Consider the following 61,576-nt stretch of genomic DNA (forward strand, 5'->3'; position numbering starts at 1 on the left):
AAATTAGACAGGCTAAACTCTCTAAATACATACAGGGTGCATTTCTCTGTGTTTCTTCGGTCGTGTGCAAGAGTTCAGGTCCAGTTTCAAGCCTAAAACTCAAAATTCAACAACGCAAAATCTTTCAGCAAATTGATTGGTGTAAATTGGAATGATTGACTTGAAAATGAATCTTTCAGATTGAAAATAAATTTTTGTAGCTATGCAGGCCTGCAGCTGTGGAGCTAGCCATACAGGTTTAAGAGGCCTAGAGAGCCTGTTACTTCCTTGCAGTGAGATGGCATCTTAATATTGCTTAGTATCTGTGCACTCCTCCTCCTCATACAGGCACCTGTAATGCTGGAGATTCTAGGAAATGTAGCCGGCGTCTACAGTTCTTTCTACTTTGTGTCAAACAGTCACACCTAACTGACCCACCCAGCAGCTGAATCCAGAGAAAATGTATGTTCTACTGCAATTCCAGGCATATTTTGCCCATGAAAAAAGGTAGAGCACTTTGCTTCTCTATCCAGGTTATATTCACTTATTCTGATTGATGATACATTTTGCCTTGTTTTATTCTGTTTGTGTAGGGGAGCTTTAAAGTGTACCCGAGGGGTGGAGAGAGATGATTTTTACTTACCTGGGGCTTCTTCCAGTCCAAAGTATTGTGTTTATGGGCGTCACAAAAATCATGTGGCGAGTGAAATCAGAGTCCTTGATTCAGAACACCTGGTCTGCATACTCAGTCTGGGCAACTGAGGCAGAGTTATACCATGCACAATACTTCATAGCATGAAGATTACTATGGTAGCGTGCTCTTTACTACTTAAAAAGCGGTTGGATAATGTGGTCGATTTACAATGTAGAAATGTGAACATGCCCAGAGGAGGGAGGTTTCCCATTGGTCTTTTGCAATCCAGTGGGAGCCCTATGCTTCTGCAGGTGGTCTGAGCTATATACCGAGCTTGTCCCTGCAGCAGTGGCTGACTGGAATGGTGGTGGCGATAGTGGTCAGCGAACCTAAAGCACAACAGTGGAGAATGCTAACATCTTGCCGGACACTTACGGGGCAAGCTGTTGTGCATTAGTGTAGTGTGAACCTAGCCTAAGGGCTGGAACCCACTAGAGCGTTTAGGGATCGCTTCAAATCGTTAGCCAATGTAAATGGATGGGAAAGATTCCTCTAGAGCGATTGTGATTAGGGAAATCTCAGAACATGCAGCATTTTGGGAGCGTTTCATTCTAATGAATTGTATAGGAGCAGGGAAATCGGTCCCAAAACACTATCACAAATCACTAGCGATTGCGACAGCGATTTGCACTTTCTAGTGGGTTCCAGACCTAACTCAAAAGATGCATGATTGGCAAATACTATTTTCAAATATGGCAGCCTTCCTATTCAGTCTTGCTGCAGGTTTACTTTTAGCGGATCTGTCACCCATGTGACAGTTTTGCTAAAGCCAATGACATTGCTCAGCAAGTATCCATACCTGTCCAGACTGCTAGCCATCATCATAAAGCAGAGGGTCACATGACTGTTCATGAAAGAGACTAAATGCAGACATTGTTTAAACCACACTTCTGCTCACTTTATTGCTTAGTGATTCACAGATGGAGAAACAGCACCTGGTAAGTACATCTGTAGTCTTGCTCTAGGTCAGTGATCCACTAATAAGTGAGGGATGACATCACCAGAGAGTGCATGTTTAAAAACGGTTATAAAATGTCACCTCTATTAGTTGTCATTCCGGGTTTAAGGAAATCACTCATATAGTGCATGGGCAGTGGCTGCACAACCCAAGGACACCACTCTTACTGCACACACAATGTATTGGTCCTTTGCTACAAGATCAGGAAAAAAAATGGTTATCTGGAAATGAGAAAAAGTCAATTCAAGAGTGAAAACACCCCAGCAATATTAACCCATGAGGTGCTAGGCTCAGCTTCAGCCAATATCATTGTCCATTACCAGCCACCTCTCACTTTGTTCACAGGTACAAAGAACTTGCAGTGCACTTAGCTCTGTCATCAGTCCTGCTGGCAGCACCGTGACCTTGTGAGAGAATTCATCCGACATACTCTGCTGTGTACTAATGCCTACAGACGGGGACCCTTTCACTGCCAGGCGGCATCAGACAGAGTGGTGTAACAAATGTCACGCATGCAGGGAATGATGCTACGAGTCAGAAGCCTCACTGGGCTGGGAAGGATGTCACATCCTGAGGGGAGAATTCCTCTCAGATTTTGTGGGTGTGGCCACAGCCCCTCCCATTTGTGCTTTCCTAGGTATCAGAGTCCTCCTCTTCCATCTCCTCATCATTATAGTCCGGTTTGTCCAGCTGCAGCTCCGTCCGATTGATCACAGTTTCATCGTCCACATTTTGAGAATCCTGCAGAATAAAACACAAGACTGTCAGTTGCACATATTTGCTGACGGCTAGAGATAGTCCATGAGATGCAAACAAGTTTGTCTAAAAATTAAATTTTGTGTACGTTATATGCCAATTTTTATTGGTCCAAGTTCAAGCTGCATACAATTTACATGATATTTGAATTTTAGGCAAACTTATTTGCATCTCATTGCCCATCTCTACTGAAGGCGAAATAAAGCAACTTTTTGTATTTCATTTTTGCACTGGTTCCTTTTAAGCAGGACTCTTCAAAAACATGCAATTCCTCCCTTAAAGGACAACTGGACTGAAAGGGATATGGAGGCTGACATATTTATTTCCTTTTAAACAATACCAGTTGCCTGGCAGTCCTGCATATCTATTTGGCTGTAGTAGTATCTGAACCACACCAGAAACAAGCATGCAGCTTATCTTGTCAGACCTAACTATGTCAGAAACAGTTTATTTGCATATGCTTGTTGGGGGGCTGTGGCTAGAAGGATTAGAGGCAGAGGATCAACAGGATAACTTGGCAACTGGTATTGCTTAAAAGTAAATACATATGGCAGCCTCCATATACCTCTTGTTACAGTTGTCTTAAGCCACGTACACAATTTCACCACATATTGACTCAAAAGACCTGTAGATATCCCTTTGGGGGCAGTAAAGGTATTAAAAGTTCTACAGACATGGTGTGTGTATCCTGGCTGAGCAGCCTGTTCTGTTTTATGGGTAAGGGCACATCCCACTGCAAGAATTTCCTCTGGACTATCTACAAAAACATAAGCAGCCTGTGAATAGCTATCTGTCCTGACATATTGATGCACTGTAGGTCAGGGATGTCCGGGGACACTTTTACACAGGTAAGAGTTTAGGCTGAAATGATCAGAATGGTACCTTAAAGTGGACCGACAGTCAAAATTACCCATCTGCACCATTTAGTCACGCTGTTCTAAGTTCTTAGGACAAACTTTTTATTTAATTAAATAAAAGCACCTGATAGGTTTAATCGGTTTTCTTTCATTGGGAACCGTAAATCCCGAAGATTTTGTCGTTTTTACTCTGCAAAGGACAAGGTTGACTTTCTTTTTCTTTTAGCAGAAAGCTTCTGTGTGCAACATAAACTCATAAAAAAAATGAAAACCATTTCAGAAAAATAGCAGTGTGATTCTTGTGCATTGATCTAGATGTTACAAAAGTATGAAAGATTGCAGCTTCCACACTAGCTGTTTTGACGAGGGGTGGGGCACAAAATTTGGCCGTTCCCCCCCACCCTCGCATTGTAAACAGCGATCGCAAATTGTGCGCCTTACCTGCATTGCGCTGAGTGCAGCATAAAGAAGGCAGTGTCTTAAAGAGGAGCTGTTAGGTATAAGATCTCAGAGAAAATAAACACATATCAGTAGCTAAATATTGCCTGTACTTACATTACATATGCATTTCACTGTCCACGTTTGGATTTCACAGAATCTTTATATAGTATTTGCAGAGAATGATGCTCCTGACAGCTCATGGCAGGTTCCATGTTTGTCTGTCTCCTATGAAGCCAAATGTGTCGTCATGTCCTGCCTGCTTCCTGATGATTCCACTCACAGAAAAGCTCCTACTGAATAACAGTACTGTGCAGTGAATATTAATTAGCCATGTGGCTAGGAACAATAGCGGACTCCTGCAGTGTACTCTGCCCTGAGATTTATCAGTGCTGTGCGCTGGACTGAGTTACATGTTATTGTAACTTGACCCTGTAACTTCTCATTAGCAGCCGAGGGGAGGGCCCCAGAATGCTTTGCAGTATGGTATGCGGCTTGCGGCTTCTTAAGAGCTTGGGTCTAACAGCTTTGCTGATAAGCACACATCAAATGAAAGAGAGATTTTTATCTTCAGTGTTGCCTTTTTGGCTTCCTTCTAAACTGTTTAACACAGGAGAATAGAGGTTTAAATTAGCTTTTGCAGCCTGACAATTACTCTTTAAGCTTAGCAGACTGAGGGTGGCGTCTGGCAGGCTAAATCTCCTTAAAGGGGAACTGAAGAGAGAGGTATATGGAGGCTGTCATGTTTATTTCCTTTTAATCAATACCAGTTGCCTGGCAGCCCTGCTGGTCTATTTCTCTGCAGTAGTATCTGATTAAAAGCAGAAACAAGCATGCAGCTAGTCTTGTCAGATCAGACTTATAAGTCTGAACCACTGAAACACCTGATCTGCTGCATGCTTGTTCAGGGGCTATGGCTAATAGTATTAGAGGCAGAGGATCAGCAGGGCTGCCAGGCAACTGGTATTGTCTAAAAGAAAATAAACATGACAGCCTCCATATACCTCACTCTTCAGTTCCCCTTTAATGCTGAGAGTGCAGCCATGTAAGGAGCCTCTCTGCTCTGGCTCTCGGTGTTAATGAAATTCAGCCTGCCCGATGTTGTCCTAAGTCTGCTAAACTTCTGCTTAGCACTTAACACTGCTTAGCAGCAGCAGCAATGTAAGAAGCCTCCATCCTCTGGCTCTCCATGTTTTGGGGCACAGGTGGAGGACACACAAGTACAGAGGCAGACACATGAGGAGGGCACAAAGGGACAGAAGAGGGACAGGGGAGGATACAGGAGGCAGACACAGGGGAACAGAGAAAGAGGACACAGGGGGACAGAGGAGGAGACTGGAACAGAAGAGGAAACAGGAGGATGAAAGAGGGGGACAGAGGACACAAGGGGACAGAGGTACAAGGGGTACATAATTGGGGGTAAAATATCCACAAGATGCCACTGCACCGTGGACGCCCCAAGTTTAGTATATGTTTTTTTCCCTGGTTTTGTCCTCTAAATTTAGGTGTGTATTAAAGTCCGAAAAATACTGTATATAGTCAACAAGGAGCTAGATGACAAGATTAAAATTGTATGTAATGCCAGATTGTACTGCTGCTTTAAGGTTGCTGATAGGCGTACGAGAGGAATCGGCGCGGGAGACTTGGGCGCAGGATACAGCCAGTATATGGCTGATCCTGCTGCTGCACAAGTCCCGGCCAATTGCTGGAAGCTGAATTATTGTGTTTTATAAGCAACTTCAGCTCCGTCTTCTGACGGCGCCGAAGTTACTCCCTGTGCGCCCAAGTCTCCTGCGCTGGATTCACTGTGTTCGGCTGATGGGCACCGCTAAAAACACTATAATCCTTATTCCATATAGCCAGCATACCCCTCCCTCACCTATCCCATACAGCCATATCAATCCCTGCCATGTACTGATGAGGGCCAAAAGCCCAAAACAGGCTGTCTACATGTGGGGTTGGTGTGGCTGTGTAATATTTAAAGCTATAAGGCTCATACACACATCAGACCATAGTCTTTGGAAAATGAAAGATCACAGACCAATTTTACCCCCTTCCATGTAGTATGAGAGCCATACCTACACAGTCTATTCTATGGAGCTGAACTCCCCATCAGACAGAAATCTTTGCAAGATGCTGCACACAAAGATGCTGTACACATGCAACAGATCAGTATCTGCAAAAGATCTGTTCCTGCAAAATATCAGTTTCTGCAAAATGCATTCATAGTCTAGAATATCTGCAGATCATCATACACACCTTGTTTAACAGAAATTCATCTGCAGATCAGATCCACCAGGATGGATTTTCAGATCTGCAGATGATTGTCTGATCTGCAGATCCATCCTGGTGGATCTGATCTGCAGATGAATGTCGGTTAAACAAGGTGTGTATGATGATCTGCAGATCTCATAGACTATGAATGCATTTTGCAGGAACTGATCTTTTGCAGATACTGATCTTTTGGATGTGTACAGCATTGTGATGAAACACGGAAAAGCCGCTGTCTCTCAAGGCGAGGCGGCTGTTTCCGCGTCCAGCATGGCGTCACAACGCGGAAAAAACGCCGCATGCCGCTTAGGCAGAGCGGCGGAATCCGCATTGGGAACGGCGAAATCCGCATTGGAGGCAGCTCCCGCACTCAGTTCACTGGATACATTGCAAGACAGTACTGGTGTGGCTGGGACTGATAGTCCACCAAGATTCAGACTTACACGCGCGCGAGCACAGAGGCAGAGTTTAAATAGCAGTTAGAAGGGAGTCGGCTGACCAGCTGGGTCAGCTGACAAATTCCACTGCTCCCATTGGACCAGCAATTAGGGAGGTCCTGGAAAGGTATATATACTGCTGGTTGTTCACTTGCTCTTTGTCTGGCGTGCGATCACATATGTGGGAGCACCCAGATCCGTAGTCAGATCCGCAAGTGTGCCGGGACCAGCTGGAGCTGTAATCCTACACTTAGCTAGATTCTGTTGATAGCTAAAGTACTAGTTTGATTGTGATTATCTGTTATGACTTTTGCCTGCCTTGACTACCCTTCTGAACTCTGATCTTGTACCTCGATAATTCTGATACTCTGTTGCCGATCTCCGGCTCGTTTCTAGACTCCGCCTCAGCCTCCTGATTCTGTACCTCGATATATCTGATACCCCGTTGCCGAACCCTGCCTGTACCTAGACTCCGCCTTTTGACTCCTGATCTTGTACTTTATCTGTCCGTGTGTATACGACCTGGCTTGTCCGACCTCGAGAACCGACCTTACCGTTGGAGGCGGTTCCTCGCTCTGTTAGCGACCCTTCTCCTGAAGGTCACTTTCAGACATCCTACCTACTGTCAGTCTGACTCCTCCCGTCTTGGAGAGCTCAGGTCTGCGGAAGGAATCTGTGTAGTACTCCTTGCTGCACTGAGGCCTAGTCCTCAAAGTGATACTGTTACACCAAACACTACACTCTACTCAGGTGAACAGAGGTTAGTTTGTATATCGGATTATCGGTGAGACTGCAGATCACTTATAATCTGGTATATATATATCTGTATTTCCGGTGATACTGCAGATCACCGGTAATCAGATACTCTCTGCGCCCACCGATCGTTATAAGCATCTTTGTGTTCAGCATCTAGCAAAGATTTTTTTCTGATGGGGAGTTCAGCTCCATAGAATAGACTGTGTAGGTATGGCTCTCATACTACATGAAGGGTGGTAAGATTGGTCTGTGATCTTTCATTTTCCAAAGACTATAGCCTGATGTGTGTATGAGCCTATAGACTTGCTATACACCAGCGGTTCTGGATGCTAGTCTGGTTCACAGGGGTGGAAAGATATCATTTGCATATTCAGTAGTGGTGCATTGTGGGTAACCACAAATGTTCACTTAGCTGAATTATTGCAAATTTCCTTCTGTTTTAAGAAGGCAAATTTCACCAAGCACTGTCCCTGTAAAACAGACAATTTTGTAGCAGGCTTTTAGGGCCCTTTTCCACCTGCAGTCGCTAGCGTTCACGCTGAACGCTAGCGATTGCTGAATCGCAATTACCGGCGATTCCCCGACGTTCGCGATTTTGCTATGCTATGCACTGCATAGCAAAATCGCGGCAATTATCGCTCCGCCGCGCGTTCGCGTTCCCCGCAAAAACGAATCGCGGTAGTGGAAATGACCTACCGCGATTCCCATGTTAAAAAGCAAACCGTAGCGATTGTAAAATCGCTAGCGGTTTGCGCTTTTGCGATTCAGCCAGCGCAAACGCTCTGGTGGAAAAGGGCCCTTAAAGAAATCACATCATGGCACATCCACATACATAAGCATACTGCAACACAAAAAGGGATTGCAGAAGGATCTTTCCGTTGTAGCTGAAAATTACATTTCAGTTCCTCATTTTTATCACTAAGAAGTAGTCTTTTCCCACCTCCCCATATTGCCTCATTACCATATGAGTGCACGTCTCACATAATGAATCAGAATACTGTACATCTATAAATTCAAGGTAATAGACTTGTCCTGGATACATTTCTTCTGTGACTTTAAAGTGGAACAGAAAGACAAACTCATCTGCATCTGAAAAAGCACAGTGCTGAAGCTGACAAGTCTGAAGACTTCTACTTCAGTAGCTGTTATGTGCCTCAAGTCTCAGACTGCCCTGCAGGCATATAGAGCTGAGCAGAGTGCCATGGTGCTCTCCCTCAGATCTTATGGAAGGGAAGGGTCATTCTGCTGCACTGCCTCATGTTTGCATCATATCAAGCAGTGAAGTTCAGGATTTATTGACACTTATCTCAGTTTGTCCCTGTCCATAGTTAGTAGGTAGCAGTTTTTAAAAGCAAACCTGAAGGGGAAAATAAACATATGATATAATGAATTGTATGTGTAGTACAGCTAAGAAATAAAACATTAGTAGCAGAGATAGGAGTCTCATATTGTTTTCCAGTACAGGAAGATTTTAAAAAAAGTGTTTAAAAAATGTTCAGTTATTATGAATGCAAAAGAGTTTCTCTGAGCTCTTTGATTCACTGGGTCCAATACAGTCCTGTTTTCTGAAGCACTTAAACCAAGAAACAATTACAGACAGCTTGAGATAAGCTTTTACTGCAGGGAGGTTTAAAGGGACATTATTTCTGCTTTGTTTTATAGTTCAAAAAACAGTCCTTTTAAAACTGCAACTTTGACACAATGATACAATGTTATAAAAAAAACAAAAACAAAAAAACACTATAGGAGCAAAAATAGAAGTATGACTCTTTCTTTGCTACTAATGTTCTATTCCTTATCCATACTACATATACAATTCATTATATCGTACTTTTTTTGCTTCAGGTTTGCCTTAACTTGCAAGCCTGAAGTTCCATCTAACATGTGATGTTTGGTACTGGGGTGCTGCGAAAAAATTGGATTTTGTATAAACTGGAGGGAAGTGAAACAGCCAATAAGTTAAAGTGAACCTCCGGACTAAAAATCGACTCAGCAGCACTGAAAAGGCTTGGTGTTTCTTTAACAGTTTCATTGCATCAGAACTTTGTTTCTCTTATACAAGCCTCATTTTTAGCTGCACAGAAGAAAACTGCCCCGGGCTTTTTTCCCCTGATGCTGTGCAAAGCATGATGGGATTTCTGATTTTGTTGTTCTCGTTCTGCTGTTTTTTTGGTGGTTTTTTTTTTTTTTTTTTTTACATTTTGAATTGGACATTTGAAGCACAGCGTGTGCAGCTGGGAGGGGTTATCAGGACACAGGACAGTTGGAACTGTCTCCTGCTCCTTGTCACCTCCTTTCAACCAAAAAGATGGCTGCCCCCATGACAAAGATGGCAGACCCCATGAATCACAAACATTTGCCTGTTCTTTTAAAACAGGGTGGGAAAGAGATTATATTACCTATCTAGTCTAATTAACATAACTAATGTAACTTGATGACAGTATGTTTGTTTAGGCTGAAGTTCCCCTAAAGGCCCATACACACGGGCTACAACTGTTGCTGGAAACACATGGCGCGCGCATGTTGCGGCAACAGGTCCTCCATGTGTATGAGGCGCGCGCAAGCAACTGTTGCTAATCAGAGCTGTCTCCAGGCGATTGACTTGTTCAATCCCTGGCAACAGCTGTTGCAGCAACCGTCCCTAGTCTCAAGTCGGTGCGGTCGTGTGTATGCTAGTCTGCACGGGCAGCACGGTGGCGTAGTGGTTAGCTCTCTCGCCTTGCAGCGCTGGGTCCCTGGTTCGAATCCCAGCCAGGACACTATCTGCAAAGAGTTTGTATGTTCTCTCCGTGTCTGCGTGGGTTTCCTCCGGGCACTCCGGTTTCCTCCCACATTCCAAAAACATACGGATAAGTTAATTGGCTCCCCCTAAAAATTGGCCCTAGACTACATTACTTACACTACATAATATAGACATATGGCAATGGTAGGGATTAGATTGTGAGCTCCTTTGAGGGACAGTTAGTGACAAGATCTATATATCTATATATATATATATATCTATATATATCTATATATATATATATATATCTATATCTATATCTATATATATCTATATCTATATATATATATATCTATATATATATATATATATATATATATATATATATATATATATATATATATATATATATATATATATATATATATACACACTGTACAGCGCTGCGTACTATGTCGGCGCTATATAAATACTAAATAATAATAATAAAAAATAATAATAATAGTCTCTAGCAACTCTTGTGAGTCCGACAGTTCATTGAACCTGCGACAGAAGTTGCTGAGCAACAGTTTCCGCTATGTTGCAGACAGGTTGTTGCCGCGTGTATACAATCGTTGCTTGTATACAACTGTCGTTGCTGGAGACTTTCAACTGTTGCTTGTCTCCATGCAACTGCAGACATCCGTGCCTCGTGTGTATGTAGCTTTCTCATTGGCTTATAAGCAGCCTGCAGGCTTTATAAAGCAGCAGAGAACTGTTTGGGAGTGAGGATCTCCAATTGTGTGTTTGGTAAGTTTTAGAGCAGTAGGAGACAGGCCTTGGAGATGGCAGCTCCAAGGTCTTGGCTGCGCTCACATATGGTGTTAGATGCTGGTTCTGGGGCCCCGGGCAGTGAGAGTTCCCGGGGCCCCAGGCTGGCTCATGCACCATTGTTTTTAATTATTGTAGTATCCCATGCAGTTTAGTTAGGAGGGGGGCAGATGAGAGGGAATATCCTGCACGCTGGTGCCCCCTGCTGGTCATATAGCCATTGTCTATATGCAACTGAAGCCCTCTCCTACTAATTGGCTGACTTGCTCAGCTTTTGCTTGATTATCACTGCAAGCTAGGTGTATTATGTGTGCATTTCTCATTGGCTTATAAGCAGCCTGCAGGCTTTATAAAGCAGCAGAAAACTGTTTGGGAGTGAGGTTCTCCAATTGTGTGTTTGGTATATATTACCTATCTAGTCTAATTAACATAACTAATGTAACTTGATGACAGTATGTTTGTTTAGGCTGAAGTTCCCCTAATAAATAAAGCCACAACCAGTTTTTTAAAGTAATCCAGACTGGAATGTATGTCCACATAGGCTGAAGTCACAAGTTACCACCTCTTGTAAAGTCTCAGGCCTGGAACCCACTGGCAAGCGCTATTGCAATCGCTAGTGATTGTGATAGCATTTTGCAAACGATTTTTCGGAGCGATTTCCCTGCTTCTATACAATTCATTAGAATGGAAATGCTCCCAAAATGCTTCATGTCCTGCAATTGCAATTTCCTTAAAGGGAATGTCCAAGCAAAATTAAAAAATGAGTTTCACTTACCTGGGGCTTCTACCAGCCCCATGCAGCCATCCTGTGCCCTCGTAGTCACTCACTGCTGCTCCAGTCCCCCGCTGGCAGCTTGCCGACCTCGGAGGTCGGCGGGCCGCATTGCGTACATTTTTACGCATTCCCGCTAGTGCAGGAACATTAACACATACATTTTTTACACGTTACTGGTTCAATGCGTAAAAATGTACGCATTGAACCAGTAACGTGTAAAAATGTATGTGTTAATGTTCCTGCACTAGCGGGAATGCGTAAAAATGTACGCAATGCGGCCCGCCGACCTCCGAGGTCGGCAAGCTGCCAGCGGGGGACTGGAGCAGCAGTGAGTGACTACGAGGGCACAGGATGGCTGCATGGGGCTGGTAGAAGCCCCAGGTAAGTGAAAATCATTTTTTAATTTTGCTTGAACCTTCCCTTTAAATCGCAATTGCTGTAGTGGAATCTGTCCCATCCATTTACATTGGCAGATCGTTTAGGGAATTCACTAGCGATTGAAAGTGCTCCCTAAATGCTCAACCCCCCCCCCCCCCCCCCGCTGTAGTGGGTTCCAGACTTCATCCTTACAAAGACTTGCTGTCCATTAACCACTGTGTGAGCCTCGAGGCTGTTAGCTAAGGCATCTGTACAAACTGTAACTTACCTCCTCAGGCTCCTCAGCAGGAGACTGCACATCCTGGCTTTCACCAGAGCTGATCATCGACTGAAGGGCCAGTTCTTCAACCTGCAAGATAAATACAGTCAATTTATAATCAAGCAAGCACCGCCAGCTAGCAGGACACAGTACCACGTAAACCAGAAAGAGCCATAGCGGGCGGCGGTAAGTTAAGGGATTTACAGTGGATAGAAGTAGACTATGGAGCTAGTGGCATAAATAGAAGGCTATCAGACATACTATAGGGGGGGTGGGAAGGTCAGAGAGGGCAACAATTAAAGGAGTGGGGGGTCCATACACAGTGTATGAAGACCACTTTATTATTTTCAAACATTTCATGAAAGTTTAACAAGCACATTCCTTTCCTCTGCATACAATCACGGATAAGAAGTGACAGTCTGCATAAATCATCACAAAGCATATTTAAAACAACTATATAAGCAACCAGCTGTTGTCAACTTGTATGTTTAAAGTGGACCTGAACGTCTGCCCAGGACAGAAGGAAAACATAAAGAAATGCACCCTGTATGTATTTAGAGAGCTTAGCCTATCCAATTCCCCCTCATCTGTGACTTATCACCATTGTCATTTGCTCTCTCAGCGGCGTCAGCTCAGGAATCTCCTCTGCCACGACAGAGCAGCTAATTTGTAAATACAGGATGTTAACAATATGTTTGCTTCCATGAAAGCAGGAAATAGACACACTGCAGCTTTATTGAAGGATTTGTATCAGCTGAAACAAAGAAATGTTTTTCTTCACAGGTTATTATTCAACGGGTTTATTGATCATGTCAAATACAAAATATTCAGTGAACAAACATTTCACTAGAACCAACACAAACTAGTGTCACAGAAATCGAACATGGGATAGAATGGTAATAATAGGCCCAAGGTAAGAGGTATACATCAATAAATGTACTCATAATATGATATCAAATGTCCATCTGAAAAAAGAAAGGGGGGAAAATGTGGAAGGGTTATGATATATGCAGCCTCCTAAATTCCATCCAGGTGCCCCATATACTATGGAACTTGTCTGAATTCTCAATGCTCATATAATAAAGTCTATCTGTTAACATGATAGTGTCCAGTCTATCATTTACTATCTGCATGCTTAAACCTGGAGATTTCCATTTGAGAGCAATGGACCAATGACCTGCCAACAACATATAGTGGTAAAGTTTTAGAAATTGCTTGGGAATTCATGGGTTTTGGCCATATAATGGGCACATAGTCACCGTAAGGTTGGGGCGAACCCCTGAAACTTCAAAAAATAGTTGTTGCCAATCATTCTAGAAATCTACTGCAGTAGGACAACTCCAAAATATATGTGTAAGGGTACCTAATGTCCTACATCCCCTGAAACATTGAGAACATTCTGGGTATATCCGGTGAAGGCGGGTAGGTGTATAGTACCATCTCAACATAAGTTTAACTGCCGTATCCTTCAATATGGCTGATCTTGTGACGGAGGCTATGTTAGTCCAGCATGTAGTCCACTGGGAGGTATCTATTTGTGTCTGCAGGTCTTGCTCCCATGCTCTTTGATAAGACATAGGACCAGTAGGTAGGTTAGATAGAAGCAACTGGTAAAGGAAAGAAATAGTACCTGGTTGTCTAACCCCTTTATCATACATGTTTTCAAATGTTAAAGAGACTCCGTAACAAAAATTGCATCCTGTTTTTTATCATCCTACAAGTTCCAAAAGCTATTCTAATGTGTTCTGGCTAACTGCAGCACTTTCTACTATGACAGTCTCTGTAATAAATCAATGTATCTTTCCCCTGTCAGACTTGTCGGCCTGTGTCTGGAAGGCTGCCAAGTTCTTCAGTGTTGTGGTTCTGCTATGAACTCACCCTTTCTGGCCCCTCTATGCACACTGCCTGTGTATTATTTAGATTAGAGCAGCTTCTCTCTTCTCTCTTATCTTTTACAAGCTGGATAAATCGTCCTCTGAGCTGGCTGGGCTTTCACATACTGAGGAATTACAAACAAGGGCAAAGCTGTTTGCAGGAAGAAAAGAGCAGCCTGAAACTTCAGTGCATGGGGGAAAGAAACACACAAATGATCTCTTGAGATTCAAAAGGAATGCTGTATACAGCCTGCTTGTGTATGGATGTATTTTCTATGTGTGGACATACTGTACATCAACCTACTTCCTGTTTTGGTGGCCATTTTGTTTGTTTACAAACAAACTTTTTAAAACTGTTTTTAACCACTTTTAATGCGGCGAGGAGCGGCGAAATTGTGACAGAGGGTAATAGAAGATGTCCCCTAATGCACTGGTATGTTTACTTTTGAGCGATTTTAACAATACAGATTCTCTTTAAGGGCTCGGTCAAAACATAATTAGGAAATTGGGACTGTAAGAAATGACGGATTTGAAGATAGTGGTAGGCTTCCCCCCAGGGGGCTTCTCTGCCAAAGCGAAACTGTTGGAATGATATGAACCTGCCCCCCTGCCAAAATTTGTTGGCAGTAACCAGACCCTGGTTAGCCCACCAAGCAAAAGCACTAGGGTTAGAGAGTGCCGGTTTGAACCGAGTATTACTCAGGAATGATAGTTTTGGGGAAGGGGTTCTTATTAAGGCAAATTTAGAGAGTGCCTTTGACCAAAATTGTAGTAAGTGGGCAACAACTTTATTTAATTTGAAAAGTTCTCGAAGCATATCAGGGGAAAAATTAAAAATGAGGTACTTGGGATGGTACGGTTGGATTGCTTGAAGCTCAAATTCCCACCAAGGGGGAAGGGCCGAGGTAAGGCCCCAATCTAAAATGTGGCCTAAGCGAGCAGCCAAGTGTTAGTGCCAAAGAGATAGGAGTCCTATACCTCCCTGACTACAGTGCTTATATAGGACCATAGCCCTTACTCGTGGCGGTTTATTATCCCAGATATATCTATTGAAAAGGGATTGAATAGGTACTAGAGCACTTTTAGGTAAAGAGATTGGTAACATACGGAAGGCATATAATAATTTAGGTAGTAATATCATCTTACAGGCAATGACACGGCCTAACCAAGAGGTTTTAAAAGGGCCTCAGCTTTTAATTATGGCTCGAATCTGTTGAAATAGGGGGGGATAATTAACCTCAGATAGGTGATGGAATGAAGGAGTTAAGTAGATGCCCAAATACTTAAATTTTTTCTTTTGCCAAGTAAAATCAAAATTAGCCTCTAATAACTTGATAGCATGAGGGGGCAGGTTCACAGGCATAGCAACAGACTTAGATGAATTAATAGTAAGTCCTGAAAAGCTTGCAAATTGGGACAGCAGCCTGAACAAATTGGGTAGGGTGATGACCAGCCTAGTAAGAAATAACAAGGCATCATCCGCATAAAGCGCAATTTTATACTGACCATCTCCATAGCCATGTATGTCAGGGTGCTGTCGTATGGCTGCCGCCAAGGGATCCATTGCTAAGGCAAAAAGCAAGGGCGACAAAGGACACCCCTGCCTAGTGCCACTTTTTAAGAGAATGGGGTCGGAAACCGCTCCAGGGATGCGGATAGATGTGGTGGGTGCAGAATATAGGGCAGCGATTGCTGTAGCAAAAGCACCTGTGATACCAAATTACTTCATAGAAGTTAACAGATAATTCCAATTCACAGAATCGAAGGCTTTACTTATGTCTAAGCCTAACATCAGAAAACCTGTTTTTTTTAATTCTGCATCCTGTAATAGGTTAATTGCCAATCTGACATTGTCGTAACCCTGTCTTCCAGGGATAAAACCAGTTTGATTGCCTTTGACTAAGCTTCCAAAAGAGTGGGATAGCCTGGAGGCCAAGATCTTAGCAAATAATTTTACATCATTGTTAAGGACTGAGATTGGGCGGAAGCCTCCAGGGAAAAAAATGATCTGCCCCAGGTTTGGGAATAAGAGTAAGGTTAGCAGATAACATTTCAGGTGGAAAGGCCGCCCCTTGTAGTATGGAGTTATATAGGGAGGTGAGTGGGGGTACCAGAAAGTCTGCAAATTTCTTAAAATACTGAGAGGAAAATCCGTTTGGACCCGGGGCAGTCGAAGGCCTCAAAGATTTTATTGCCAAACAAACTTCTAGTTCAGAAATCGGGACATTTAAGGCCTCCAACTGCTCAGGGCCAAGAGATGGCAAATTTAAGCCAGTAAGCCAGGCCTCCAAAGCCACCCCATCTACCCCAGATGGACAATTTAAAAAGGTTGGTGTAATAGGTTTCTAATAGCTTAATAACCTGAGAAGGAAGGCATTCCAGCTTACCCTGGGAATTCCGCAATCTGAAGGTATGTGGAGGCTTATAAAAGTTAGTTAGTTTCCTGGCAAATTGCGTAGAGGGATTATTACCATATAGTAGGAAGCGAGCTTTAGAAAATTTGATTGCTTTTAGGTGGGACTGAGAAAGTAGAGAGTCAAGCTCCAGTCGCTTAGTAGAGATCAATTGAGAGGTAGCCTGATCCAGGTTCTGAAAATGTCTCTTATGGCCCGTACTTACGGGCTGCAAATGTTGCCTGTCGCCAGCACACGTGAGCGTGTGGGCGACAGGCCGGCGACAGCTCCTCGCCAGGTCCCTCCGCGTACACACGCGGAAGAGGGACCAGCGGCGAGGCGGAAGCTGTCGCCGACGTTCCTCCTCCCTCCGCCGGAAGCTCCATATACTTTAATGGAGGTTGCTGTCGCTAGTCCGCGTACTCACGCGGACTAGCGACAGTTGCGGCGGGGGTGCGGCGGCGACTGTCGCCATGCGATTGAAACTTTCAATCGCATGGCGACATGAGCGACGGGCGACAGTTCGGGGTGCGCGCGCGTGCAACGGCCCATAATCACGGGCGACCTGTCGCCGCAACACGCGCGCGCCGCGTGTTGAGGCGACAAAAGTCCCTCGTGAGTATGAAGCTTTTTATTATAAAGAGAATCTATCTCACGGGTCAAATTTAAAATCTGCTCTGACTTTTGTTTTTTGTTGTTAATAGCTTTTTTAATGAACAGACCCCGAATAACAGGTTTATGAGCTACCCAACGAAGGGTAGGGGAATGATCTTGTGAGTCATTAAGCAGGAAATAATCCTCTAATCCGGAGGCTATCTCGAATCTACTGACCTGATCTGCAATCAGACTATCATTTAGACGCCAAAATTTAGGATTATATGGGAGCCCTATACCAAGTAATGCCACAGATACTATATGGTGGTCTGACCATACACAGCTGACAATATTGGAGGCATGAACATTGGCAGCCAGAACAGGTGTTAAAAAGATGTAGTCGAGTCTAGCATATGACTGACGTGGGTGGGAGAAGAAGGTAGATTCCTTGCATCCAATGTTACATGCCCGCCAGATGTCTATTAGTTGATTTCGGATCAAGAGGGAAGAGAGGTTTTTAGGGAAGCATCTAGCAAATGGTGATAAGGTGGTACGATCTAGAGCCGGATTAGCAACTGAATTAAAAGTCACCTGCCAGGATAATATGAGGGGAATAATATTTGTCTACGATAGGAGAAAGCCTCCGAACGAAGCTAGATTGGGAAGTGTTGGGGGCATAACAATTTTTTAGAGACAGTTCTTTTCCTTCAAACACACCCTTCAATATGAGGACCCTACTTTCAGGATCCTCATAGGAAGAGATTAAGTCAAAAGAGAGACTATTATGTAAAAGTATGGCAACTCCCCTGGCTTTCTTATCAAAGGTAGTAGTATATGCACGTTCGAAAGATCTGTCAAAGTACAGGGGTGCTTTACCTGTCTTAAAATGTGTTTCTTGTAAAAAAAAATGATGCGTGCCCCCAACCGTTTATATTGCTGGAATGCCTTCCTTCTTTTAATAGGTTCATTGAAACCCTTCACATTATGACTAATAATCTGAAGTTCAGGGGACATTATAGCTAAAGTATAGGAGTAAGATCAACTGACTAACCAATACCTCTAGGCCTATTTGTGTGCAAAGTTGACGATCAATACAACATAAACATCAAAAAACAATATACTATGTAGGCGAGTTATACATAGGGGATTACCAACACATCTGGGCAAATTCTGCAACTCCAACTCACCCTGCAGTGCCCAGGAAAACTCTGCATGGAATAATATCAGAAGATGTAGCCACATAAACATACTCCAAGCTGAGGGGGGGGGGGTCATAATACTAGGTAGGGTCAGAACGGCACATGTACTGTATATCTTAAAAATGATAAATAGAACAATGGGAGTAATATAGTGCATATATTGAGCGATATCCGTGCAAATGCAAAAAGAAAATAATCCAGGAACATGGCAGCCAAACTTTCCGAAAAGCTGAGGGCTAATAATAAAAATAAAGAAAAAATTAAGCTAATGTCAGTAAAATAAACCTCATGAAGATCGAGGAGATCGATGCTGGGGTGGAGATCTAGGAGATTGTTGCTGCGACCAAGTTGGAGAGACATCTGGTCTAGGTGTAGAATGAGAAGAAGTTGAAGCTGACCGAGCTGGAGATGATCCGACCGTGTTCCGTGACAAACCCAGCTTGCCGAGGAGTTTTAAGCCCTCTGCAGGAGTGGTAGCCACTAAGAAAGTGCCATTATGCAGAACCAGCAGCTTAAAGGGGAAACCCCATCTGTAGCGAATTTTTGCTTTAATCATCTCGGCCGTAATAGGTTTCATATTCCGTCTACGGTCCAGTGTGAGGGGAGAGATATCAGGGAATATCTTATATGTATGGCCCTCAAAAGATAACTCCGGCTGGTTTCGAGTATGCAAAAGAATCTGTTCCTTGAGGAGAAAATCTTTGAAACACATGACCACATCACGCGGAGGTTTGCCTGCTGCAGGAATGGATCGGAGAGCTCGATGTATACGGTCAAAGATAAACTGTTCAGTTGGAACTTCAGGAAGCAGAGCATGAAACATAATGGGAACAACTTCCAGCAGTGATGTGTAAGTTTCAGGTAGGCCTCTGATACGCAAGTTATTGCGCCTGTTTCTGTTGTCGAGGTCTTCAGATTGCAGTTGTACTAAGGAAACAGTAGATTGTAAGGCTTCATGCTCCTGTTTAAGGGCGTTATGGGCAGCAGTGAGTTCGTCATATTTCTTCTCCAAGTGATCAGTACGAGAGCCTATGTCAGCAATTTCTTTAGATAGATTATCCGCCGTCCGGCGGAGTTCCGTTTGTAGCTTACCCACAAACTTGTTATAAATGCGATCCAAGCTCTCCTCAAGGTCTCGCCTGGATAGTGGGGGCTGAGCTGAGGCTGGTGGCTGAAAGCTGGGATCACTCACCGCCTTTGGAGCTCTGTTCGACCCGCCGGCGCCATCTTGAGAGGTAGCCATCTTTCCTCTAGGCCGCAGCAAGTAATCTTGAACGGAGCGTTGGCTGCCCGAGTCCTTCTTCGATCGTCGCCCCGGCATGCACCAGAATGTTCCCCCGGAGGTGAGGAAGGTAAGGCTAATGAAATAGTGCAGGAAAGGCCCCGGGGAACTTCAAAGCGTGCCTCAAAAGAGCTGCACTACAGCGCCATGCGTCTGCTCTGGACCGCGCCCAAGCCACGCCCCCCCCTTTCTTTACAGGTTGTTATGCTGTTGCTTATCTTTTAGAGCAGAGATGAAGTTATAAGTTCAGGTCCGCATTCACATATGTGGTTGCTTTGTTTTACCTAACCTTGTTCCTTCATGTAAATACAACTTTTCTTAGAACCTAAGAAATAACAAGTAGAGGCATAACTGCCTCCCATTTCCTCCAATTTCATTTTAACATTTATGTTGTTGTATACAGTTTCGGATTATCATACATTCCTGTAAATGGTACCAGGATTACATATTGGTAAAGTTTTTTTTTTTTTTAATAAGATTCCCAAACTTGAGGCCATTAGCATAATAACTCCAGTTTGCATTGCCCCTTTGGGGTCATTGATTGCTACTTCCAATGTAATGTTACAATAGCTTACCTGTTGTAACTACTACATCAACTTTCTAACACTTATGTTTTTTTGTAAGAGAAAAGTTAGAAGAAAGCAAAGAGAAAGAAGAAGGACTTGAGGTCTGAAATGAGCAAGTCAGTTGAAGATAAGGTAAAGAAAGGGAAGGAAATGGTGGGTGTGGAGCCAGTGACTTGAGTAGAGCTCTATACTTCCCCAAAATATATTGAATGTTTGCAACCTATCACCTTGTTGTACACTATAAAGAGCTGTTCAGGAAAAACTTTAGAAAAATAACTGGCCACAAGCATAGACACTAGTTTCTCAAATGTTTTCTCTAAAATTATAAGATGTAGAGGATCAGCAGGACAGCCAGGCAATTTGCAATTGTTTAAAAAGAGATGATAAATATGGCAGCCTCCATATCCCTCACAGTGCAGGTGTTCTGTAAGCATAGCTCTGGTTTTCCAAAGAACAGACCAGTCCATTCTTTGTCTGACTAACTAATAGCTTAGCGTTTGTAAGGGCTGGTTTAGACGGGCATCTGAACTAGCAGCGGCCACATCTCGTTTAGACACGGTCAAATGGCAACCTTCGGCAGCACTTCCCATTTTTCCGTTGTGTTTTGATCACCCAGGACAGTGGTCCTCAAACTAAGGCCCACTGGCCAAATGCGGCCCCCCCAAGCCTTTTTTAATGACCCCCAAACACAAAATGTGTAACTTATAGATGTGGCCCACTGCACCTTTAAATATCGGCTGCCCGCATATAGAATAGCAGTGCTGGTCCCACCCATCCACATACTGTAGAAGCCAGCAAGCAGTCATTCACTGGCTTCCAATCCAATTCTACATCAGGTGACACTGCTGTCTAATTGGAAGGCAGGTTGTCACCTGGGTATGCTTCTGGTGCACAAAGACGTTCTTCAGGCTCCGCATGACTGAATGGCTGCTGCTGGGAGTTCTCCTCCAGGCTTGATTGGAGGAAATCAATACCTAGATTCAATGCAATGTTTTTCAACATCATTTTATGTATGTTCCAGCCCCCCAGCAGTCTGAAGTATATTGACCCCGGGCCCTTGACTCGGGCCCTTGATCCCGTTTGGGGATTCCTGACCCAGGAGGACACAGAAACGTAAAGCACAGCCAATCCTGGACACTATGTATAGCATCCATGACAAAACGAGATATCAGGATCGAGTGCGTCGTTTTCACGGATGGGAAACAATGACATGACTGTCTTTCAACGCCTGTGTGAACTGGCCCTAATTTCCATGTTTTTACTGTAGTGTGTTGCTGTTGTAAATGTGCCAATTCTGGTATTCATAATTCTGTATATTTTTTTTTTAAAAAGTCATTTTATTTAAAAAAATAAAATTAACCACTTGAGGACCCCCCCTTTAAGGACCAGCGTTATTTTTTGTGATCTGTGCTGGGTGGGCTCTGCAGCCCCCAGCACAGATCAGCTGGCACACAGAGCGATCAGATCGCCCCCCTTTTTTCCCCCCTATGGGGATGATGTGCAGGGGGGGTCTGATCGCTCCTCCTGTCTGGCATGTTGCGGGGGGGGGCACCTCAAAGCCCCCCTCCGCGGCGAAATTCCCCCCTCCCTCTCCTATCTGCTCATCCCTGGTGATCGGGGCTGCACAGGACGCTATCCGTCCTGTGCAGCCAGTGACAGGCTGTCGCCTGTCACATGGCGGCGATCCCCGGCCGCTGATTGGCCGGGGATCGCCGATCTGCCTTACGGCGCTGCTGCGCAGCAGCGCCGTACAATGTAAACAAAGCGGATTATTTCCGCTTGTGTTTACATTTAGCCTGCGAGCCGCGATCGGCGGCCCGCAGGCTATTCACGGAGCCCCCCGCCGTGAATTGACAGGAATCAGCCTGCAGCTGGCGACGCAATACTGCGTCGCTGGTCCTGCAGCTGCCACTTTGCCGACGCGCGGTATGAGTGCGCGGTCAGCAAGTGGTTAAATTAAAACAAAAACTGCAGCAGCAATCAGATCCCACCAACAGAAATCTCTGTTGGTGGGCAGAGAATGAGGCAAGATTCATTTGGCTGCTGAGTTGTATGGCCGTGCTATAAACTGCTAAGGGGCCCATACAGTCAGCCGATTTTCTGGCCGATAAATCGTTTGCAAATCGGTTGGCCAATCGACCGATCGATGGCCGATTTCGATCGATTTCGATGGATTTCCATCGAACTGGCAGGGTGGAAAATTTAGGTCGATCTGATGAGATTGCTTATCAGTTTGCATTGGCCTTAATGGAAATCTGATGGCAAAAAAATGCCATCAGATCGAAGTTCAATAGATTTCAAACTGAAATCTATTGGAATTCTATCCTGGTAAAAAATGTTCTAAAAACGCATCAGATAGATCATCAGATGCATTTTTTATCTATCTGCTGCCAATCTGACGAGTGTATGGGCACCTTTAAAGCTGCAGTGTGCTGAATTGTAAAAAAAATAGCCTGATAACTGGGGGGTGTAAGCCTGTAATGCTCAAGAGGTTAAGGCCCCATACACACATCAGACCATAGTCTTTTGAAAATGAAAGATCACAGACCAATCTTACCACCCTTCATGTAGTATGAGAGCCATACTCTACACAGTCTTTTCTATGGAGCTGCAATCCACATCAGAAAAAAATCTTTGCAAGATGCTGCACACACAGATGCTGTACAGACACAAAAGATCAGTATCTGCAAAAGATCTGTTCCTGCCAAAGATCCGTTCCGGCAAATTGCAATGATAGTCTATGAGATCTGCAGATCACCATACACACATGATTTAACAGACATTTATCTGCAGATCAGATCCACCAGGATGGATTTTCAGATCTGCGGATGATTGCTTGATCTGCAGATGAATGTCAGTTAAATCATGTGTGTATGATGATCTGCAGATCTCATAGACTATCATTGCAATTTGCAGGAATGGATTTTTGGCAGGAACAGATCTTTTGCAGATACTGATCTTTTGTGTCTGTACAGCATCTGTGTGTGCAGCATCTTGCAAAGATTTTTTTCTGATGTGGATTGCAGCTCCATAGAAAAGACTGTGTAGAGTATGGCTCTCATACTACATGAAGGGTGGTAAGATTGGTCTGTGATCTTTCATTTTCCAAAGACTATAGTCTGATGTGTGTATGAGCCTTAAAAGTGAAGCATAATTTTCATTGATTGTATGTTCCAGCATAATGGGCTGCACCGCTGTCCCTATCCGTTGCGTTCCTGCTGTCACAGGGAAGGCAAAGGCCAAGGCCACTGTGAATGTGGACATAGTCTATAAACAAATTCACATATGTTGTCCAAACTCACTTCATCGTCATCTAAGGCCTGTCTGGTTCTCCATATCTGGTGTAAAGTCTACGTCACCTGAGAATGATGGCTTGGGCAGGCAAATCAATCACCATGAATATTTTACATCATCACGCATGGCCAATCAGTGGTTTGTTATGGAATTTGTTAGTGTCATGTGGCAGATTCCGCCATAACAACTTACCTATATGAAGAACAGGGGAAGTTTGGTTTTAAAATGTTTCCAGTGCCGCAAGAAGATTCAGCAGGGATACATTGGGATTTAGAGTGTCAGGAACACATGATTTGCAAACAGACACAATTTATGTTGCGTGCCTAACAATTAATATTATTATCTCATGCAAACTTTTCCATGGTAATAACTGCTGGCAATAGTGAAAATGGACATCACTGCCGCACCCTCTTCACAACTGCCATCATTTTTAGATTAGCAGCCATTAAATTGAACAAATGCCTTTGGCTGAAGGCAAAGGGTTCTAATCCATGATGAAAACTTCAGACATGAAATCCCCACTTTAATAACGCAAAAAAAATAATTAAATTCCAAGTGTCAAATATTCCATGTGTTAAGTGAAAAAAATAGTTATAGGGGTTGCATTTTACATTGCTCCTAGTAAATCGCAGGGAAAAAAACGCACTTTTAGAATGAAGAAAATCACGATGGCATCTCAGCACCTTGATTTTCGGATGGAAACAGCTCTAACATGCTCTAATATGTACTATGATTCACTGTTTATGATCAAGAACACATTCTAATCTTAATTATTTTTTCACTGCTAAGAGTTCCATAAACTTAACTCTGCAAGTTAGATTAGTATAGTTCTGTAAAATGAATAAGCTATAGGCACACTAGTAATTCTGCATTTGTGCTTGACTTATCAGGGACATAAAGGAATGATTTACATATTCACTTACTGAGAAAAAAAAGTGATGTGTCATGGAAAGTCCTTTGTGCTACTATAAAGCTGAGCAATTGCAAATGATTTCAATTGTTAAAAATAAAATAAAAAAAACAATGCATAAATTAAAGGGGAACTTTAACAAAGGACTGAACGTTATCCCAGTCAGTAGCAGATATCCCCTTCCCGATGAGAGATCTTAACCTTTTCTCAAATAAATCATCAGGGGCGTCTGTATGGCTGATATTGTGGTGAATCCCCTCCCACAGTGTGATGTCATGACCATAGTCCTGACAGTTTGCTGTCTCTGTGAACCTCATTGCATTGTGGGACATAACATTTTTTTCCAAATGCCAAACAAGCTAGTGATGGGAATTCCGGCTCTTCTCAGAGAATCGGCTCCTCTGAATCGGCTCCCATTAAAGAGCCGGCTCTTAGGGCCTAAATCGGCTCTTCATTAAATGTCACGAGACACCACTCAGAATCGGAGTAAAAGCCCTGCCCCCGTCTCCATGACTGCTTATCTGACTGGGGCAATCCCTCCTGCTACTGCTCTGCTCCCCCCATACATCCGCCCCTACACTCCTACAAGCTGAAAGAGTAGGACTACATCTCCCAGCATGCCTCAGCGCCCTTTATTACACAGCAAAGCAGAGCTCTGTGGGGAGGCTGAGGCATCGGCTCTTTTAAAACTGAGAACCGGCTCTTGTCGTTCGCAGCAAAGAGCCGGCTCGTTCGCGAACGACCCATCACTAAAACAAGCAGTATCTCCCTCTGTGCATAGAACCCTCAGTAACAAACATTCAGGCTAAATAATCTATAAATGAAAATTGTAAAAAAATAAGTAATCCTATTATGTTATTTTCACTACAGTTCCTCTAAAACAAAGCCTTTTTCCCCCTTGTTTTTAAAGTGTGGCTTTTAGTTTTTTTTTAGTCCCTTACAAAATCCTAGTGGTTCTGGATCATTACTAGATATTCTGTAAAACCAAAAAGTAGAAAATTAGACTTAACAGCTTTCTAATTTCCCTAATCAACGACTGAACAGGAACTTTATACAGAGATTCTGAAAGATAGTGTAATAATACTAGTGTGCAAAGTTCCAGGTCAGTCTCTGCTAATTCCAGTTCCTGCACATGAAAAAACGAATTTTAAATATGAATCATATGCAATGCAATATCTAATATTCTGTTATCGTCATCAATAGTAGGCTAGAAGTAAGCCTGAGCCCAGGACCAAGTTTAGCAGCTCCCATCTGACCTTTAACCTGTTGAGCTGGTCATGTAGGGCGGCCTTGATCTTCAGCAAAGTCTCTTCTTCCTTCTTCAGCTCCTGCAGACGACTCAACATCCTGCTCCTTACACAAATCACCGCCTCGGGCGCTTCATCACAGGAGAATCCTACCTGCCCCTCTATCACTACCTGTCATATCACTGAATACGTCATCTCCCCGCGCAGAATCCCGTGACGTGTACGCAGCACTTCTGATCATTCCGCCGCCATGTCTGCTACTGGCAATGGACTTTTCCGTGTCATGCGAGGTTACCCATTATTTACCAGACAACAGCGCCATCTGCTGCCGGCAGACATAAAATCATAAAGTGACAGCTGACTGGCCGCTAGACATGCAGCCACGGTACAGGAGTGTGTGAGGTCACGCGATACGTTTTCTTTACATTCTAGTTTTAATCTCACAGGTGTAGGGTAGACAAAATACGAAGCAGTTAAACTGATTCTAAAGTGAATGAATGATTTGTAATATTTCAGTAGCCATGCACCTTTTTTTTTTTTTTTAACAACCATAAAGACAGAATACCCAGGTAGCTCATGGCGACTCAGAACCACTAGGAATTACCACTGATTTTACAGTTTTATAAATTGATTGAATAAGGTTTTCAACCTGATCTGGCATGTATTTAATATTGGACAAAATCGATTTTGACCTACAGATTGGAAGAACAATGTTAACTCATTGTAACTACTTTATCATATAAATCTAAAAACTGGACATTTTAGCATCGATGCCCACAAATGTTTTGACCTACCCATGTCCTTTGGCCGTAGGGTTGCCAGGTCGGCTGATGGAGAAAACCGGACAGGGGGTGGAGTTGGGGGTGGAGTTAGGGGTGGAGTCAGAAGCGCACTTTTATGTAGAGTGGGGCTAAGCAATGGGCTTTTTAAAAAATGTTTTTTACAGTATTTATATCGCACTGACATCTTCTGCAGCACATTACAGAGTACATAGCCATGTCACTAACTGTCCTCACCAGTACATGCACATAAGAGACCACTTTTCACCAGTAAATGCACATAATAAGAGACCGCTTTTCACCAGTAAATGCACAAGCATTATCAAACAACGTATGTTGTTTGATAATTCTAACTGCACTGGTTCTTTCTATCCTGGTTCATTTTCCTTTATATTAAACTACGCCACTCCTGACGTTCAAATATTTTCAATATAACACAAATCACATGATGAAAAACAATTAAAAACCAAGTACCAGGCAATACCACTGTAGTATAACAATATGCCAATCAATAATAATATAAGGGTACAGTAGTAGCTCAAGGTTCAAATGCTGAAAAATATCTCTAAATACAGTACAACAACAATAATAATCTGCCTATTAAAGTGCACAGTGCTAATGAAGGTAATACAAGATCAATAAGGAATAGATGCATATAAATAGTGAGAGCCAATGGTAGAAAAATAAATAAAGGTGCTTTCAAGCACTATTAAAATGTGAGGAAAATGTGCAAAGAAAGGGGTAGACACCTTAAGTGAACAGGGATGAAAGCAGTAAAGCAAAGAAGTGGAACGATAGGAAGCAGGGGAAACAACGTCCCCTGTATAAGTGTCAGAAAAGGGCAGCAAGTCAGGAGGAGGAGAAGAGCTTACCTGATAACAGGGAGCAGTGGAATGCCTAACGCAGCCCATCCATCACTCTTATCTAGACAGCATCAGCTCTCTGCAGAAGATTCCCGGGTCGGACCTACAGCACGTGAAAGTTGAAGGACCTCCGTGTACTCTGCAGGCTGTCTCTTCAGCGCCTGACTGAAATATGCAGTGTTTCTTTTAACACTAGGAAGCAGGCTATGAGGAGACAGCTTTCAACTTTCAAGTGCTGTAGGTCCTTCCCGGGAGCGCTGATGCTGTTTAGATAATAGTGATGGATGGACTGCGATTGTTCCTGGGCAAAAGGCATAAAACCGGACATCTTAATTGTCCGGTTTAACATGCCTTTTTGGACAGGACACAGCGGCCAAAAACCGGACTGTCCGGTCTAAAACCGGACACCTGGCAACCCTATTTGGCCGTGTAATGGGGATTGTGTACAAGTGGAACCCCCCCCCCCATACACAAAGCCAGAGCAGGGACAAGGTCCTCCAGCACCCAAGGCTGAGACACCAAAGTGCGCCCCTCCATCCCTGCCACCCCAGCTGTCACACACTGATTGCTATTAGACTAAGAGGGCCACAGGGCCCACAACCTCCCCAACACCTTAATCTCTAGTTATCTGGCTTGCAGTCACTGCTATGTATCCCCTTTTCTTATTTCTTTCTGCTTCAAACACAATTAGGAATGACAGCTGAATGAATTGTGCGCCCCCTCCTACACTGCGCCCTGAGGTTGGAGCCTCTCCAGTCTATGCCTCGGCCTGGCCCTGCACAAAGCACACTAATGTGAGCCAGCCGATTGATTAACATGGGCTGCCCCATTGGGGTGTTTCTGCATGCAGGAAATCCGTGCATGATTCCCCCAAGTGTGATCTCTGATACAGGAGTCCAGGCTGATGATCAAGCATTGCCGTAGCTGCCCTTAATCTGAGTGAGTGTATCATATTTGAAACAGGAAATTTGCGTGGAAGTTTGCATGTCCTGCAGCTGCCCATGTTAATATTGGCTATTAACAGAAAGTTGGCCATAAGTGGGGGGAGTTACGCATTGGTTGGGGGGGGGGGGTAAGTTCAGGTTAGGCATCAGTGGAGAGGGGGAGAGGGGTTCGGATAGGGTTAGGCATTGATGGTAGCTTGTTTGGGGTTAGGCTAAAGTGGGGGGAATTGATTAGGGTTAGGCATCAGTGGGTGGTTCATTTAGGGATGGGGAGGTGGCAGTCAGAGTTAGCCAATGGTAGTTGGAGGGCTCATGTGAGAATAGGGTTACATTTATCAATTTTAAAATATTGGTAAAATTACAACATTAGCGTAGCGTTGTAAATGTTGCATTATGGTAAAGCACTGCTGCAGTGCGTTAATTCTAAATGCAGATGTTAACAGATACAGGGAAGCATAATTTTCATTGCCTGTATGCTTCACTGTATCTGCGTAATGCGACGGTAATGCTGCGTTAATGTGCGTTACAACTTTTTTGGTGCATTGCAAATTTTGCTTTGTAACTCACTGTGAACCTAGCCTCAATAAAATGTTTATTAATGTGCAAATAGACATACAGAAAAACCAATTCCATCGAATTACAAGCAATAATAACAATATACAGCCAAGTTTCAATTGTCTTCTAAGAATGCCATAGTTATCTCTGAACAGTTTCATATTGGCTATATTTTTTCAGCATTGCCTGATAGCGGAGCTGTGGCAAGGGCGCATAAACTTCTAGGGGCTGGAGGAAGCCCCAAGTAAGGCCCGGTTCACATTTGCATAAGCAGTCAGGATTTTCTGGACCGGATCCGGAACGTATACTGTACAAACGGAACGGACGTTTGGCAATCCAATGATAGTCTATGGATGCGTACATACTCGTCCGTTCCACGGGACTCCGGACACTTTTCCAACTTGCACCTACCTACATGAGCGCACGCATTGTTAATACCACCAGTCACTGTACCTGTTCACGGTACATGTGTGTGATGTTATAATTTAAGTAGGCCTCAGTTACTTGGCCTGAGTTTTATGTAAAAGGCTTGTCCGCAGTGTATGCCTTTAAAATAAATAGAGGTTTTGTGATGCAGGCAGAGGCATCTCAGGGTCTGCGTGTATCAGAGGATACACGCAGATACTGAGAACATGTTCCTAAAAGAAGGCCATCGGACTACTCTGACCTCAACCACAGGAACAGAAAACATTGGCCATATTTACTAAACATCCACGGTCCTGCATATAGGCCAAATGCCTCATTGATTATTAATCAAGTAGGTGTGTATGATGACACCACAAGTGGGTCCACCAATAGACTAATCTAGGGGGTGGCGAAGATGATGTCATATTTAACTCTTTCCTAGTCGGTATTAAAGGCTGAGGGAGCTATGAGAGCTCACTTCTGCTTCTTCCTTCCGCACTAGCTCGCAAGGCCGACTGGGACCTCTAAGCATGTTCTTCCTTTCTGTAATCTGATATAATGTATGCTGTACATAGGTAGTTTAGTGTAACGTAGTTAGGAAGAAGGTACCTGATAGACTTCAGCAGGGAGTCTCATCACGAGCTTGTAACGCAACATGAAGATTGGCATAGCTAGGATATGATGACTGTATCTATCTGTCTTTCTGTGACTTGAATAAATAACGTAAACATTGAAGAAGCCTGAGAAAGTCTATCTCCTGTTTGCTGTGTGGAGAGTCAAGTGATCTCACAGTCTGTGAGACGATGGTGTCGAAGCAAGGTGATAAGAACAGTTTATAACAATGGTGCCGATTTAAACCCTGATTGAACACTGTCTAGCAGTACAAGCAGACAGGGGCCGGGGGCCGAAGGTGTTTTCAAGATAGTCCACAGCAAAACAAGCGGAATAGACGGAAGCGGACGGTAAAGCTTATCAAGCTGATACTGATAAGTGGTGTGGAAAGTGTGCGGGAGCCAAGCACACGGCAGCAATTCGAGAAATCAGCGGCGAAACTCTTGGACGTTACACTGTGACTGCATTGTGCACTGTAGTCACCAGCCTAAATATGGATCGGACGGAAGCCTCTGTGGCCAGCTGGCAACGTGCTGTGAGAGGTCGATCCGCTGTCGAAAATTCCGGGGTCCATTCGGTTTCGTGGAAGAACCGTTGCGGAATGCTGATGAATTGCGAAGAGTCTGCAGATAAGGCACGTAAGATTTACGTTGTTATGTTGCATTATCTTTATTGTATGAGGAGGGGATAATGTGTTCTGTGTTTTGTGTTAATTGCAGCGTGGAGGCTGCGGGCTTCTCATCTTGTAAATGCATAGTGCTGTTTTCAGAGTTTATGTGTTTTGATTTTTTCTTAGGATTCAAAGTTCCTATGTTGCAGAGGTTCCTTTTTTTTTTCTCTTCTCTTCTCTCCCCGTCTCTACAGAGGCTGGGAAAAATGTCCAGATAGAGCAGGGGGGGGGGGGGGGTCCCCCGCAGCAGGAGATAAGCCAGCAGTGCTTCAGTCTGTTGGGGCTGGATAGGAGGGAGAGGGGATAGAGAGGAGCGTAGTGGAAAAGTGTAGTGAGAGGTGCAAGCCAGTGGCGTACCTAGGGCATTTGGCACCCGGTGCTGGGTATTAAAAGACACCCCCCCCCCTCCTAAAAAATGGGCGTGGCCACAACCTGCGGCGTGCTTCGCAGCAAAAAAATGGGCGTGGTCATGACCAGATGAGGGCGGAGCTAACTGTATTTTAAAGTATTAGCTAGTATAGTTGCCCCCAGTATAGCTAGTACAGTTTCCCCCAGTATAGCTGCCCCCAGTGGAGCTAGTATAGTTGCCCCCAGTATAGCTAGTATATTTGCCCCCAGTATAGCTAGTTTAGTTGCCCCCAGTATAGCTAGTTTAGTTGCCCCCAGTATAGCTAGTTTAGTTGCCCCCAGTATAGCTAGTATAGCTGCCCCCAGTATCGCTAGTATAGCTGCCCCCAGTATCGCTAGTATAGCTGCCCCCAGTATAGCTGGCCCCAGTATAGCTGCCCCCAGTATAGCTAGTATAGCTGCCCCCAGTGTAGCTAGTATAGCTGCCCCCAGTATAGCTAGTATAGCTGCCCCCAGTATAGCTAGTTTAGTTGCCCCCAGTATAGCTGCCCCCAGTATAGCTGCCCCCAGTATAGCTGCCCCCAGTATAGCTGCCCCCAGTATAGATAGTTTAGTTGCCCCCAGTATAGCTAGTTTAGTTGCCCCCAGGATAGCTGCCCCCAGTACAGCTGCCCCCAGTATAGCTAGTATAGCTGCCCCCCAGTATAGCTGCCCCCAGTATAGCTAATATAGTTGCCCCCAGTATAGCTAGTTTAGTTGCCCCCAGTACAGCTGCCCCCAGTGTAGCTGCCCCCAGTGTAGCTAGTATAGCTGCCCCCCAGTATAGCTGCCCCCAGTATAGCTAGTATAGTTGCCCCCAGTACAGCTGCCCCCAGTATAGCTAGTATAGCTGCCCCCAGTGTAGCTGCCCCCAGTATAGCTAGTATAGCTGCCCCTCAGTATAGCTAGTATAGCTGCCCCCAGTATAGCTAGTTTAGTTGCCCCCAGTATAGCTGCCCCCAGTATAGCTAGTATAGCTGCCCCCAGTATAGCTGCCCCCGGTATAGCTAGTATAGCTGCCCCCCCAGTATAGCTAGTATAGCTGCCCCCCAGTATAGCTAGTATAGCTGCCCCCCACCCAGTATAGCTAGTATAGCTGCCCCCCAGTATAGCTAGTATAGCTGCCCCCCAGTATAGCTAGTATAGCTGCCCCCAGTGTAGCTAGTATAGCTGCCCCCAGTGTAGCTAGTATAGCTGCCCCCAGTGTAGCTAGTTTAGTTGCCCCCAGTATAGCTGCCCCCAGTATAGCTGCCCCCAGTATAGCTAGTATAGCTGCCCCCCAGTATAGCTGCCCCCAGTATAGCTAGTATAGGTGCCCCCAGTATAGCTAGTTTAGTTGCCCCCAGTATAGCTGCCCCCAGTACAGCTGCCCCCAGTATAGCTAGTATAGCTGCCCCCCAGTATAGCTGCCCCCAGTATAGCTAGTATAGTTGCCCCCAGTATAGCTAGTTTAGTTGCCCCCAGTACAGCTGCCCCCAGTATAGCTAGTATAGCTTCCCCCAGTGTAGCTGCCCCCAGTATAGCTAGTATAGCTGCCCCCCAGTATAGCTAGTATAGCTGCCCCCCAGTATAGCTGCCCCCAGTATAGCTAGTTTAGGTGCCCCCAGTATAGCTAATTTAGTTGCCCCCAGAATAGCTAGTACAATTGCCCCCAGTGTGAGGAAAGCCTGGAAGGAGGGGTGGCGGGGAGGGGGGCCGGACCCCCCACCTCCCTCACCTGGGTCCCCTCCTTCTGGCGCTTCCCTCTCCTAATTAACAGCAGCGGGCAGGAGCGGCGAAGAAGACTCACTCACCTGCTCCTGGCGATGGCGGCGGCGCATAGCGTCATCCTCACGCGACGCTGGTCTCCGACCTCTCTGTCGCTCACTGTGCTTCCGCCAATCAGGAAGCACAGTGAGCGGTGGAGAAGGCGGAGACCAGCGTCACGTGACGATGACGCTATTTGCCATCGCCTGGAACGCAGGAAGGTGAGCCTCTTGCCCGCTGCTGCCCGCTGCGACTAATTAGGAGGGGGAAGCGCCAGAAGGAGGGGACCCAGGTGAGGGAGGTGGGGGGTCCGGCCCCCCTCCCCGCCGCTTTCCCCGCCACCCCTCCTTTCCGTGCTGCTTCCCCTCCTGTCTTGCACAGGCCTCTGTGGGAGGCCTTGATGACACCCCCTGGGGCGCCCGACACCCGGTGCGGGGCGCCCCATGCCGCCCTATGGTAGAGACGCTACTGGTGCAAGCTTATCTAGTTCCAGTCAGCGCCGCTAAAATGTTTAATGTTGTTTAGTCACGTCAGACTGATAAATGTGCATCTCAGAAGTACTAGCTGTTAATGTGGTTTAGAGTTACGCTGCGCGCTTGAGTAGTTTTGAGTTATGGCGGAGATAAGCTGCAGATGATTTGTGGAGAGAGGGAGTTTTCCACGTCCCAAGGATTTCTCCTTAGGTTTTTACGGACATCCAGGAATGTATGTGGCGGAAGGCTGATTTTTTTTTTATTCTGCATTGTGGATAGATGCTGTGTAACTATGCATAAAAAATGTTTGTTCTGTTAGTATTCTGTTTTCTCTCCTAAGGTATAGGAACGAGAGGCTGCTATGGGAGCAGCCATCTTAGCTGGCAGTCCAGGACTCAAAATGGCGGCAGTGGAGAGAGCCCGCCCCCGAGAGTCATGGCCCCCACACGTCATGGCAGGGGGGAGGAGGGGCTGGGGGATCCACGTCACGTCAGGCTGTGCTCGCGGCTCCGGGCAGAGCAGCTGTAAGGGAGGGGGGTAGAAATACAGAGACATGCTACTGTGTGTCTCAGTTCTCGAAGTATTTCCCCAGAGGTTTTCCCTGAGTCCATGGAAAGGAATGCCAGGATACGTGCACCAAGCTATTACTGTAAGATTAGCAGGAGCATGGATAGGAAAAGTGTCCCAGCTAGGTGCAGGGACACACGTAGCAGTGCAGGTCAGGAAAGGGTCTGTACTGAGTTGCTTACGGGATTATTCCTGTAAGTGGGGCACCTTAATGGGTGGTGCAGCATGAGTTCCCAATAGAAGGAAAGGGGGACAGTGCATCAGGGGGCTGCCAGAGGTGGAAAAAAGGGAGTTGACCAATCCGGGTTTCCGTCGCCGCTGCTGCAGAGCGGTAACGTTTTTCTGGTTTTTGTCGTGGACAGGGCCAGAGCTTGACTGAGAGGTCTATGCTGGGCTGGGGATGGTTTTTTGTGCGTTTTTTTCGTCCACTGATTGGTCAAATATGTTTTTTCCAGCTCCTATCAATTGTAGCACTAAGAACAAGAACTGACAGCAGTTCAGGGGGCAATTATACAGATGATAGAATTGCCGTTTACAGAGTGACAGTGTATCAGTACGGTGTTTGCCATGTGACTACCTACCAAGTGGGCATTCAGGGATCTGCATACAGGCATGTGACGCTGGTATGCTTAGCCCTGCACCCTGTGTAGTTTAAGTGTAAAGTGCTCCTTCCTACAGGGTGGCAGCCATTTTTTTTTTTTTGGTAGTCTAGGTAGTGGCACGGCAAACATTGATCAGAGGGTACAACACACAGAACTTCTAGCAGAGCTGGTATCGCGATGAAGTTCTAGATAAGTAAATGCGATAATGAGTAAGAGCATTGCAGGCTCACCTGCAAAGCAGCATCAGGTGTGGCATCCGTAATCTGTGCATGCGACGGCCGCGCATGGACAGATGAGGGGGGATGTGGAGTGAGCTGCAATGGGGTGAGAGCTTCCAAAGGTGAAGCGAGCTTCCAAAGGTGAAGTCTGCGGGAGCATATTTTAAACAGGTAAGTACTGAGGATAGTACTGAGGTAGGGGGGTGAAGTTTAACTCCAATCTACCAATAAGAGTAAACAGAGTTCATGAGAACCATAGAGCAACGAGATCAATTACGATATATATTGATCAATTTCAAGTGTACAGAGTACAAGCCGCAGGGCGAATCCCAAATCATTAATAAGAATTGATTTGTTTGTATTTCGATTTCAGGATTTGGGCAATATGGAATCGAGACAGCTGCAGTGCTGGCAGCAAAGATGGAGATGTCAGTCGGATAAGCGAAAGGTTCCAGATGCCAATCTAAGTTTGGAGAAACACGAGATTCCTGAAATTGGAAAGAGACTAAAACACGAGATTTCTGAAATTGGAAAGAGACTAAAAACTGAGGTTCCTGAGATCGGAAAACGTCTAAAAAAACTGACTGAGCAAAGCATAGTGCAAATTGCTAATGTTTTTCTTTCCCAAGGTGGTGCTTTTATAATGAAGAGTACCGTGCTGATGGTGATCCTAGGTTGCCATTTCGTCCTAGGAGAACGAAGAGAGGACATTCTCATGTATTATAAGGGATTAATGAGAATACAAGGCCCAAACATGTTGATGTTGGGGACAAAGGTACTGATCCTTTCACCCCTCCCTCTGATTGGCACAGATGGACCAAGCAGGGATGGAGGAAAAGAGCACTTGTGCCAGGAGGAAACAAATTTCATGGCACAATGTGGGTGAAAGGTCTGAAAGGTCAGGTGTGCTGGCAGGGTGACTGGAAAGGCAGTGTAAATCTGCTATTGAGTACCACACTCCCAGAATCGACGCACCGATCCAAAGGTTTGTTAAAAGGTACATTGCAGTACAATGGGTACATGCAAAAGGTGGAGTGTGTGATTCAGGGGTACCTTGTCTTGGTTATGCAGAGTGAGATGGTTCCAGATTGGAGAGGAACGAGCAGGAGGCGTCAATTCTCTTACCAGAGAGACGCAGGGGACAACATCACACTCTGGAGCTACCAACAGAGAGTGCCTCTGAAACAACTATACACACGTAAAGGCTGGAAAGCCGAGGGTTGGTGGTTCTCGAAACAAGAAGTAAAAATCGAGATCAAGCCACATTTCCAGGTGACAAAGAGGGTGGGGAGAGCGGTCCCGGGGGAGGGAACGCCAACACAGGGAACCCCATTCACACTACACGGGTCACAACAGGGGACGATATTACACAGTCCATATGCAGCAGCTTATCCTCATGATAGTTGGGTAAGTGAAGAGGTACTCTTAAAGCGGAATATAACCCTGCATTTCAACTTTGCTCTAAAACATTATTTACAGTATATTATATGCAACCAGCATTTTTTTTTTTACTAGACCAGCATTGGAAGGGTTACACAGGGCTTTAAAGTTCCTTTAGATTTCTGCAGACGCATCCGAAGCTGAAAAGAGATACATTTTGTTTACAGAAATGTATCTAAGTGTTGAATGACTCATCTCTCTGACTGAGAAGGAGCTTGGAGGACTGCCAAAGAGTGTGTAACTGTTTATCAATAAATACATAGAATGTAACAATCTGAACTTCTGCATATCTCTCCACGGAACTTGAAACGTCTGTGTTTAACCCTTACAATGCTGGTCTAGTAAAAAAAAAATGCTTTTTGCATATAATATGCTGTAAATAATATTTTAGAGCAAAGTTGAAATGCAGGGTTATATTCCGCTTTAATCGAACGATTGCAGAGAGTACAGTCTTCCCAACCTCACAGCTGGGGACATATTTTGTCAGCGAGAGATTGGACAAGGGGAGGTATATTAATTTTTCTGGAGAAGGATCTTTTGCATGGCCGCTTCGAGATGTTTGGGTGAACAAATGGAAACGGTGCAACATTCCTTTAGGCACCGCTACTTCCTTAGTTCCCACCTCAACCCGTGTCTTACACCAGGACCTGAGAGGTCAACCTTTTTTGGTGCTAGACGGGGAGGTGAAGCAAGTAGAGTTGTCCTCATGCGGGCAATTCTTGCAGAAGTACCTGCGTTGGCCGGGGCAAGTCAAATTTAGTGAAGAAGCCTGCAGGCTCAATAACGCAGAATGCGAGGCTACCATTCAAAAGATCCACCCTGAAGCCCAACCGATAGTTCCGGTGGCTGAAGGAAAGGTTTGGTTTTTTTAACATAAGTTCTAATGATACATTCAAGGTATATTCTCATAATTGTTCCGATAAGGGGGAGTTTCCAAGGGAAACATATTGGGTGAGTGGAGATCCCATATGGATCCTGTCATCCAGGTTGGATGACGTTGTTTCTCAAATTGTTAAGAAAAATCTAAAGTTCAAAGTTTCACTGGTAGTTCCCATCCTGAAAGAGAACATGACATGGGACGAAGGGAAACAGGTTTTGATCCAAGACGACCACATTTTGTTACAAAGGTTAAACAAACAATACACTAAGTTAGAGGTAAGATTTCACCATGATACAGGTGATCTTCACGAGGTAGAACACAAAAATGAGCAGGTGAGTTCCAGTCTGACCTGGTGGACAAAGGTTCCGGTGATGTTCCAGGGATACTCGGACTGGGCCTCTGCAGTTCCAAAGTTGCAGTTCCTCTGCAGTTCCAAAATCTAAAGTTCAAAGTTTCACTGGTAGTTCCCATCCTGAAAGAGAACATGACATGGGACGAAGGGAAACAGGTTTTGATCCAAGACGACCACATTTTGTTACAAAGGTTAAACAAACAATACACTAAGTTAGAGGTAAGATTTCACCATGATACAGGTGATCTTCACGGGGTAGAACACAAAAATGAGCAGGTGAGTTCCAGTCTGACCTGGTGGACAAAGGTTCCGGTGATGTTCCAGGGACACTCGGACTGGGCCTCTGCAGTTCCAAAGTTCTTTCTACACCCACTGGTCGTCTGGATGGGGATGACAACTTTAGGCATCATTATCCAGGTGAGGTTGCGTGTTAAAATTACGTAAAACAAATTAACCTGGTCCAGAGATTGGTGCCTCATAAACAATCTCCTGAACCAATAGTTTAAATTAAGGGATATACAGGGTTACGGGTATAGGTTTAGTAGTACCTGTGATGGAGCTGATTGTATAAAGGCGCTCTTTTAGAAGGCACCTGGCACTGCTCCATCGAGTAACAAACAAACGAGTTTCACTTTTCTGTGGTCATGCAAGTTTGTGAGTGATACGTGAGTGACGCAAATGCTGAGCATGTGGTATGGAGGGACTTAGAAGTAGGGCCTCCCCAGAGAGCCTGGTTACTGGAAGACCAAGAGGTCTTGCTCTCTCTCTTCCAGGGGTAATCGCCTAGAGCAGAGAAGTTGTGTGAGCACGAACATCGAAAAGTGAAACATAAAAGAAAAGAAACCAGGTACTGGGAGGTTCAGACGCTGGGATCTGCGGGTCAAGCCGTTTTAGGGGGGATTGTTATAATTTAAGTAGGCCTCAGTTACTTGGCCTGAGTTTTATGTAAAAGGCTTGTCCGCAGTGTATGCCTTTAAAATAAATAGAGGTTTTGTGATGCAGGCAGAGGCATCTCAGGGTCTGCGTGTAGCAGAGGATACACGCAGATACTGAGAACATGTTCCTAAAAGAAGGCCATCGGACTACTCTGACCTCAACCACAGGAACAGAAAACATTGGCCATATTTACTAAACATCCACGGTCCTGCATATAGGCCAAATGCCTCATTGATTATTAATCAAGTAGGTGTGTATGATGACACCACAAGTGGGTCCACCAATAGACTAATCTAGGGGGTGGCGAAGATGATGTCATATTTAACTCTTTCCTAGTCGGTATTAAAGGCTGAGGGAGCTATGAGAGCTCACTTCTGCTTCTTCCTTCCGCACTAGCTCGCAAGGCCGACTGGGACCTCTAAGCATGTTCTTCCTTTCTGTAATCTGATATAATGTATGCTGTACATAGGTAGTTTAGTGTAACGTAGTTAGGAAGAAGGTACCTGATAGACTTCAGCAGGGAGTCTCATCACGAGCTTGTAACGCAACATGAAGATTGGCATAGCTAGGATATGATGACTGTATCTATCTGTCTTTCTGTGACTTGAATAAATAATGTAAACATTGAAGAAGCCTGAGAAAGTCTATCTCCTGTTTGCTGTGTGGAGAGTCAAGTGATCTCACAGTCTGTGAGACGATGGTGTCGAAGCAAGGTGATAAGAACAGTTTATAACATGTGACAGGTGCACATTTGTAATACCCATCATTGCATATACATACCTGTCGTTCAGTGCACCCACCTACCTACGTGAGCGCACGCAGTGTGCTAATTAATACCACCAGTCACTGTACCTGTTCACGGTACATGTGTGTGACAGGTGCACATTTGTAATACCCATCACTGCATATACCTACCTGTTGTTCTGTGCACCCACCTACCTACGTGAGCGCACACAGTGTGATATACCACACCTGTTAACTGCACCTGTGTGACTGCACATTGCATTAGTCAAGTCAGTGTATATCTTTCACTTCATCCCCCCGATATGGACAAAACAGGTAGAGGCAGAGGCAGACCCAGAGGAAGGCCTCTGGCAGGTCTGTTCGAGGTCGTACTGATGTGATTTTGTGCGGCCCTGGACCAAAGTACAGTGCTCAGAAGAAGGCACGTCCCATCAACTCCCCAGATTGTCAGGACGTGGTTGACTATTTAACACAGAACACCTCATCTTCCAGAGCCACCAGCGCTACTACTAGCACCACATCCATTCCATTTGACACTACGCAGGAGTTATTTGGTGGGGAATCAACTGATTCACAGCCACTACTGTTACATCAAGATGAAGGCGCTAAGCAAGATACGCCACCTCATATGTCTGAGTTAGGCGACACTATGGATGTAACGTGTGAGGAGGAGGAGGAGGGAGTACCTGCTGTTGGTGCAGTTTATGAGGTGTCTGAGGCAAGCAAAGCTGGGCAAGATGATTATGATGATGACGATGATACAGATGTCACGTGGGATCCTAAGAGACAAGATGACCAAGGGTACAGTTCAGAGGGGGAGTCAGAGAGTAGGAGGAGGAGACGAGTTCCTGAAAGAAGCAGGGGGAGCTCGTCATCAGAAACAGCTGGTGGCAGTGTCCAGCACCATATATCGCCACCTATGTACAGCCAGCAAACATGCCCTTCAACATCAGCTGCTGATGCCACTATAGTACCATCACCACAGGGGGGCTTAGCGGTTTGGAAATTTTTTAGTGCGTCTGCCTTAGATCAGAGCAATGCCATCTGTTCTCTCTGCCTCCAAAAATTGAGCCGTGGAAAGGCCAACAGCCGCGTAGGGACAACTGCCTTAGAAGGCACATGCAGAAAAGGCACAAACAGCAATGTAAAGAACACCAGAGGAAAAGCAGCACACAGAAGAAAAGCCAACCTCCTTCTCCTCTTCCTCCTTCAGGTGCATCATCTTCAGCCTCTTTCTCCCTTGCACCTTCACAATCACAGCCACCCTCCACTTCGCCTCTCATCTTGAGCGGTTCCTGCTCCTCTGCCCACAGCAGCAGTCAGGTGTCCGTGAGGGAAATCTTTGAGCGGAAGAAGCCAATTTCTGCCAGTCACCCCCTTGCCAGGCATCTGACAGCTGGCTTGATGGAACTGTTAGCTCGCCAGCTGTTACCATATCAGCTGGTGGACTCTGAGGCCTTCCATAATTTTTGGCCATTGGGACACTGCAGTGGAAGATGCCAGGTCACAATTATTTCTCTAAAAAGGCGATACCCAAACTGTACCGTGAAGTTGAGAGGCAAGTGGTGTCATCTCTGGCACACAGCGTTGGGTCAAGGGTCCATCTGACCACGGATGCCTGGTTTGCCAATCATGGTCAGGGCAGGTGCATTACTTGCACAGCCCATTGGGTAAACCCGGTGACTGATGACAAGCAGGGAGTACGTGGCTGTGCAGTGGACCAACTTGTGACACCTCCACGGCTTGCAGGCAGGCCTGCTGCCAACTCCTCTCCTTCTCCTCCTGCTACATCCTCTTCGCTGTCGTCCTCCTCCTCGGCTGAGTGGCAGCGCAACTCTACTGGTGCTGCGATCTCCTCTCCAGCTACACAGTCCCAGCTCCCCAGGGCCTATGCTGCATGCCAGGTACGACGGTGTTGCGCCATCCTAGACATGTCTTGCCTCAAAGCGGAGAGTCACACTGCAGCAGCTCTCCTGGCTGCTCTTAACAAACAGGTGAACCAGTGGCTGACCCCGCACCAACTGGAGATCGGCAACGTGGTGTGTGACAACGGCAGCAATCTCATTTCCGCTTTGAATTTGGGAAAGCTGACACATGTACCCTGCATGGCACATGTGCTGAATCTCATAATTCAGAAATTTGTTGCGAAGTACTCAGGCTTACAGGACATCCTGAAGCAGGCCAGGAAGTTGTGTGGGCATTTCAGGCGGTCTTACACAGCCATGGCACATTTTGCCGATATTCAGCAGAGAAACAACTTGCCGGTGAGACGCCTAATTTGTGATAGTCCGACTCGCTGGAATTCAACCCTCCTTATGTTCTCTTGCCTGCTACAACAGGAGAAAGCCGTCACCCAGTATCTCTACAACTACAGTACAAGGACACACTCTGGGGAGATGGGGATGTTCTGGCCCAAGAACTGGACACTCATGCGAAATGCCTGCAGGCTCATGCAGCCGTTTGAGGAGGTGACCAACCTGGTGAGTCGCAGTGAAGACGCCATCAGCAACTTGATCCTGTACGCTTTCTTCCGGGAACGTGCTGTGCGTAGAGTGGTGGATCAAGCTGTGGAACAGTAGGAAGAGTTGTGGGATCAATTCTCATCAGAACAAAATGTTTCCTCAACACCTTCGGCAGCACAGAGGGGGGAGGAGGAGGAAGGGTCGTGTGGGGAAGAGGAGTCAGACTCAGATGATGAGGAAGGTGGGTTTTTTTTGGAGGAGAAGGAGGCAGTGGCAGAAGAAAAACCGCAGGTCGCAGGGGCTTGTGCTGCTCAACGTTCCCGTGGTATTGCTCGTGGCTGGGGGGAGGAGGAGAACTTACCTGACGTCACTGAGGAAGAGCAAGAGGAGATGGATAGTACGTCTGGATCCAGATCTGTGCAGATGGCATCTTTCATGCTGTCCAGCCTGTTGAGGGACCCCCGTATAAAAAAACTCAAGGGGAATGAGCTGTACTGGGTGGCCACGCTACTAGACCCTCGGTATAGGCACAAAGTGGCGGAGATGTTTCCAAATCACATGAAGGCAGAAAGGATGCAGCACTTGCAGAACAAGCTGGCAACTATGATTTACAATGCGTTTAAGGGTAATGTCACAGCACAATGCAATAAAGGTACCACTGCCAGTAATCCTTCTCCCATGTCCACGCAGGTGTCACGATTGTGGAACTTTCCCCGTGATCAGCGCACAACGCGTGCGCTGACACGGCAGAGATCCTCCACAAGCGTATAATTTGCAGGAACCCAGCAAAAGGTGCTACGCACCTGTAGAGGGAAATTCCTGTCGGCAGATGGCGCTGGGGAGTGCAGAGGAACCAATCCTCTGTACCTCCACAAGTGCCAGACAGGAATTGTACGAAACGCAGAATGCAATCGCAAGAGAGGCGATTGTAAATGAGATTGAGCAAAAGGGATAGGTTGTATGTGTGTGCGCCAATCCAGTCGCCACTCCGCGACCGCGCACACACACAACAGCAGATACGAAATAGGAACGCGATCGCGAGAGGTGCGATCGCGAGACGTGACACAAGGCAGAACAGAATAGAATACAAGGGTAGCAAAGGCACAGCAAATACAATAAGGAGATACGGAAAACAACAACCGCTAGCTAACCGTGAACACCGCACTCATTCGCAACAGTGCACGCGGTTATGCGCGATCTCCACGTGATAAGCACAATAGAGACAAGCACGCCTAACTAACCATAAACAGACAAACATGAAACAGGGGACGCGAGCGCTTGCTTAACGGTTACCTCACCGAGCCTGTAGCAAGCGCAGCGGACAAGACAGACACACGAAAAACAAGAACTAGGCAGGAAGGATCCACCGCTCTTCCGCCAGAGCAAGTGTGATCCAAGCAGGAACATAGATCAGAAAGATCCACAGCCGCTAACGCTAGCGGCTAGTGCGATCTCAGCAAGACAGAACGATTCGCTATCAACCGCCGTTGGTGACAGCGCAATCGCGACCGACAAGACAGAACAGAAGGATCCCCAGCGCTCGCACAAAGTAGCTAGCGCGATCCCAGGAAACAGAACAGAAGGATCCCCAGCGCTGGCACAAAGTAGCTAGCGTGATCCCAGGAAACTGAACAGAAGAGATAGCTGGTAGCAACCGCTGCACCAGCTATACTCCAAGAACATAGATCAGAACCATTTCCTGTCAACCACCATAGGGACAGGACAATGGCAAACAGGCAAGACAAGACAGAACAGGCAATACAGATAATACAACCTGACTGGGCTAGAAGGGGAGCCTAAAGCAACCCCCAGGAATTAACTATACTAGATAGCAATGGCTGACACTCCAGCAGTGTCCATCAGGAACTGAGCAAGGAAGGGAAATGACCAGCCAAGCATTGTGGGAAAGACATAGTACTTATAGTACACGCCTCCAATGAATGTGGCCAGGCAATTTGCATGACAACGTATGCAAATTCCTCTGCAAGCACAAGCTGCAAAACTGACAGAAACTCTTCTTTCCAGAGTCCTGCAGCATGCAAACTTACACAATGGTCAAAGGGCTGCCTGTCTGCACAGGCAGCTAAGCAAATCATCACAGTACCCCCCCCTCCAGGGTCGAATTCCAGACGACCCCCAAAACTGCTATTAGCAACAGACTCAAACTGAAGACTCATGAAGGTCGGGGCAGCCCGACAAGGTCCAATTCCAGAGTCAGTCCACCCGAAACCGACCTCATCGGAAACAGAAGCCACCGAAACATGCCCATCAGTACTACCAGTCTCAGTATAACACCCATCAGGACTGTGAACGCCAGAGAAGAAGCCATCGACACCCTCCAGACAATACCCACCACCTTCCACGGAGCGTCCGAAAATACCAAACCTGCCACAATACCTGTTCGAAGTGTCCCTTACAACACAAAAGCCACCGTTGATCTTATCCAGTGTACCAAGCAAAATTTCTCCCGGAATCTCCCAGAACCTTTTGAAGCTCCACAGAGATCCCAAGAGGGCAGAACAATCACCAGGCTCACATGGAGAATTACCAAGAACCCCCATGGAACCAATGACAATTCCGGATTCAGAATTACTAGGACACCCATCAAGATCAAGACTTTCAGGGACCACTTCTGGGCATGCAAGCAGGCAGGCCATATCAGAGCATGTCTCCACCGAGGAAGCATCTGAGTACGCTGGTAACCGAGACACACTTGGGCTTTCTGGGTCACAGAGCACACTGGGGTACACCAGCACAGGAGAACCCTCAGGACATGTCGGGGAACTGCCAACCTCAGAGTCCAGCACGACAAGACCAAAACCAGTACCGGACAGAGAATCATCATGAGTGGAGGTCACAGGCACTGGACTTCCAAAAGAAGACTCGGATACAAATTCAGAAATTTCTGTGACAATAATATCATCTTTGACTACATATGAGTGAAGCTCCATCAGAGCTGAAAAGGTAGCCAGCAAGGCAGCAATGCCTACGGAAGAGGGTAACCCCTCAGAAGAACTTGGGGGGCAGGAGACATCTCCTACAAGTTCTGCACCCTTTGGGAGGAACTCGGAGACCTCCAGAACATCCAACAAGACCTCAGGAACATCATTTTTCAAGTTTTCTAAAAAGGATTCTGAACTATCCATGTTACAGGGCAAAACTGGAACTTTATTTTGTGGACAGGGCAGATGTCCCAGGAATGGTTCCACCATAACCTGAGACTGGATCTCATCATCATGAGGGGAATGTACAGGTATATTTACTGGAACACACACTGACTCCCTAACTTCATTCTCACTGTACCCAGAATTCTGTGTGGCAGTCAAACTAGCTTGTAACTCCAAAACTGCAGAAAAACAAGTAAAAATAGCAGCAATACCTAGACGAGCCTCTAGGGCAGGGGTTTCAAACTCGCGGCCCGCGGGCCATTTGCGGCCCGCGATACAATATTTTGTGGCCCCCAAGGCCCCAGAGCTTGTAGGGGCCCCCAGTGGCTACAAGAGGAAAAAAAATTTTTTCAAATCGGCCTTATAGTTTTTGAGAAAATCGATTTTAAAGTTGCAAAGGAAAAAAATACACATTTAAAAACCCGCCGACTTTAATGGTTAATAGCAAATCCACCTTAAATGCTAGAAACCCTAAATTTGCAGGATATGTTAAGGAGATCATTAGGAATAAGAGGAAAAAACAATTTTTCAAAAAGACTTTATAGTTTTTGAGAAAATCGATTTTAAAGTTTCGAAGGAAAATAGTATACTTTTAAATGCGGTAAATGTCACTTTTAGTAGCAAGCCTAACGGTAGTGTAATTTTACATGTATCAAAAGAAAGAGCAATACATTTCCTGACAGAGTTTCCAGGGGGTCCATACGCAGCCGCAGCGCTTTGGCCAGGTATCGCTATACAGCCGTAATATGGCTGTATGAAGATTCCTGGCATTTTTTCCTATTTTCCCAATTTTTTTTTTTATGTTTAGAGTGGGCGGGCAGAGGCGGCGATCCGCCGCGATTGACGTCAGGAGGGGCAGAGCTGAAGCTGAAAGCTCTGCCCCTTCCAGGAAATGCCGGCGGATTGCCCCCGGGGCAATTTGGGGGCTCTGCAGCCCTCGTTTTGCGGCGGGGACACGTGAACTCCCTTATGCGGCCCAGCCTCATCCTGACTTTGCCTCCTGCGGCCCCCGGGTAAATTGAGTTTGAGACCCCTGCTCTAGGGGCAGGGCAGGAGATATTGTACAAGGCAATGTTGACTCATCCAGAGTACAGGGTGGAGAGTCAAAACTTCCCTCAGAGCAAGAAAGGGACTCACAAATGTCAGTGTGATTGGACATCATATTGTTATTCATGGTACAGGGCAGGTTCAGAGAAAGCGTCTCTGAATAAGGCAAAGAGGGTTCAGCATCAGATTCGCAAAACCGAAGCGCTGTCTCACTCTTAGATTCGGCTAACAATGTCGAATCCGAGGAATCAGAACGCAAAACCTGCGAATCAAAATTCACTTTAGGTTGTGAAACTGACGCTTCTATAGCGCAAACCTCCGCGATCTGCGGAGCAGACTGCAAGGCATCTAGGACCGAAACGCTGGAGCAACTGTCCCCAGGCAACGGGCCCTTACAGGTGTGAACAGGGTGAGACAGAGACTCATCTGCAGAAGAAATAGTGACATCAACAGAATAAACTTTATTAGGCATATTAATTTCACTTTTGACGCTGCACAGTCGAGAAACTTTCCCCATAGCAGGGTCACAGACGGAAGATCTCAAAGATCTGTTTCTAAATGACAAAGGATCCCACACATCCTTGAGGAAACCGGCAGACTCATGCCGATCACAATCTGCAGGAACATCCGAGAAACAGGCATCAGATCGCACAGATTCAACCTGCACACTGTCAGGAGCGAATCCTTCAGGATTCGCACAGGAATCAACCACAGCGGCACACTCATTCATTTCAGATTGCACAAAGTCAAGACTCACATGCTTTACCCCAGAAAGGCAGGAACAATCATCCGACAACAATGTCTCTTTATTGGAATCAATTGGTTGGTGTGTGTGCAACTCATCCAAAATCGTTTGCCATACATAGATCACCAGATCCACATCATCCTTGTCACATTCATCGGAATCAATCAGAAGGTACATAGAGTCAAGACAAGCATTCAAGACATCTTCGCTTTTTGCGATGTAAAAATCGCAAAAGGCTTTCCAATCAAAATCGAATTCCTCCAGCAAGGCCCCAACATCCCAGGAAGCAAATGGGGGTTCAAACAGGCCAGTATCCAAATAATCTCCATAGGGGTGGAGTTCAGGAACAAGAACAGATTTTTTAACTGCTTTAATGTAGTGTGCGATCCTACCTATAGCAGGATCCACATAAGCTTTGGATTGGGGCAGAAAACCTGGAAACTGATCAGCAGATGCATTATAAACATCATTATCATACTGCATGGTTTTGCCCATTTCAGACTTGACAGAAATAACCTCTCTATCTGTGGTTGCCATAGGCAACGGATCTTTCCGCTGGGAAGCCTTCCTAGATCTTTTACGTTTAGACTTAGAGGCTTTGGATGGCTGCTTTAAGGTGGCCATACACTGGTCGATGTGCCATTAGATCGACCAGCTGACAGATCCCTATCTGATCGAATCTGATCAGATAGGGATCGTATGGCTGCCTTTACTGCAAACAGATTGTGAATCGATTTCAGCCTGAAACCGATCACAATCTGTTCAGCTGCTCCTGCCGCCTGTCCCCCCCCCCCCCCGTATACATTACCTGAGGCTGGCTCCCGGGCATCTTCTCCGCACTGCACCGCACCGCTGTTCTTGCTCCATCCCGGCGCTTCCTGTGTTACTCCGTGACCAGGAAGTTCAAATAGAGCGCCCTCTATTTCAACTTCCTGGTCACCGGAGTGACACAGGAAGTATAAGCGTACACTGGGACATGCGGAAATGCGGTGCAGCGAGGAGAAGAGGACCCCGGAGCCAGCTTCAGGTAATGTATACATGCTCGGATCGGGCCCGAATCGTACGCCGCAAGCGACGCGCTCCTACCGCCGGGCGATCGAGGGTAATTTCCCGCACGGCGCGATCGACGGTCCGATCCGATTTCGGGAGGGAATCGGATCGGCGGGTGCGTTTAGCGCAAGCGATTGGCAGCAGATCCGATCCCAGGATCGGATCTGCTGTCGAAACGGCCGTGAATCGAGCCAGTGTATGGCCTGCTTTATGGATGAAAGAGTAGATGGAACAGCTGATTGAGCTGCTGACAACAACTCATTAAGGGGGTATGGTAATTGAGGTAATCTCAGCCAATTGTGAATTAAAAAGGCCAAGAATTCCAGGGGTCTTTGACTCAGGGTGGTATGATCTAACACATCATAACCCCACATTGACATTTCGCCCCCCAACAGAATGTAGACCGTTTGGGGGGCCCAGGTAGACACTGGGGTGCATTGGAATTCAGGGTTCGCTAACAGTTTCGTACACTCAGACAAAAATTCGTCTGCTGATTCAGGTTCAAGTTTTTTAAATCTCTTAAAGGTACAAGAGCCATATTCGACAAAATCGTACAAATCGGAAATTCCGTCTACACTGGGGTTTTGGGTTGGGCTGGTCATTCTGTCACGATTGTGGAACTTTCCCCGTGATCAGCGCACAACGCGTGCGCTGACACGGCAGAGATCCTCCACAAGCGTATAATTTGCAGGAACCCAGCAAAAGGTGCTACGCACCTGTAGAGGGAAATTCCTGTCGGCAGATGGCGTTGGGGAGTGCAGAGGAACCAATCCTCTGTACCTCCACAAGTGCCAGACAGGAATTGTACGAAACGCAGAATGCAATCGCAAGAGAGGCGATTGTAAATGAGATTGAGCAAAAGGGATAGGTTGTATGTGTGTGCGCCAATCCAGTCGCCACTCCGCGACCGCGCACACACACAACAGCAGATACGAAATAGGAACGCGATCGCGAGAGGTGCGATCGCGAGACGTGACACAAGGCAGAACAGAATAGAATACAAGGGTAGCAAAGGCACAGCAAATACAATAAGGAGATACGGAAAACAACAACCGCTAGCTAACCGCGAACACCGCACTCATTCGCAACAGTGCACGCGGTTATGCGCGATCTCCACGTGATAAGCACAATAGAGACAAGCACGCCTAACTAACCATAAACAGACAAACATGAAACAGGGGACGCGAGCGCTTGCTTAACGGTTACCTCACCGAGCCTGTAGCAAGCGCAGCGGACAAGACAGACACACGAAAAACAAGAACTAGGCAGGAAGGATCCACCGCTCTTCCGCCAGAGCAAGTGTGATCCAAGCAGGAACATAGATCAGAAAGATCCACAGCCGCTAACGCTAGCGGCTAGTGCGATCTCAGCAAGACAGAACGATTCGCTATCAACCGCCGTTGGTGACAGCGCAATCGCGACCGACAAGACAGAACAGAAGGATCCCCAGCGCTCGCACAAAGTAGCTAGCGCGATCCCAGGAAACAGAACAGAAGGATCCCCAGCGCTGGCACAAAGTAGCTAGCGTGATCCCAGGAAACTGAACAGAAGAGATAGCTGGTAGCAACCGCTGCACCAGCTATACTCCAAGAACATAGATCAGAACCATTTCCTGTCAACCACCATAGGGACAGGACAATGGCAAACAGGCAAGACAAGACAGAACAGGCAATACAGATAATACAACCTGACTGGGCTAGAAGGGGAGCCTAAAGCAACCCCCAGGAATTAACTATACTAGATAGCAATGGCTGACACTCCAGCAGTGTCCATCAGGAACTGAGCAAGGAAGGGAAATGACCAGCCAAGCATTGTGGGAAAGACATAGTACTTATAGTACACGCCTCCAATGAATGTGGCCAGGCAATTTGCATGACAACGTATGCAAATTCCTCTGCAAGCACAAGCTGCAAAACTGACAGAAACTCTTCTTTCCAGAGTCCTGCAGCATGCAAACTTACACAATGGTCAAAGGGCTGCCTGTCTGCACAGGCAGCTAAGCAAATCATCACAGCAGGCAAGGACAGGACGCTCCAGTGATCTCATGGTGATGTCGGACATGCAGACAGGGGCGTAGCAATAGGCCCTGCAGCGCCTGCGCCCGCGGGGGGGCCCAGCCCCCCCCTGGGGCCCGCTCGGGGCCGTTTTTTGGGGGCTGGAGGGGTGGCAGCATGAGGGGAAAGCCTTGCCCACAGTCGGCGGGGAGAGGGGAAGTTCCCCCCTCTCACTCACCTCGGGGCTCTCCCCTCTGCGCTCCCCTCCAGCTAGTTAGTGTGTGGGCAAAAGCCAGTGGGCAGCGAGCGGCGGGCAGATACATACCTTCTTCCGTGCGTTCCATCGGAGACTTCTCGCTCTAGCGGCTGACGTCACTTCCGCAAGTGACGTCAGCCGCTAGAGCGAGAAGGCGGCGATGGAACGCAAGGAAGAAGGTATGTATCTGCCCGCCGCTCGCTGCCCACTGGCCTTTGCCCACACACTAACTAGCTGGAGGGGAGCGCAGAGGGGAGAGCCCCGAGGTGAGTGAGAGGGGGGAACTTCCCCTCTCCCCGCCGACTGTGGGCAAGGCTTTCCCCTCATGCTGCCACCCCTCCAGCACCCAAAAACCAGCCACGAGTGGGCCCCAGGGGGGGAGGGGGCCCGCTCTGAAAATCTGCAGGGGGGCCCGGTGGGGCCTAGTTACGCCCCTGCATGCAGACATTCTTTAGTCCAACGCCTTGCCTTAGCCCTTCCGGGTCCACCCTCCACCAACGCCTGGACTGGCAGGTAGCCGACTACCTGGCCTTAAGTGTGGATGTAGACACTATGAGCAGCGATGAACCCTTGGACTACTGGGTGCACAGGCTTGACCTGTGGCCAGAGCTGTCACAATTTGCCATCCAACTTCTGTCTTTCCCTGCCTCAAGCGTCCTGTCAGAATGGACCTTCAGAGCAGCTGGAGGCATTGTCACTGAGAAGAGAAGTCGCCTAAGTCACAAAAGTGTTCAGTACCTCACCTTTATCAAAATGAATGAGGCATGGATCCCGGGGGGCTACTGCCCGCCCCAAGACTAAGTCACTCCTCACACACAGCATCTCTGCCTGCATGCCGTGTGATTGCCTGCCACAAGACTAAGTCGCTCCCCACACAGCATCTCTTCCTGCAGGCAGCTTGACTGCCTTCTCCGCCACCACCAGGACTCCAGGTGGATTCTAGCAGCGGCCGCTATAATAATTTTTCTGGTTCGTGTAGATGCCTGTCTAATTTTCCTGGCTGCACTGCAGCTGCAGCAACAAAACAAAAGCCATGTACATGTGCCAATTCCCCTTTGTGATCGTTACCTTGCCGCGGTGAAGGGGCTTGTGTATCAAAATGAAGCAATGACCGCTGGGGAGGAGGGCTGGGGACGGGCACACCCAGGATAATAAGGTTGTTGCTTCATTGTGGACAGACCAAATTCGATCAGTTGGACAGTCACTGTTGTTCTATCATTGAGCTACCACAGCCTGGCGACTATATGGGCATGAAAACCGCCACGGCCTGCACTCTCGCCGTGGTGCGCACCAGTCCAGCACGGCCATCACTACACAAACAGCTGTTTTCGGTGCGTTACACAGTGAGTTTGGTGTGTCAGTGTGAAGCAGTACTCTAATTACACTCCCTGATTGATGTATACACATGCAAGATGTTTTAAAGCACTTTTTCCAGATTTTTCCCTGGGACTTTTGGCATCTATCCCACTCATCCATGCCTCCCTACAGGAGTTAGACCCCTTGAAACATCTTTTCCATCACTTTTGTGGCCAGCATAAATATTTCTAGTTTTCAAAGTTCGCATCCCCATTGAAGTCTATTGCAGTTCGCGGAAGTTCGCGCGAACCGAACTTTTGCGGAAATTCGCGTTCAAGGTTCGCGAACCGAAAATTGGAGGTTCAAATCATCTCTACTGTCCACACCACAGTACAAGGAGTACAAGGGGATGGAGCGCACATATTGTATATGCCCAAGAGTGCTCCCTGCCTAAATCAAACCATGAAAACTTGGACCATTATTACAGGTGGTCCCCTACTTACAAACAAGTTCCATTCCAGTAGATTGTTTGAAAGTTGATGTTTTAAGTTGAGTCCTGTATTAAAGGGATGGCTGAGAGGGTAGAGTGTCAGCTTACTGGGCAGGAGCTCTTTGTTCCCAAAAGCAGATGCCATCGTAATATAGCTTGGCAGAGATGAAATGTCTTTTGTTATATACTTTCAATCAACAAGATTGTTAAATGCAAATTAGAGGAGTCGTGGAATCATAAACTGAGGAGAAGAAGATGGATTTTTGTACCAAATCCACAGCCCTGATGGTAACAGCTGAAAAGTGTGTGGTCAGGCTTTCAAAACCAGTCCATGAAGGTCACAGCAAATAGTATTTTTGTGCCCATTACTTTCAGGTAGGCTACTATTTAAAGAGAACCAGAGACGAAGCACCCACATGTATTTTACCTTATAAATCAGTGGGAACATGACAGTAAACACCTAATCAGATCTTTGTTTGATTGTTCTCTGTTTAATCTGACTGTTATCACCTCTGATAAGAAACCCCCGACTGAGCATTCAGTCTGGCTTTGCTACGGAATGATTATAGCTGAGTCTGTCTTCTCTGGTGTCTTTTCAAGCCCAAGCCTGCCCCCTTGTGGCTCTGCTATAATGGCTCAGCAATAATCATTCCTGGCAAAGCTAGACTGTCCGGGATTCTTATCACAGCTGATAACAGACACTTTTAGCAGTGAGGATGAAACGGAGAGCAGGGTAGGTGTTTTCTCTAATGTTCCCACTTATATATATGGTAAAATACATGAGGGTGCTTCGTCTCTGGTTCACTTAGTACATCATTATTATTATTATTATTATAAATATGTTGCACCACCATTATACCTCTACTGTTCCATAGAGCTGAAAATGGCAGTGTTTTCACTTCCACATATACAATGTTGTCCTAAAGACTGGAATATTAAAACAAAAAAAAATACCCAAAGGGCTTGATTCCCAAAAGCGTGATAACTGATAGCACAGCAGTTATCAAGCGATCTGTCGCGTGAAGGTTTGCGCACATAAAGGATTACGTTCATGTGTAAACAAAGGTTTGCACGCAAACTCGCACGTGATCGCACGCAAACCTTTGTTTACACACGAATGTAATCCTTTATGCACGCAAACCTTCGCGCGCAGCAGATCGCGTAATAACTGCTGTGCTATCAGTTATCATGCTTTTGTAAATCAAGCCCAAAGAGTGAAACTCCCCCCCCCCCCCCATCTGCAGGAGCAGAACCTCCAGGCATCTAGGCCCTGGATAAGAGCGGGGAAACCAATATCTATATATATATATTTTAAGGGGGTCATCACATGGTTCTTTTTCTAAACCAACCAAGTGCTAAGGTTGAGCGACAGATAAGATGTATAAGGGCAAGGTAGCCCAAACCACCCTACTCCTATGGGTACTGAAGGGTGGTCAATCTGATGCGAGAATCCTTTCCATTCCAAATCAGGTCCCGAAATATAGTGGCAAAGTCTTCACTGTGCTTTGCTTTATCCAAGCTGGAGCATTATGTAACACATACATGAGTTGCAACATACTTATTATTTTAAGTAGATTGATTAACCCTTGATACTATGGATAATGGTAGTTTGACCAAGGCTTTAGATTTATTTCTAATTTTAGAGGTAATAGAGGCATTGTAAAAAGCAGGGCTGGATTTACCATAAGGCACTGTAGACACGCGCCTACAGGCGCCTGATGAGGAAAGGGCGGCTCACTCCTCCCCTGGTGCCTCCCTCCCTCCTTCCCTATGCAGAGTCCTGAGCAGAGTGTAAATGAGAGGTTACTCATCCAGCTCTCGGCATTTCACTGATGAGATCTCAATTTAGTCAAGGACACCATTAGCTACTTAATAAGTAGGATTCTTCTGGCTACCTAATCATAACCTCTAGCTATGATGAGTAAAGCTGGGCTAGTCATCACACTTGTGGTATGGTTTGGTGGGGGTTTGTAGGTTCATGGAGGGCGATGTTCAGGGTGCCAGGACATCTGTGCCTATAGGCTCCTGTGATGTAAATCCGAGCCTGGTTAAAAACTTTATATATGTCCGAAGAGGGAGAGATAACTGTACCAAGATATTTAACATGGTTGACACATTGGCCTCTATTCACTAAGTATTACCATATTCGGTAATGCAGAAAACAGCTGATTTTACCGATCACCTTCCCAAATACCAATTCAATAAGCCTTTTACCACACTCAAAAGAAAAATTAACGACTAGTGAGGTAAATTACCGACTTGGTGCGGTAAGTAGCTCAAGAAATGTCAAGAAATTGCAATGCACAAGGATTAAAGAGGAACTCCAGTGAAAATAATGTAAAAAAAAAAAAAAAAAAGCGTTTTTACAATAATTTTGTATAAATTATTTAGTCAGTGTTTGCCCATTGTAAAATCTTTTAAATCCCTGATTCACATTCTGACATTTATTACATGGTGACATTTTTACTGTTGGCAGGTGATGTAGCTGCTGCATGCTTTTTTGGCAGTTGGAAACAGCTGTAAACAGCTATTTCCCACAATGCAACAAGGTTCACAGACAGGAAACTACCAAGAGTTCCAAGGTCCTCAGAGTTTCTTGTGGGAGGGGTTTCACCACAATATCAGTCATACAGCGCCCCCTGATGGTCTGTTTGGGAAAAGGAATAGATTTCTCATGTAAAAGGGGGTATCAGCTACTGATTGGGATAAAGTTCAGTTCTTGGTCGGGGTTTCTTTTTAAAGCATTTGGTAAATTAAGTAAAAGTGTTCCGTATTTATCTCCAGATCTGAACCCAGACGGTAACCAGGGCCGGCCCGCCCATGAGGCGGGGTGAAACATTTGCCTCAGGCGGCGCTTCTGGGGGGGCGGCACCTGCCCTGTGGGTGTGGGGGGGGCGCCAGAGCTGGAGGGGTAGCGGGCAGGACGGGGGTATTGGGCCTAGCGGCGGGGAGGGGGGTCGGACCCTCCCTCCCTCGCCTGGGTCCCCCGTCCTTCGCTCCCCTCCTGCATTAAAGAGTTACGTCGCTGGCTGCATTGTAAGAGGCAACGGGCGGGATCACTCACCTCTTCCTCGTTCCAGTGTGCGCTCCACTGACGTCACTTCCTCCCCGCCGCTAGGCCCAATACCCCCGTCCTGCCCGCTACCCCTCCAGCTCGGGGGGGGGGGGGGGTGCGGCAGCAATAATTGTTTTCAAAATTTGCCTCAGGCGGCAAAAAGTCTAGGGCCGGCCCTGACGGTAACTTACAATCTTCCAGGGATGTACTGCACAGAAAACCCCCCGACTCGTGCACACCACTTGAGGGAAGGCTAACAGCTTCCTGTCTGACCTGCTCCACAGCTGGTGAGACTTACTGAGCTGGGCTTAGTGTGGTGGCTTAACTATAATTCATGGCCCCCACCAGCGAAACTTTGATCCCCCCCCCCCCCCAATGTTCACACCTCATCCCTTGCCTCCCCTTAGTGCCCTTCATGGTCTTGGTGCCAATTATTAGTAAATCTTGTGAGCAACCAGCCACCTTGTGGTAAGCTGGGAAAATAGCATAGGCTAACACAGTGTAAAGCTTGGTGGTATATTCTCCACAGTCAGCACGTGGTGTATATCCTGACGTGAAGGAGGTACACACGCTAGCACAAGGAACCAGGATATCCCCAGTTTAGTGGAGGAGAGGACTGACTCCAACAGTAGATGTGGCGCACAGAGCAGGCATAGATCCGAACAGCCACAAACAACCCTTTCACTATAGTGGCTCAGTGCAAGGTAGCGCTGAGTGCAAAAACCAGAACTCAGAAGATCAGGACAGGTAACAGAATGAACACTTGCTTAACTAGTCACTGCTTAAGTGACAGCAAGCGTCCATAACAAGACAGACTGGAATGAGGCAGCCAATGTGATTGCAGCGGTGGCGTGCCTCACAAGGACCGGACAGAATAGTCGGGAAATAGAGTTAAAGAAGGCAGATGAAATACACACAAATATACAATAGGTATGATTTCCTAGCGTATTACGATTACAGCCATCAATGAAACTACAAACGACTGACTGACATATGTATATATCGGCGATAAACCGATATATGACATAAGCAAGGAACACTAACTAAGAACTGGAGCAGGACAAGGAACAGGACTAGGAAGGATTCGCTACTTCTACGCAGAAGTGAGCGCAATCCACACAAGGTAACAGGAACAGGACTGAACTAGCCAAGCACGGGTGATCACGATACACGCAACCTACCAAAACGTGCTGGAAACTGACTGACTGAACACAGGATATAAACAGCTCGAGTACGTATATATCAGCGACACTGATGTATTAACGTAACACAAATACAAGAAAAATAACAAACGCGCTAGTATGCGTATGCATCGGCGATGAACCAATATATGATGCAAGACCAGCAAAGTAACAAATACTGATAGCAGGAACAGGAACTAGAAGGACTCACTGACTCCTACGCAGGAGATCAGTGCAGTCAGTCCACATAATTACATTAGAACTAGAAACACGATCTGGGGCCAGAGCAGCAGCAAGACAGGCTTATGCTGAAGCTATGATAGCCCATGGAGCACTGCAGGAAGCAGTCCTTTATACCGAGGTCATCCAATGGGAGCAGACATGCAGATTCCCACACAGGTGAATGATAATCAATCACAGGCTGACAGCAGGAAAGGGCAGACAATGATATGCAGCCTGCCAGAAAGGGATTACAGCTCCATTGCAACAGATAATGTTTGCTTTCAGAAAAGCATCTTAAACAGTCGTTAACTTCAGAGCGACTGCCGATGGAATCAACGCTCAGTGTGAGCGCAGGCAAAACTATGCGAGCAAATGCACGCAAAGAAACCAAAAACTGCTTGTCTACAGTAAAACTGCAGCCAGAAGTACATGCTGCAGAAGTAATCATAACACACAGTTGTAATTGAAGAATGATTTGATTACATTAATAAATGTGGGTTTAAAGGGACACCGAGCAGTGCAGAAACTATGGAAAGATGCATATCATTTTAAAGCTCTCTTTCTCCTCTTTCCAATGATATATAAACCGCCGTCCTACGCCTTTTAGTTTTCGCTATTTTCGCGAATGAAATTGTCTACAGTAAAACTGCAGCCAGAAGTACATGCTGCAGAAGTAATCATAACACACAGTTGTAATTGAAGAATGATTTGATTACATTAATAAATGTGGGTTTAAAGGGACACCGAGCAGTGCAGAAACTATGGAAAGATGCATATCATTTTAAAGCTCTCTTTCTCCTCTTTCCAATGATATATAAACCGCCGTCCTACGCCTTTTAGTTTTCGCTATTTTCGCGAATGAAATTGCAGCGGCTGCGATTTCGATCACGAAAATAGAGAAAACTAAAAGGCGCAGGGCCGCGGTTTAGGGGTCGCCAGAAAGAGGAGAAAGAGAGCTTTAAAATGATATCCATATTTCCACAGTTACATTGTATTACACAGGGCGACTTTTTCTGCTGAATGGAGCTGCTGACTTTGAGAAAAAGTCGCCCTGTGTAATAGCGAAAACTAAAAGGCGTAGGGTGGCGGTTTATATATCATTGGAAAAAGGAGAAAGAGAGCTTTAAAATGATATGCATCTTTCCATAGTTTTTGCACTGCTCGGTGTCCCTTTAAAGCTACTTTAAGTTGACAGTAGAATCCCTTTAAAGTAAACTCCAAGGGACCCGGCAAAGTTGTTTACTAAATCAGAAAGGGAGCACAGATAATGTTTAAGCTAGATCAAAATGCACAGTGCTCAGTATGCAGTGATTTGCATGCATGAATCACATACCAGGCAATTCCCTCTGTAATCAGACAACAGCTTACACAGGAAACATAGGTCCCACCGGTTAATGCAGATACAGGACTGATAGTGTACTCCTCTGTCCACATTTCAGTGCAGCCTGGATGATACTGTAGAGTTGCAGCCATGCACAAGCAAGTCACAGATGACAGGTAATTCCCTCAGTAATCAGGCAGCAGCTTACACCAGAAGCATAGGTCTTATGGGCTGGTGCTTTTGAGATAATCCACGCAGGCCCAAAGTAGTGTTCAGAAGTGAGTAGGCTACAATTTACTGTACACCGACCATGGCTCATGGGTCTCTGACTGATGTATGACGCATGCGCCGGCCCTCTGTCCACTATATCCGGATACAGAATACTGTAGGGGCAAAAAAACAGGTTTACTATAACAGAAGTTTTATTATGTCAGGGTTTTCTATATCGGGCATTAATCCCTTATACTTATAATAAAGCTTGGTCAGTCCCTGCACATGTACGTTACCCAAATGTTTACTATACCAGAATTTACTATAATGGGATTATACTGTACTTTCCTCCTGGCACTGAAATGGTGCACCGTTTTGACAAGGTCAATATAAAGCTGTTTCCCTTCTAGCTGCATGCAGTTGTAGCTAATACTCAGGAGTAATACTGCAATTATTAAGCATGGCAATTACACTGAGTGATGCACATTGCGACGGCACAATTCAGCTGCTTTGCTTGAGGGTGCATAAAATAAAAAGGAAACCTAAATAAAAATTGATAGAAAGCCACGAAACAACAAGCGGGCCCGAGGGGAAATAGTTTCTTGTTGAGGTCTATTGCTCGGAGACTGCGGAGCATCTACTCCTGAGGCTCGAAGGGTATCCAAACAGCCTCAATAAAATGATTTCCCAGTCATTCTGCTGTGCTCATGTATAATGCATGCGCCAGTCTCACTGCACACATGATGGATGTGGACACTTCATTTCTTTCAGGCATTTTTCATATGTATTGCCCTTAAACAGGTGACTAAGCCTTTTAAGTGCTGTGATGATCGCTGTTAACACTTGCCATGCTGGATGCACGGTCCTGTGTTCAGGTTATGCAGCTGGAGCATAGCCGTCAGTAATTACACGTTATCGCCATGCTCAGCTGTCATTCATCCATCAGAAGAAGACAAAAATACTAACAGCAGTGCTTTCATTAGCAGAGTAAGGCCTCTTTTCCATGAACAGTTGAACTGTGTGCTCAGCAAGCAGTTACCAGGCAGCAGTGAGCAGTTACCAGGCAGCAGCAAGCAGTTACCAGGCAGCAGTGAGCAGTTGTGAGAGTTTGAGAGGCATTTGACTGCCTATCAACTCTCAGTGGAAAAGAGGCCTAAACCAACTCCAAAAAGAATAGAAAGACTCCCACATGTTTTCACACACCTGTGTATTCTAATATGCAGTACATATGTTATTAAGAAAATATACAGAGATCTTTTTAAAAGATATTTGTAAAAAGTTCAATAGTGAACAGATAGGTATGAAAATGTAGTTATGAATAGTTCTTATATTGCCAAAAGGTGGTGCTGTGGCCATTCTTGTAGGAAAATGACTGTACTGTACAGGCTGTTGCTGTAGAGTCAGATCACACAGACTACACACTGAGTCATTTAAAGAACAACTATCAAAGAAACAGTTTTTCTGTAAACCTCACATAACTGTAGAGCTTTTAGCCAGGAACACTAGAAAGCTTTTCAGAAGTCTCTCAGCACAGCCTGTGTAGAAAAAAGTGCCTTATTTACCAGCTGTTTGTAACAATTTTGTGTCAGCATTGGGGGGAGGGGGAGGCAGAGCTGAACTGTACCCTGGCTGTAGACTGTTTACTTTACACTGAGAGGCAGAGAGAGAGACAGGAACACACAGACAGAGCTGCAGCTGATGATTATTTACACACATTTGAAGCTATATTTCTGCTCCCTATCATTATGAACACATTTTACGCACAGTATTAAAGCCAGTGAAGATTGTTTCTGTATCCTGAATGTGCTGGACACATGGCCACAGTCCTCCATAGTAATGCCCACAGTGAAAACTGTTCTCTGTAAATTTTATTTACATAAAACATGAAAAGATGAAAAAAAAGCCTTTGTATTGCTATTTGCTTGTTATTACTGGAAATATATGTGGCATTTAGACTTTTAGTTAACTTTGATAGTTTTCCTTTAAGGATATACACCTACTATCAGCAGGTGCCACTCATGCAAATATACATGTGAAGGTACAGTGCTGTTTAAGCAGTAATGTCAACCATCTGTGTGAACCATTCTTAACTTAGCCAGTAAGAAAAAGTGAATCGGGAAAAAATGGCACATAGAGCAAAGCAGAAAGGAAGGCGCAGCCATAGGCTGCAGTGATAAAAGCTGGCAATAGAGGAAAATTTGGGAGCACAGAGCACCAGATAAAATGCGGCAATAGATGGAATTTTAGGCAACTGGAAATTGCAGGTATTCCACTATTTATAGCCACAGTTTCCAGGCGCTGAAAGTTCTATCTATTGCCGTATTTTATCAGCCATCTCTATGCGCCCAAAATTCCCTCTGCTGATAATTGCGGCTTTTATCATTGCAGCCTATGGTGGCGCCCTTCTTTCCATTAACAGCCATTTTGCAGCAGTTTGAGTGGAGTGGTGATAAGTGGCAATAGATGGGATTTTGGGGTGCCCCGGAAACTGACTGTAGCGGCAAGACCTCCTGCTTAGTGCTGATAATTATTCATGTAAGAAGAGGAAATACCTGGGTAGTCTGTAATGAAACACATAAAACAGACTCCAGGCTGGGAAATAAGTTGTTTTTGTTTTAAGTTGGTTTTGGAAATTGACAGCTTTTTGCAAAATGACATAGAAAGGTCATTCTAATACCATTAAATTACAAAACCCATTTTTAGAGAATTTTTTTTCTATCAAGAATGGAATGTATGTATATGTTTACTATAAAGAAACTCTGAACCAGGAGGAATATGAAAGGATCCATTATGACCCTTTGCCATTAACCCTTTCCAGTGGCGGTGCTAAGGGCCCTAGTGCAAGTTTAACATTGGGCCCCCTCAAAGCACGCTATACATAACAAATGATACAGTGCACCAAAACCTGCCAGGGACAACCACAGTGTTAGAGGAACAGTTTGTTAATGACTACTATTATTCAAAGCATCTAAGTTGAATAGGTTGAGACCCTGGTGCAGTCACAACCTCTGGACACCTTATAGCTACAGTTGTGAGCTGTGCACTTGAAAATAGTGATGGCCATGTGTCTAGGAGAAATCACAGAGAAATGTGTGATTTGTTTGATCAGCTGATAGATTTGCAAACCTCTGATTTGCTGTGATCACATCCTGCTTTAGCACATGATCATGACTAGCAAATCTGAGAATGACATATCTATCACCTGACCAAACTGACCACATGCTTCTCCATGAGTTCTCCTAGACACGACCATCACTACTTGGAAACGGCTTTTGCTTGGGGAAGCAAGTACATGCTATATATCAAAGAGAACAGTCCACATCAGTGATTTTCTGTTGCTTGATTGATACTCTGCACCCATGTTGAGCTTCTCATTGTGGTGTGGAAAGTCATGACGGGCTCATAATATGTGTTCTTTATTGATTTTCCCTGATGTACAGATTGACATGACAATGAGTGTGGGAAGTGAGGAAATTCCTTGTTACCGAGCACAATCCAGCTACGGCCAAGTGTACTTTCGCTGATCTTTTACACAGGTAATAACTGACACATTGTACTGATAAATACCAAAACACATACTGGTAGGTTGGATATAGTTCAATGAGTGAAACACTTTTCATTTGATATAGTTTATTAACACATTTATTAAGTGCAATTAAAAAAACGGTACTTGACACATCACCGGTTTTAAAATGAAACATTTCGGTAGTATTTGGCTCTTTGGCCAATTGTCAGATGAAATACTTCTATCCAAAGCTGTGAAAAGCATCAGAAAATCATCAGAAACATCAAACAGTGAATCTTTCTACTAGCTTATATTGTCGGTGCTGCATTCTAATGTTGTAAACTGGTGTTAATCCTACTGTGCAATTGTTTAATAATGTTCCATTCTTTGATCATCATTATGTGACTTGTTTATACAAGTTTTGTGACAAACACAATAATTATGAAGTGGCAAATCCATCGGCATGACCCCCACATTTGTAGATTGAAAGTGGAGAATGCAATTTGGTTGTTGGCTAGTGGAGCAGAGTGGAGAACTGTTTGCTAGTTTTAGGCTGGTTTTACACTGGAAACCGGCGCTAGCGGTGTGATGCGATCGGATGACCGCATTGCACCGCATCACTATAAATAGCCTTTGGGGATTTCCGCATTCATACGTGGTAATTCCCCTACTGGCTGAAACAAAACAGTAAGTGAGGCTCTTTAGCGCTCATTTCCTGTGGCCGAAATAAGAAATGTGCAGAAGTGTATTAACACAATACGCTTCCGCGCATGCTCCCCGCAGCGAGAACATGAAAACGTCGCCATACACTTACATGACTTCCGGTCCACCGCACGTGGCCGAGCATGTTGCCCGACAATGTAGGGTTGCTCTTGCGTCAGATGTGATTCTTTCCAGTGTGAAATACCCCATAGACTTTCATTGCCCTAACATCACCCTGTGGTGTAAAAGGG

At 45.6% G+C, this 61,576-nt stretch overlaps 1 protein-coding gene across 2 annotated transcripts; it reads right to left on the minus strand.

The window, feature by feature from the left end:
• Nucleotides 1-1,546: 1,546 nt before the first annotated feature.
• SNAPC5 (small nuclear RNA activating complex polypeptide 5) lies at nt 1,547-27,167 on the minus strand. 2 transcript variants are annotated; one of them, XM_068275029.1, is made up of 3 exons: nt 27,101-27,167; nt 12,100-12,180; nt 1,547-2,372 (listed from the first exon to the last, which is right to left on the minus strand). In XM_068275029.1, the coding sequence occupies exons 1-3, from the start codon at nt 27,137-27,139 to the stop codon at nt 2,265-2,267; spliced, it is 228 nt and encodes a 75-aa protein (XP_068131130.1). In that variant the 5' UTR covers nt 27,140-27,167; the 3' UTR covers nt 1,547-2,264. The 2 variants fall into 2 exon arrangements, with proteins under 2 accessions (XP_068131130.1, XP_068131129.1); XM_068275028.1 differs by lacking the exon at nt 27,101-27,167 and adding an exon at nt 25,459-25,667.
• Between the last annotated feature and the right edge of the window lie 34,409 nt (nt 27,168-61,576).

Source organism: Hyperolius riggenbachi, chromosome 3 (genome assembly GCF_040937935.1).
Source record: "Hyperolius riggenbachi isolate aHypRig1 chromosome 3, aHypRig1.pri, whole genome shotgun sequence".
Classification (NCBI taxonomy): Eukaryota; Metazoa; Chordata; class Amphibia; order Anura; family Hyperoliidae; genus Hyperolius; species Hyperolius riggenbachi.

What these genes read in the sequence shown, in the direction of transcription:
- SNAPC5 (XM_068275028.1), bottom strand. Translation starts at nt 25,548, where the DNA reads ATGTTGAGTCGTCTGCAGGAGCTGAAGAAGGAAGAAGAGACTTTGCTG. An exon ending in ACCAGCTCAACAGGTTAAAG is followed by an intron (nt 12,181 to 25,458) that starts GTCAGATGGGAG and finishes TTTATCTTGCAG; the next exon opens with GTTGAAGAACTGGCCCTTCA. An exon ending in CTGCTGAGGAGCCTGAGGAG is followed by an intron (nt 2,373 to 12,099) that starts GTAAGTTACAGT and finishes TTTATTCTGCAG; the next exon opens with GATTCTCAAAATGTGGACGA.